This window comes from Leptidea sinapis, chromosome 12 (genome assembly GCF_905404315.1).
Source record: "Leptidea sinapis chromosome 12, ilLepSina1.1, whole genome shotgun sequence".
NCBI lineage: Eukaryota > Metazoa > Arthropoda > Insecta > Lepidoptera > Pieridae > Leptidea > Leptidea sinapis.
Genome location: NC_066276.1, coordinates 272,910 through 332,016, shown reverse-complemented (window position 1 = coordinate 332,016; position 59,107 = coordinate 272,910). Strand labels below are relative to the sequence as shown.

At 36.8% G+C, this 59,107-nt stretch overlaps 2 protein-coding genes and 1 long non-coding RNA gene across 4 annotated transcripts in view; 2 read left to right on the top strand and 1 right to left on the bottom strand.

The window, feature by feature from the left end:
- The first annotated feature begins 4,648 nt into the window (after positions 1 to 4,648).
- On the top strand, positions 4,649 to 20,328 carry LOC126967286 (geranylgeranyl transferase type-1 subunit beta). The gene is made up of 5 exons (XM_050811761.1): positions 4,649 to 5,075; positions 5,157 to 5,284; positions 13,848 to 14,021; positions 15,851 to 16,014; positions 16,623 to 20,328. The coding sequence occupies exons 1-5, from the start codon at positions 4,969 to 4,971 to the stop codon at positions 17,106 to 17,108; spliced, it is 1,059 nt and encodes a 352-aa protein (XP_050667718.1). The 5' UTR covers positions 4,649 to 4,968; the 3' UTR covers positions 17,109 to 20,328.
- Positions 20,329 to 22,688: 2,360 nt separating this feature from the next.
- LOC126967287 (uncharacterized) lies at positions 22,689 to 54,596 on the top strand. 2 transcript variants are annotated; one of them, XR_007729963.1, is made up of 6 exons: positions 22,691 to 26,289; positions 26,575 to 26,689; positions 50,412 to 50,466; positions 50,639 to 50,857; positions 52,025 to 52,180; positions 54,369 to 54,596. It is a non-coding gene; the product is annotated as an uncharacterized LOC126967287 (long non-coding RNA). The 2 variants fall into 2 exon arrangements; XR_007729962.1 differs by having other exon boundaries at positions 22,689 to 26,689.
- A 722-nt stretch (positions 54,597 to 55,318) lies between these two features.
- The window catches only part of LOC126967343 (odorant receptor Or2-like), a 4,583-nt gene continuing 794 nt past the window's right edge, over positions 55,319 to 59,107 (bottom strand). The window contains exons 1-5 of the mRNA XM_050811799.1: positions 58,968 to 59,107; positions 58,126 to 58,225; positions 57,466 to 57,570; positions 56,466 to 56,621; positions 55,319 to 55,408 (exon numbers count right to left, since the gene is read on the bottom strand). The exon at positions 58,968 to 59,107 is cut by the window's right edge and continues 794 nt beyond it. Of these exons, the coding sequence (XP_050667756.1) occupies positions 55,361 to 55,408; positions 56,466 to 56,621; positions 57,466 to 57,570; positions 58,126 to 58,225; positions 58,968 to 59,107 (549 nt within the window). The 3' untranslated portion in view covers positions 55,319 to 55,360. The remainder of the gene's footprint in view (positions 55,409 to 56,465; positions 56,622 to 57,465; positions 57,571 to 58,125; positions 58,226 to 58,967) is intronic.

Sequence of the window (59,107 nt, the reverse complement as noted above, 5' to 3'; positions counted from 1 at the left end):
TCAAAAAAAGGTTTGTTTTTCCTTTTTATTCTTTTTTTTTTTTGGGCTTAGTCAATAATGAATATGTCACCCCCGTACCTTAAAAAACATCCTTAATTACCTCACACAATATCTAAAAAACGAGTGCCACATATAACCAAAAAATTACAAACACATTATTAACACATCTTAACGAGCGACCGCGCGGCCCTTGATAGTGGAGTGGTTTGTAAGCTATTACACATACGTACGTGGAAATAAGTTTTGATAGTTTGATTATAATATAAATATATATTTATGTATATTTTTCAGTGGTAACTGCACTATCATCCTCAATTAGTATTAGTTTCTATTAATATTTGAAGTGAAAATCTGTGGTTTCATTTTACATACATAAGGTACTACTACTCCTCGTTTACACCAAGAAACAAGTCAAAAACTTGCTTTATACAAAACTTGTAAAATACTTGTCAAAACACAATTATTTGTTGATAACATGTATTGCAATTGTCTGAAACATTCTTGCGTTCACATTGTGTTGCCAACAAGTTTTTATACAAGTATAAAACACATTTGCGTTCACATATAGATCTGAGACATGTTTGATACAGTCTGATACATTGACAGTGTTCACACCAATATAAAACATAAATGTTTTTAACAAGTATTGTTAATTTTATTGAAGTTTATGTATAATACTTATAAAAACAAGTCTTATACTCTATTCATGCTTGGTGGATAAATTTTTAAACATTTACCGGACCGACCGCTTTTTTTTTAGTGGAAAAGAAGAAAATAAATGGAGTGGTCAAAGACATAAGCTTTATTAGCAATATTTATCTCGGCTTATATTAAGATAATCTTTCGATACTTTTATAATCGTCTCGCAAGCATGAGTAATGCATTAACTACATTTTACCTATGATATCCGATGCAAATACACAGAACAATATGAGTTACCAGTAGCTTGAAATCTCAAATAAACAGCTAAGTAACAAACAAAAGCGCGTACGCCTTCCTTCAAGGCCGGCAACGCTCCTGTTATTCCTCTGGTATTGCAAGAGAATGTGTGCGGCGGTGATCACGTATCGCCAGGTGACCCGTGCGTATGCTCGTTTGTCCTCCTTTTCGATAAAAAAATAATTGCTCTGCTGGAGTAATGGCATCTCGATACTGTGAATTCTGCTAAGAAAAGTGTGGTGCAACTTTTTGAAGTAAATTCTCCAAATTTACTGGTCTCATTCTAACAAAATTTTTGAATCCACTTCTGTCTTCTAATCTTAACCATTCAATTAGAACCGAGGCCCCCTTCTTGCTGTCGTCTCCTCAAAAGCGATCGCGACTAGTACTTGCGCGGTTTTCTTGAATTTCCTTCATTCTGTATGATGTACAATTATAGTGCATTCATGAAGCAAAGTTCCGCAGTACCTTCACTACCTATTGTCTGTACCAGTAGTCAATTGTGTTGTCAAATTCATTAACTTATGCACTGACATGTCTTAAGCAAGTTTAGCTACAAGCCTACAACAAGTATAAAACATGAGATCATGTACATGTAGACAACTAATGGGTGACAAACAATTTCATCAGACAAGTTTCATACAAATATTGTCTACCACAAGTTTTATGTTTTTGTATTTTGAAAACATTGCGTACAACTTGTATTTGTAATTCGCATGAAACTTGTCAAATACGTGTATAATACCTTGGTGTAAACGAGGGGTTAGAATAATGACACTTTAGAAGTAGTCTCCGCGTGCCCCTTTTGGATAGCAATAGTTTTGACAGGAGTAGTTTTAGGTGTTGTCATGTTATCATTATGATTAAAATTACCCCTAACGGAATTACATCTTACGACACGAAGTCACATACTCAACAGATGACTGGGAATGTAAATGAAGTAAACACAATAACGAAAAGCATGTACAGAAAATTATATTTATTTTTAAAGGACCATAGCGTAACAAAAAATAAGTAATAACATGAATTAATGAAATTTCTTTATTCATTTTAGTACAATTTGTACGCTCATGAAAGTCACTTTTGATGCCATATTGGTTCAAGAGACTACTAAGAGATTACAAAAGTCATACTAAGAGATTACAAAAGTCATTTCAATAATATTATGTGAAAACTACGGTCAGAACTCTAATAGTTATCAGGAAATATTTTGTCTTATTTTTTATATGTATACACATGTATTTATTTTCTTTCTTAAATCTAAGTTTTTTAATATGTATTAAAAACTATGTAGTATTTCATTCATTTAATACATAATATAATTTTTATAAATAAAAAAAATTCATCGACGTACTTAAAAAAAACTAGATCCACAATCGCTTAATAAAAGGTCGTCAAAAATGTCAAGCGGCGTTGTATGTACGTATACATTAACTTATACAGATAACATTAAAACATTCATTTAAATTATCACCTTACTTGGTGGCAGTAATGTTCAAAGTCTATTTATTGTATACACTTAAGAATTATATTGTATACATATAAGAAGCGCATTGTACCTGAAAACTTTGTCATTGAGTGGCGTTGTATTCCAAGGGCTTGCAAAACAACTGAACGAAAGCTCTGCCTAATGGACGCGTAGACTGAGTTTTGCTTCAGACAATTTATTAGCGTCATTGTTGTTTATTGTACGTCAATGATAAAATATTAAAAAAACTTAAGCTTGGAGTGCCGCTGGCAGCGGTAGCAGGTAAAGCTATCACTGTGTGTCTTTGTGCCAACCACCTAGCGAGAACCGCTGCATATATTGATCGAGGCTCTTTGCCTCGCCTTTGAGACCATTAGCCGTAAAGACTATCCGGACTATGATCGTTGAGCCAACGTTTCATATGTCGGTTATCTCGTTTGCCAAACCATTTTAGATGTCGTTTCGTGATACATATCATTGAAGGTTGACTTGTGCCTTCTGATGTTGATGAAAGTATCTAAAAATAAAATTTGAAGAAGTGCTGCAAAAGGAACTTATAAAATGTAAATAAATAATGCCACCTAAAACATTTATATTATGTTATTACATATACCACAAACTTTTTAAACAATTAACCAAGTCTCGAACCTCAGTTCTTCCACCGTTGAAAGTTGCGAAAAAAAGATCCATGTAATGTCAAGTCGGTCAATTTATTGAGTACTCCCTACAGTCCTTCTGTTCTAAGGGGCTGTCTGTCTTAAGTTATTACGAAATTAGCTAAACTAACAACATCTTATAGTGACAATATCTATATTAATAAAATTATGTTAAAAGTAATTCTTAAATCTTAAATCTTTTTGATTAAAAAGACAATGTTTCTCAAAAATAATACATATAATAATTACATTAGAGTGCTTAGTGCGAGTGCCAAGTCGATTTATTTATTTAAAACATAAAAGATTTTTAATATTGACATTAAACACGACGGCGCTTATGTTCTACTCGATTCTGGATTGTTTGCTTGTCGTTTCTAAGTAAACACAACGATAGGTTGATTGGCTCTGTGTATCTATTTTTGACTTTACAAACAAAAAATTTAATAGCAGCAAGAATTGATCACTGTCATGTCACAATAAAAAATATGTTATTGTTAGCAACAATGAAGCACTTATATGAATAAATTCTAACGGAACAGTATCTTCAACGAACCGTTTGTTTTTATCTTTTCTGACTATTTGTTTAAATAATATATAAATATGAAATAAAATAAAAGTGGGCTGAACAAATTCTTGCATATTTACTTGTTGAATTTATAATTTTATTTTTGGGTCTAATGAAAACATGAAATAGAATATTTTTATTTATTATTTTGTTACGCATAGTTATCATGCCCTTTATTTTATTATCAATAATAGGAACACGTCCAAATGTCGCTCTAATTTCCTTACTCCATACAAATACTTTCGTATATAAATACTAATAATATATACCTGCTGTATGCTATTTTAATAAAGTTGATAAAAAAAACATCATTCAAACAAAAACCCTATAACATGGGTAAAACTATGGCACTATGTTATGGCAACATTCTCGTTATCACTGTTTTATGTTATGTTTCTGTTTGATTACGATAAATTTATTGAAAATAGGTAATCAATACTTTTGCAAAGAATATTTCATATAAAATGTATTTAAGTCGAGCTTGTTGCATATTATATTGAAAACGTTAGGTGAAAAGTAAGACTTACGCGTAGAGGCGAATTCCTGGATTTTTTATATTAACTACGGGTTTGGCAGCAATACACAATACACCCAACCACGTTGTTAAGTTTTATAACTATATAAACCTTTAACACACCAAATATTATGTTTTAAAACAATAAAATCACAAAAATACTATTCGCAATCTGGATGACATGTCAGATCTTTGTTTATTTGTCCCAAAAGAATCTTGCCAAACAAATAAATGAGTTACGCGATAAAGATGCAACATCAATAGTTTTGTCTCGTTCTATATCAGCCTGAGTTGTATATCGCTTGTCCTTTCCATTTGTAATGAAGTTAACGACGAAGTTACTTCTGTAGTGTCATTATTCTAAGATTAGGTATGATTTTCTCATGTCATTTCATTTTTCATTCCTCAAAGTCAAAGCTGGCAATACCGACTTCCGCCAGTATGCTATATATATATTAGTTATTAAGATTTAGGACAATTAAGAGTAATATAATAGTGTTCTGTGTAACTGCCAAGTGCCAACACTCAACAGTATGTTTATGAATCATCGAAAGTAATTGCTGTGTTAAAATTTTGATAATATTTGCGAAAAGGACATACATACCAACCAGATACAATTCAAAACGTAATGAATTAATTAAAAATAAAATTATATTATGAATTTAAATTTTAGTTATTAAAGTTTTACATAATATTATTATTTTGATACCAAATATTATGTTATAATATACATTGCGATGCGATAACTTGTGCATAATCATTTTTTTAAATTTGTGTTTAAATTCTAAAGTAGAAACTACAAAAAAGTTACACTGAATTCTATAAAATGAGTGCGGATGAACGAAAAATTTTAGCTCACAGACAACATGTTAATTATTTTATGAGATTTCTCAATGTTTTGCCATCTTCATTATCTTCTCATGATACAACAAGGTAAGGTGATGATAATACAAATGTTAACACTAACTTACTCCACATATAACAATTTGAATTCAACTCCTCTGTTTATTTCAGAGTAACCATAGCTTATTTCTCAGTAGCTGGATTAGATGTATTAGGATCTATATCATCTCTACCTGAGGATCTACGAAATCGGATCATTAACTGGTTGTACAGGCTACAAGTGTTCCCTGACAATGAAAGTAAGGTTTTATGATATTTTAAATGCATTGGCCTTTTTAATGAAAAAAAAAAAAATTCTTAGTATCTAGTAGTAGCTTGATTAAAGGGAAGGCCTTTTTATTTGTTTATTAGTTTTTATCTTCATCATTACTGTAATGGCTGCAAATCATCGCCTTAATCATAGTCCATTCATCCATCCACTCATTCATCCACTGAGTTTAAAAAAGAAGTTAACTGATTGTTGACACTAGACAATATTGTATGGGAAAAAATTTTTTTTGTCTTTATTTTTTTATTTGTAAAGAGAACAAGAGTGCTACTATTATTTAATCAATTAACAATATTGTTATCTAGAAGTAATCTTGATTGAAATCCTGTGTATAATGCTTTTAAACATCTATATAAGATTTATTTACTATTACTGATTAGAAGCAAATGCTTCTAATCATAATAATATCATAATGAGGAGTAAAAGATCTAAAGCAAGACAGTGAAATTCACTGTCTTGCTTTAGATCTTTTACTTGCACTGCACATTCTAAGCAACTTAAAATTTAGATGTTTGTAATTTTTCTATAATATTATATTATCCTCTGTTGAGAGTTGGAATACATGTTTGCCTATCATTGCTGGAAACATTTCAAATTTTTTCCAGTTTGGGAGTAGGTGTCGCTATTTGAATACATCATTTTATTTAGGGACATTCTGTTCAATGTTTACTTGGAAGAGAAGGCCAAATTGGTGTCTTGAAAGACTTACACCATATTGAGTGAGTCTAGTGGTGTCCCAATAGACAGGCTATTTAAACTCCTTAATATTTCAGAAACTACATACCATCCAAATTATTTTAAACATTTTTTTTTGTTTTCAATAAAGCATACTGAAAGCTAAAAATCAAAAATTAATGAGATTTTTAATTTTTATTGCAATTCTCACATTAAATGTTCACATATAATATACAAGTACCATATATATTTCCCAGTGGGAGGCTCCTTTGCACAGGATGCCAGCTAAATTATGGGTGTGGTACCCATTGCGCCTATTTCTACCCTGAAGCCATAATCTGTAATCATTACTGTGTTTGGGTCTGAAGGGCACTGTAGCTAGTGAAATATACTGGGCAAATGAGACTTAACTTTTATTTCCTCTTAAGAACTTTGCTGTTCGGGTCTATTGATCCCAGCGCCGCAACCCAAGTTCAATACACCTGTTTTTGGAAGTCATATTCTGCTTTAACTAACACATTGAACCAGGGCTGTGATCTGCCACCGTTCCGTACTACAGAGCTTGGTATAAAAATATTCATGCTCTGTAGTATCACATTGGCTACTGCAACTGCGCAGGCACTAGGATCTTTCGAAGGGAAACAAACCAAAGGTAGGATGCAAAAAAGGAATGCATCCTATCCCAATCTGCTGACTTGTAGTGCCTAACGCGGAGGGTGGATGGTGGTCTGCGACGTGGACGTCGGATAGGCACTACACACCTGACCAGGCAATGGCCGGATGAATCGAGCTGATACTGGGTTGCGCCAAACCAGAGATGACAGCAATACTCCATGTATGGCCGGACCTGCGCTTTGTAGAGCGCTAGAATGTGGGCCGGCTTGAAGCATTGCCGTGCTCTATTAGTGACGCCCAGCTTCTTCAAAGCCAATTTGGCCTTGCTCTCCAGATGGCCGCGGAATTGGCAATCGCTCGAGATATCGAGACCCAGAATTCCGATACTAGACGAGGCTGTAAGGGAAGAGTTGTCGAAGAGCAGCGATACGACTATTATGGTTATTTTTTGTGGTAAACGCGCAAACTTGAGTCTTCTGGGGGGTTAAATTGGACAAGGTTCAATTTTCCCCATTCCGCGACCTTCTCAAGAGAGGACTCGATAGAAGACACAAGTTTCTCCCGACACTGGTCGACGATTTCCCTAGAGGGACCTGCATGGCCCGTGTATACGGTATCCGCCCGTGCTGTCGCCTGCATAGAAATGTATGTTAGAGGTGTCCAATGTATCATTGATATGCAGAGGAAACAGTGTGGGAGATAGCACACAGCCTTGGGGCACGCCAGCGTTCACGGGCTTCGGGTTCGAGCAATAACCGTCGACAACGACCTGTATGCTGCCCCAGTGAGGAAGCTGGAGGTCCACTTGCATAAGCTCTCGGGAAGCCCAAATGATGGAAGTTTTAAGAGGAGCGCCTTGTGCCATACACGAACAAAAGGCCTTCACTATATCCAGGCTAACTGCCAGGCCTTCCCCCTTGCTTTCAATAGTCGCCGCACATCTATGTGTTAAGTATACCAGAAGATAACCTTCCAATCGACCATGTCGAAAGCCGTACTGTCGGTCGTTGATCAACTAGTGACCCTCTAGGTATACCAAGAGCTGGCGGTCAAATATACACTCCATGATTTTGTAGAGCAGGGAGGACATAGCTATAGGCCTGTAGTTTGCCGGATCCGTACTGAAGACTCTCCCACTTCTAAAAAGCCCTTAGTCGCCTCTTACAACACCCTTGGGCCTGGGACTCCCCTATTCTTTTTACGCCCCGGGGAAAGTTCAGGGCAAATTGGTTTTAGATCTGCTGGGTGTATAACCCTAATGTTTTTTATGTTGTTTGAGATATTTCAGTGTATTCCGGGTGGACGAAATGTTCGATTAAAAAATTAAGATGGGGTAGGGACAACCATCCAATCATTGAGTTAGAAATGTGAAAATGTGTTTGGTGTTGATCATCTGTCCACCTTCAGTTTCACAATCACTCGGGAAATGTCGCTGATTTTGGGTTTTCTACGAAACTCCTCATTTCTGATTCGATCTCGCATGGAAACTACGAGCATAGACCCCGCCATTGCCCTCTGGAAGATTATATGATATGAACTTCCAATTGAACTTGGTTTGGACAAATCAAAATCACTTTATTCATGTAGATCACGGAAATGATACTTATGAATTACAAAAATATGTTGAGCTAATGAGAAGAACTAGCAAGAAACTCATTGCCACTCTATTAAATCAAGATTTACATTTTCATCGTTTTACAAATCATTTCAATTACAATATAATGTGTAAATTGATGCAGCAAGCATACTCAAATGTCAAATAGTCAATGCCTTCCACAAGTAAGTCAAAAAAGTAAATGTAAATTAATACAAAACAAAAGGAGACAGTAGCTGCATCATCCACACACACCGTAAATATATAAAGTTATTCTGCGAGGATTTTATAAGCGAAGACAAAAAAAAATATAATGACTTAAGAATCTGAAGCAGAGCTTTCGGTAACAGGATCATCCTGCCACAACAAGCAGCGCCCGTTCACGAGCATGGCGCATGACGCCTCCCTCGATCATATTTTAGTGAAGGGGACGACCCGTCCCATGTCCCTGCCACAAGCAGTGACATTAAAGTGAGTATGACGACGCCTGTTACGAGAACTCAACCAAACAACAAACATTCATTCATGTATTACCTGGAATGTGCAAACACGAGAAAGTTCTGAACTTCACTGCCGAGTTCAGATGTGTGGAGTGTCTAGCTCGCTGGATGGTAAATAGACCCAATTAATTTTAAAAGCGGAAACAGATGTCCCTATATTCTATACCATTCCATGCCTAACTTCATCTACAAGGTCGTTCTTTTTTCATTTACATGGGGTCTATAAATTTCTGCAGAAAATCTTTCATTTATTCTTTTTGCAAACAAAATCTTATCTTGAGGAATGGTATTCAATACCATAATTAGCGCTTAAGTTGTAGGTGGAAATTAAACAAGTTCTTATCAAACCTGTAGAAAAATACGAACGCTTAAGTTGTAAACAGCGGTAGCAATTACGACATGATAAAGCAAAGCCATTTAGCCTCACGTATGTTTACATGACACCATATTATAATGAGTTTTTATTATAATTACTCTTTGATTGTACTAATCCCGCCAAGCACTGTAGGGTTTTTTATTGCTTTTACTATATTTATACATGCTTAAAAAAATTTGTGCGTCTTTATTTGCTTGTATTTAAGTGGGTCTCCTAATGGTTTAGATTTGTAAAGGTCCTTTCAGCAATGCCTCACCGATCATATCAGCCATAAATCTCTTAAACCCTTGCGTATTGTAAATAAACATGGGCTAAACTCTTACCATCAACTGGAGGTTGTCCTCTTGCCGCCTCGAATAGAAAAAAAATACAATTGAACCCAGTTGGCGGAGATGATATCGAGTTCGACGATTTTCTCTTATAATTTTTACCATGGTTTTTCCTTTTGATTGTTCGCATATCAGAACACCTACCTAACTCAAAACTTTTACACTGCCATCAGCAGTTTTTCAGTGTTTATTATAATTGAACGAAGTGGTTAAATTATCTTTCGTTATTATTTGCAACCGTACAACAGGACAATATCTGTCGGTTCCGCTAGTTTTCCTTGTAGATACAGTAAAAAGGTTAACAAAGCTAAATAATAATTAGTTGTTATCAAGTCAATAATATAAAAAAAAACTAAATAGTATCATGTAAATACCACTTTGGAAAAGTTAAGCCTTAATGAGAATATAATGGAACTCTTGAGTTTGGCCGTGCCGATTGTTTTAGTGTATCAGTAATAAATAGCTGACGCTTGAACTCAACTTCACGAATAACTTACAATGAGTTAGATATCCTTTCCTAGATAAAGGGATACATATTTTCACTGGGACATCTAAATACTTATATTATAATTATCAGTACCCCTGAATGCATTCTTCTGGAACGAGAACGGGTGACACTCATTAAATAAAGAATACTATTTAAATTTTAATATGAATATTTATCAAATAATAATAGTTAATAAATTTATATTAATGTAAAAAATTTAATAAATTAAGTTATAATCGAGATACCTGCTAGAATTAATCCCCCTTAAAAAACAAAATTGAGTAAACTTTTCATTCATATATATATCAGTTGTACTATTGTTAATTAAAATATGTTTTTCCAATTTCTGTTATCTTAAATGACAATATAAAAGTTTTAATAATATTATATTATTGTCTATACATTATTGGCTTCCTGGAGCCTACTTATACATATACATAACAAGATCACGCGATAAGAATAAATTTTGAAATTTAAAGTTTTGTAAAAATTAATAAACTATATTAGTTTGTTAAATTTATATATACTGTCCTCATCGTAATGACGAGTGTGCTAATAATTTAATCACTACACCCCGTATTATAAGGCCACAGTAGCCAGGCATCTACTGTCCTCATCGTAATGACGAGTGTGCTAATAATTTAATCACTACACCCCGTATTATAAGGCCACAGAGCCAGGCATCTACTGTCCTCATCGTAATGACGAGTGTGCTAATAATTTAATCACTACACCCCGTATTATAAGGCCACAGAGCCAGGCATCTACTGTCCTCATCGTAATGACGAGTGTGCTAATAATTTAATCACTACACCCCGTATTATAAGGCCACAGTAGCCAGGCATCTACTGTCCTCATCGTAATGACGAGTGTGCTAATAATTTAATCACTACACCCCGTATTATAAGGCCACAGTAGCGAGGCATCTACTGTCCTCATCGTAATGACGAGTGTGCTAATAATTTAATCACTACACCCCGTATTATAAGGCCACAGAGCCAGGCATCTACTGTCCTCATCGTAATGACGAGTGTGCTAATAATTTAATCACTACACCCCGTATTATAAGGCCACAGTAGCGAGGCATCTACTGTCCTCATCGTAATGACGAGTGTGCTAATAATTTAATCACTACACCCCGTATTATAAGGCCACAGAGCCAGGCATCTACTGTCCTCATCGTAATGACGAGTGTGCTAATAATTTAATCACTACACCCCGTATTATAAGGCCACAGTAGCGAGGCATCTACTGTCCTCATCGTAATGACGAGTGTGCTAATAATTTAATCACTACACCCCGTATTATAAGGCCACAGTAGCCAGGCATCTACTGTCCTCATCGTAATGACGAGTGTGCTAATAATTTAATCACTACACCCCGTATTATAAGGCCACAGTAGCGAGGCATCTACTGTCCTCATCGTAATGACGAGTGTGCTAATAATTTAATCACTACACCCCGTATTATAAGGCCACAGAGCCAGGCATCTACTGTCCTCATCGTAATGACGAGTGTGCTAATAATTTAATCACTACACCCCGTATTATAAGGCCACAGAGCCAGGCATCTACTGTCCTCATCGTAATGACGAGTGTGCTAATAATTTAATCACTACACCCCGTATTATAAGGCCACAGTAGCCAGGCATCTACTGTCCTCATCGTAATGACGAGTGTGCTAATAATTTAATCACTACACCCCGTATTATAAGGCCACAGTAGCGAGGCATCTACTGTCCTCATCGTAATGACGAGTGTGCTAATAATTTAATCACTACACCCCGTATTATAAGGCCACAGAGCCAGGCATCTACTGTCCTCATCGTAATGACGAGTGTGCTAATAATTTAATCACTACACCCCGTATTATAAGGCCACAGAGCCAGGCATCTACTGTCCTCATCGTAATGACGAGTGTGCTAATAATTTAATCACTACACCCCGTATTATAAGGCCACAGTAGCGAGGCATCTACTGTCCTCATCGTAATGACGAGTGTGCTAATAATTTAATCACTACACCCCGTATTATAAGGCCACAGAGCCAGGCATCTACTGTCCTCATCGTAATGACGAGTGTGCTAATAATTTAATCACTACACCCCGTATTATAAGGCCACAGTAGCGAGGCATCTACTGTCCTCATCGTAATGACGAGTGTGCTAATAATTTAATCACTACACCCCGTATTATAAGGCCACAGTAGCGAGGCATCTACTGTCCTCATCGTAATGACGAGTGTGCTAATAATTTAATCACTACACCCCGTATTATAAGGCCACAGTAGCCAGGCATCTACTGTCCTCATCGTAATGACGAGTGTGCTAATAATTTAATCACTACACCCCGTATTATAAGGCCACAGTAGCGAGGCATCTACTGTCCTCATCGTAATGACGAGTGTGCTAATAATTTAATCACTACACCCCGTATTATAAGGCCACAGAGCCAGGCATCTACTGTCCTCATCGTAATGACGAGTGTGCTAATAATTTAATCACTACACCCCGTATTATAAGGCCACAGTAGCCAGGCATTTACTATCCTCATGGTACTGGCGAGCGTGCTAATAATTTCCCGTGAATAACTATAGCGTGCTAATAAAATGGTGTATTTTGTTTCGTTGATTAATTGAATACTGTCAGTCAATTTCACAACCCATACATTTATATTCTATAGAATCTGCTCTAAACATCTTCATAATAAGTAATAACTATGCCGTATAGCGTCACCTGCTGACAAACTTCAGTCCCCGTGAAAACTTTAATCTACACACATATTATTTACATTATTTATAATTAAAAAATTCAATATTACACGCTTTTTAATCCGTGTTTTAGTAGGCGTTTGTATACGTAATCTGAGATCGAGATTATTTTTTCTCTTATTACTTAATAAGAGAAAAAATAATCAATCAAACACTTGATCGCCGAGCTGGTTAAATGATATTGGATGCCTTCTAGATGACTCACGGTACGCAGACGTGGTCGCCAACAATGGGCCTTATGAGAAAGCTCATGGTCGTTCAGAGGGCAATGGAGGGCTATGCTCGGAGTTTCCCTGCGAGATCGAATCAGAAATGAGGAGATCCGTAGGAGAACCAAAGTTACCGACATAGTCCAAGTGATAGCGAAACTGAGGTGGCAGTGGGCAGGGTACATAGTTCGACGGACAGATGGCCGTTGGGGCAGTAAAGTCCTCGAATGGCGACCACGTACCGCAAGACGCAGTGTTGGTAGGCCCCCCACAAGATGGACCGATGATCTAGTCAAGATATATATAGAATATGTTGGATGAGGGCAGTGCAGGACCAATCATCGTGGAAATATTTGGAGGAGGCCTTTGTCCAGCAGTGGACGTCTTCCGGCTGATGATGATGCCTTCTAGAATATAGACCTTAATTCTTTAAAAATATTTGAACTAATATTATTTCTTTCGCTGTACTTCCAGTGGATACAAAATCTATATATTATAATACAATAGCAGAATCGGTTTTATCTGCAGGTACATTGAAATTTTTGTTTCATGTATGACTTTAAAATGGAAATGAAAAAGGAATGGGGTGCTAACGAAAAGAAATAGAACATAATATTAAATCAGTTATTTAAAGAAAACTTTTGTCTGTTTGTTTGGTAGAGCATTTTTCCGAAACGACTTTAGCAGATTTTGATCTAGTTTACACAAGCGGACAGAATATAATTGGAAGCGGAATATTGGCTGGTTGTTTTCTTCCAAAAAAAGTTACAGTAATTTTAAGACATTTGAAGAATTCCGTAGCCTATATTATTATATATTATTTAATAAAAATGTGAAATGTATATTTTAATATTTTTATTATATCACATTTCATATTTGAGCCTAATGCAGAATTCTGTATGGGATTTCGCAGGTCCGAGCTAGCTTTAAATAATTCCCAATAAATAACATATTGCTAACCTATCTAATGTTTTCTTCCAGCCGGTGATATGTCGGCTTGTGGTTTTCAAGGGTCCTCAACAGTGAATATAGATTTGAATTCTGACAATAAGCATTATCGATGTGGCCATTTAGCAATGACGTACACGGGACTTTGCATCCTGCTCACTCTTGGTGATGATTTGTCGAGATTAAACAGAAAAGCAATAATTGACGGTAAGCATTCGATTTGTGGAATCAAACTAATATTTCTAAGATTGAATAAATAACTGGAGGCTATTGTTAATGAATGCAATGACGCCAGGAGCTCGCTTGGATGGTAACCATTACGCTATGTAGTAGCACTAATGCAAACCGCACGGGTGCGGGGTACTGAATGCTCATTGGTCGGGCAATAATCACAACGTATAGGCAACAGTCACTATTATCTACTTCTACTGTATATTTATTTATTTATATACTAGCGGACCCGACAGACGTTGTTCTGTTAAAAAAAACTCTCGCTGATGGAATTTCGTAAAATCCGTTCTTAGCTGACCTCTACTCGACCAAAGGAATATTCCTACCAAATTTCAAGTCTCTGTGCCTTATGGTTATATACGTGGAAATCTTATATTACTATTACTAATCGTATTATTGATATGTCATGAAAATGTCAATCTATACAAAATGTATGAGAAAATAAATGTTTTTATAATAATAACAAATGTTTTTATAATAATACTAAGAGAAACCCAAAAAGTCAAACAACAGAAAAAATGGTCTAGCCGTTCTAGAGTTATAAATGGTGTAACTAACACGACTTTGTTTTATATATTTAGATTTATTTAGTATATTTATTTATTATAATCCACAGCTCTTAAAAATATTTAATTAATACATATAAATATGATCTGACAGCCAAAAGGGGATTAACACTTTAAAAGCCTGAATTTTAAGCAATCAACACAGTAAAACACCATGAATGTATTCGGATAGGTGCTAGTCAGTATATAATTATATATACATGTGCGTGTGTGTGTGTGTGTGTGTGTGTGTGTGTATGTATGTTTGTGTGTGTATTCGTTTTAATGTAATAAAACACAGGATTTAAACTATGAAAAGATACCTAACTAACATGAAATGAACTATCTTAATAAAATCATAATATTATGTTTCAATTAATATTCTTAACATCTCATTTTTGAATTTGAGTTTATTGACGTGGAACTAAACTTATTATTATAGGTTTTATGTAACCGAGTTATTATAGATTTTTTGCGTAATTTGAGGACACCAGAGGAATAGGAAATAAGCATTAAGCATGTGTGCCTAGAGCCTCTTTTTGGAGTACAAAAATTTAAATATTTATATAAGATCTATGTTTCCTAATATGGTGTCTGCGTCGCTCTTAAAGGTGTTAGAAGATCGATGCCATGTAGGAATGAATAATTAACTGAACAAACACATTACAGCGTTTTTTTCGATACAACCCAGATCACATCCTACTGGGTCCATCATCAGGATGTATATCTTTCTATATATAATTCTTCTGTACGTGTGTTGACAGAGAACTCCTCCTATACGGCTGGACCGATTTGAATTATTTTTTTGTGTGTGTTCAAGTGGATTCGAGGATGGTTTAGATTCACAATAATTGAACTACCTCCTAAACGGCTTATATGTGTTCCAGTGAATTTGAGAATGGTGTCCTGCTCATGTGTATGTATGTTAAGGTGAGCATCTCCTAACGGCTGGACCGATTTTTCAAATTTAAGACGTGTGTACAGGACAACGCCTGTCGGGTCCGCTAGTATATGTATGATTTTAATTGATGCGCTGAATTCTATCACTAAACCACACGTCACAAATTAAATATCACTCACCATCGGGGTGAGAGATGCCGTACGCTTTTGTCCACAGTGCGGTTTTCGAAATACTTTCTACCACCTACTTACGTTCCCACTTTCCACGACGATAACACAAGTAAGTAGTTTGTCCTCTTCTCCTATAAAAAATAAATAATTAAAATAAGTCCTGGATTTAATGGTTAATAATGAATGTAGGTGTGAGAGCGCTACAGACGGAGGAGGGAAACTTCTCGGCGACGCTTTCAGGCTGCGAGTCGGATATGAGGTTTGTGTACTGCGCGGCCTGTATCAGCTACATGCTTAACGACTGGTCCGGGTTCAATATCAAGAGAGCCACAGACTATATCATCAAATCTATCGTGAGTATTATTGGAATATCTAATATGTCGTTTTAGGATATGAATGACTGAAATTGCATCAAAATTCTTTATTCTGCTGAAATATTGACCCATGACTCACACTCACAAAGATGAACTCCAAAATGGCCGCCATGTTAATTAAAAATACGGATATAACGAAGATAGACGGAACGCTACGTGTGGGATTCCGGCTGTGACTGGTTTTATGCGTGCTTCTAGATTATGCGAGAAAAGTCTGTGCGTAGTGAGTCCTAGTATACTATCCGAACTAATTGTTTGTCCTAGACCTATGAAGGAGCTCTTAAACTCTAGCTAACCTATTCCATTGCACCTACAGTTAGGAAATGATTACCTTCAGAAAAGCTCATTCTACCACTTAAAAGGCCAGTAACGCTCCTGTGATTCCTCTGGTGTTGCAAGAGTGTGTGTGACAGTGATCACTTATCATCAGGTGATTTGTATGCTTGTTTGTCTTACTTCTCCATAAAAAAAATTGATTCTGGTTGACTAAAAACACAATAATACTAAGAAAGGGGTTGCAAAAATACCCCTGGGGATGATAATTGTCTCGTTAGCCAAAGAGATAAAGTGTCATTAATTTTTTTCAGGGTTACGATTTCGGTATAGCGCAATGCCCAGAACTAGAATCTCACGGCGGCACGACGTTTTGCGCTCTGGCAACACTAAGCCTAACCAACCAACTAGACCAATTAACAGAGAAACAAATAGAGGGCCTCAAACGTTGGTTAATACTGCGGCAGATTGACGGCTTCCAGGGTCGACCCAACAAACCTGTTGACACCTGCTATAGCTTCTGGGTTGGTGCTTCGCTGAAGATTTTAGACGCCCTGCAACTGTCGAACTACGACCTCAATAAGAGTTACGTGTTTGAAACGCAAGACTGTGTTGCTGGGGGGTTCTCAAAATGGCCGGACACTTGCACAGATCCCATGCATACATATCTGGGCTTGGCCGGCCTGAGCCTTATAGGGCAGACTGGTTTGTTGGAAATAGTGCCTACGTTGAATATAACTAAACGCGCGCATCAGCATTTAAAAACGTTACACGAACAATGGTTGCACGAGGTGATATAGTAAATGTTTTATTGTACAATCCCCGCGAGTTGACATAGTAACAGGCCGCCATGTTATGACGTCATAGTGATGTAATGTCCAGGCAGACACATCACAAACCATCAGTCGACTGTACCGTTTGTATGAATGTTTGGAATCGGTTTTAAATTAAACCGTTATTATTGCTTAAATCGATATTATTTCGTTCGGAGTGTAAACGTTAAAGGGGAGTTTTACGGACCCTTATTTACCGGTTCATACCGCGAGAGTAAGATGAGTAAATAATATGTACTGTACGTTAACCGGTCCGATTTTTTCTTCGGTTTTCTGGTTTGCGTGATAATGACTGTCTGCTTACGCCACTAAGACGTAACAACTAAGTCTTCCCTGTTCTAATTTGCGGGGGCTATAGCCGTTTTGGTCATAAAGTAACTTCGATATATTATTCCTATTATAAGAAAGCAAAGAGTATTTTTTATATTAAAAATGGAAATCACAATTTATAGTCTAAATAGCTTTCGAAAGTAGAATATAAAAAAGCATTTAATTTTTTTTTAATATTCAATGTTTTATAGATTGATAGAGTTATATTCATTTAAATTAACAGATTTTAAGATACGTTATAGATCAATTTGTACAAATGCAAGAAAGATGAATTAAATATGGCGGTTTTAGAATATTGTCTCAAGACATGAAATGCATTTCATTTCAATGCGATGTCAATATCTTCGTAGATAATTTTGTAATATCATCAAATGTGCCTTTAGCTCTCGGAATTTTAGAAACCTTTTTCAAAACCAACACCGATTATTTTCAATAGTTTGCTATTAAAATTACAAGGATTTTTGTGTTAACTAGGCCGTCATTTACTTACCGAGAAACGGTGTCTGAAAATCCATTTCTAACAAGTCTCGTTTTATTTACCTTGCGGGGGTAGTTTGTATGGAACAGCACTATGTATAAAAGTCAAAGTGAAATAAATTTTAATCAATTATGCTTAAACTATGCGCTTTTGAATTGTCATTGAAATATTTCTTTTAAATTACTGAATATTTATTTACTTATTTAGATGGTTACACCAACAACACATCATTATATAATTAAAATTTTAGCAAGTACACAAGGGATAGTACAATATGACATGTCTTTACAGGTGTAAACAACATTTACAATAGTGTGAAAAGAATAACAAAGTTTAAAGAAATGAAGGGTCAAACAAAAATGATGATATTAAATGACTTAAAAACATTTCTACTTTAAAAAAAAAAGAGATTTATAACTATACAACAATACAATAGTTTATTTCTTATATATAACTTACATAACTAAGATCTTAATATTTTAATGCAGTCGGTTTAAAATATACCAGAGTGTAACAAGTTTTGTAATATACAAGGTAGTATGGATGGTGCTACATACAATATGTTAATCATGTTCAAGTTACTAAGCCTTTTAAATATAAAATATTTCATCAAAAGTTATAATACATAAACTACAAAAATTATGGTATTGGATCATCAACCTTTACGGCCTTACAAATAAACTTGGTATAAAGTTATAACTGATGATAAATTAAGAAAATGCAAAATGTTTACAATATCGTTGACAACACTGTCAATACAATGATAATTCTGAAGTTTTCCGAATGACAAGCTGCCTTGCAAATAAACGCGGGAAACGTTATACGTCCTAACAAACCATTCGTAAGCAAAATGTCTATTTGTAAACATTTTACATATTCTTGGTTTACGCTTAGTTATAACTTTATGCCAATTTTATTTGTAAGACTGCTAGAGTTGAGTTCCTTCACATGCTTGAATTCATTGTTGCTATGAGAATCCTTCGTGAACATGATGGTCGTGATTACTGTCATAATTAGTAAATGCATCCAACAAATACAATGATTTATGAACGATTTATTAATGATTTTTTATCACTCAGGAGAAAATAAAAAAGCCCTTGGCTTTTCCTTGTGGCTACAAAACATACCTTCGTTAGGAGTCTCTTATATTCTGCCGTTAGTGAACTTACATATTATGTTATATGTTTTGTATACAAATATGAACATATACTGATTTTTACACTGTCTTTGCTGTGTTACTTTATGATTGAGTTACTTTATATTTTTTTTAAATTTATTTAGTGGCACGGGATGCAAGTCCATAGGCCAGTTACTTTATAATCGATACGGTGTTGCCATATGTCAATGTAGGAAATATTCCTTATAAATATCGCCAATTTGGTGTACATTGTTGAATCGATAGTTGGTGTTATATTTTGCGATCAATTGTTGGTACTTATAAATTTTAAATATGTAAGTAGGTGCTAATTTATAATGAAAATGAACTATTTCGAATAGTTTATTAGGTTAAAATAATTGTGTGATTATTTTCATTGTTTAGTATTATTTGTGATGTTTTTTCCGATCTGTGGTTTTGCTTTTGTGTAAAAAACTTTATAAATTTTTATTGAAACAAATTATACCCATAGTATAAATAATCGTGTGTTACTGCGCAACTGTTAGAAATGTTTAAATATATTTACAACGATACACGATAGTCAAACTCTAGATGTGATTGCAACATTTACGTGTATTTTGATGAGTTAAACAATAATTACCTAAATACTGTTTGCACAAATTATCTATTTTCAGAGCTGGTTGAAACGAATTTAGGTACAAACTCAATACCTACGAGTTTGTACCTAAATTCGTTTCAACCTCTTCGGCGTACGAAATTACTGGCATAAAATATAAAATTAATTCTTTGACTTTAAATATATAATTGAAAATATTTAAATTGAATGCTGTTATATATAAAAACCAATGGAAAAAGAAGGCGCTAGTGTCGCGTTGAAGGGGTCGTAAAAGCATTATTTAATATAGTCACTCTTTATGTTGTAAACCCAGTTTAAGGCTGTGTTGACTGAGAATTAATAAAAACAGATTAAATATATTTTTAAAGCAAGGCAATTATGAATAATGATTTTATTTATAAAGATGTTCACTTATATAAAATCTCAACTACATCTCTCCACCTTCAGGCTTCTTAGTTCTTGTATACACCGCCGGAGACGCATCCTTATATGAACAAATGTCGCATATATGGACCGTTGGACCGTCACCGCACCTTTACCGCACATGTACCGCACTTGTACCGCAATAGCGGCGGAACGATCAGTTGCGCTAGTGGACATCATGCATTTCATTCGAAAAAATAATTAAAATTGAATATTATTCTGATTCTAAGTTATTATTATTTACCTAAGCTCTACGCTAACACTGCTTTTTATTCATATTGATACAAATGTTTGTCAGTATTTAAATTATAAGCAGACCTTTAAAATTGGTGGTAATGCTTTACTGAACTATGATCGTTTGACGACCCATATAACCCAGTGGTTAGTGAACCTGCCTACTGAGCTAGAGGTTCCGGATTCGAATCCCGGTAGGTTCAAACATTTATATGATGAATATGGATGTTTGTTTCCGAAACATGGATTTCATGGTATTTAAGTAAAAATATCGTATTAAATCAAATCAAATCAAGCAAATCCAAACAATTAAATGAAATCAAATCGTTGTCATAGCACACAGGCTATAAGCGCAGTGTAAGTGTGTCACTATTTTTTTTTAACCATTTTTTAACTCATTATACGTATGCCCGGTGGAGCTCTGGCATCATATTCAAGACTCCTCTGGTGTCATGTACAAGAAGCCTGTTAATATTCTCGTGAGAAATGTATCAAAATGTGTTCAGACTATACCTTGCTGATTAATGAATAGATAATAACGAAGTCTGTTGAAAATACGATCACAAATACTAAAAAATTTAATTTCATAACATTATCACTTTTCAACGAACAGACAGCACTACAATTTGATAGCTTATGTTTTATTTTTTATACAGCTCAGCAAATTAGATTTATCTTTACAAGATGTATTTTATTAAGTCGAATACAGTTGTCATATTATAATATTAAAAAAAAAAAGATTTATGTATTGCATTTGCATTGTGCCATATTTTTGTGTGGCAATACTTATGATGTAAGTAGTTAGAACTTTTAATATAATGCACAAATTGTTAAGTGAATTGTAACGCCTAGAACAGACGATCGATAAAATTTGTTGTTTAAAAGTCTTGAAAAATGTAAAAGTCGTCGCAATAGGTTGAACCGTTGACTCTCATTATTGTGTTTTTGGTTACGTTTAGTACACGCTTTAAAAGGCATAAAGGCATAAAAGGCATTTATTTTCTCAAAATTGATTCCTTTAGAATTATTTTTGATGTCGTTTCTAATAACTACTAGATACTACTACCGCTTCGGAAACAAATGGCGCTCTGAGAGAGAAGATGCGGCACAAGAAACTCTCCCAGCATTCTTTTTTGCCCTCTTTTCTATAAAAATATACAATATTGTACAGTTATTTTTATCGCTATAAAATAATCACAATGTATAAATGTAATGTATGTATGTATGAATTTATTGTGAAAGGATAGGATAATTTAATACAAAGTATGGCCTCCTTTGCTGGTCAGAACTTGTCGGCAACGATGCATTGAATTAATGAGACTGTTTGTCATCTTGCGGTATTCGCTCCCAATGGAATTGTAGCAAATCCTTCAGCTGTTGGGTTGTTGTCGCTCCGTCCAAGTCCTTCAAAACACGTGTCTGGAGCATGTCCCAAGCGTGCTCGATGGAGTTGAGGTCTGGCAATTGTGCAGAACAAGGTAATACCCGGACGCTCTCCGTTGCCAAGTATTGACTGGTTTGCCGTATGTGAACGCGCATTGTCATGCATTAACGTAAAATCGAAGCCAAAGGTTTGTGCAAATGGATGTACATAAGAATATCCTCAACGTAATTTTCAGCGTTTATGTTTCCATTTACAAAAACGAGCTCAGTTCGCCTGTTCTTCATAATACCCGCCCATACCATCACTGTTGAGCTGCTGTATGGATGAACTTCCTGAATGCACCTGAGCCTTTCAGTATTTTCGGGCCGACGGTACACTCGCACCCTTCTTGTATTCTCGCGACTCATCGGAAAACATAATTTTATCCCATTGTTCCTGGGTCCATGTTCTGCGTTCTCTACACCATTCATTTCGACGAGCGCCATTCCCGTGACGAATCGGTGGGCACCTAATTGGGCGTCGAGCTCGTAGGCCGTACTCATGCAGTCGATTTCACACAGTTTGGGGACTTACATTAACACCACTTGAATTTTGTAGCCTCAAACTTATCTCTGGAGCGGTTAACATCGGCTGGCATCTTGCAGTCAGTTGTATGTACCGGTCTTGCCAAGTGGTTGTACTCCTTTTACGGCCTGAATGCTGTTCAGCGGGTTCCCTTGTATTATTGTAGCGCTACCAAAGACGACAAATAACACTTCTATTAATGCCAAAATGCCGAGATACCTGAGATTAATTACTTCCCGCATGCAACATCCCTACAGCTCTTTGCATATCATTTGCCGTCAAATGATGTCGCTCCATGACGTAAAGAATATGTAACAATTCAATTTTGTCGCTAACATTAGTTAAATGGTTGGTAAAAGTATAAAGTCAAGACTAAACGTAGCAATAAAAACGCACTAAAATTCAAACAAATTCCCTTTCATTTATTTTTATAAAAAAAAAACTAAACATAATCGAATTTTTTTTTACAACCAGCCAGTATGCCATCAATAACAAAAAAGTTTACATACCAATGCACTTTGAGTGAATAAAAACTTAATATAAATGGTAAATTTGTAATATCATGCATGTTGATTAGACTTTTTTGATGTGTGAATTTTGTGAATAAAAAACCCATGCGTATCGATTATTATTTACATGATTTCAATATAATCGCTTCAAATGTCAAAACTGATTTTTGAGAGTCGGGTTGTTCTTTATGCGTGGCACATCACTTTACTCATGTATCCATGAAGTATAACATTATCGGTATGACATTTTAACTAAAAAAATATGAAACTTCATAGGTGTGAAATGTCAAAAGTAGGCGTGTGTATGCCAATTATCTATTTGTTGACCATGTATAGGGCTGCGTTAGTGGTTACGTATGTGTGCGCATGCTTGTGTTTATTTGACTAGGGCGTGTCTAGGGCGTAAAGGTCTAAAAGGCATAAAAGGCATTTATTTTCTCAAAATTGATTCCTTTAGAATTCTTTTTAATGTCATTTCTTATACTACTAGATACTACTACCGCTTCGGAAACAAATGGCGCTCTGAGAGAGAAGAAGCGGCGCAAGAAACTCTCCCAGCATTCTTTTTTTGCGCTCTTTTCAATAAAAATATACAATACTGTACAGTCATTTCTATCGCTATAAAATAATCACAATCTAGTCCCAGGCTGTCCGATCATTTAGATATTCAGCAGTGGAGTAATAGGATTTACGACAGAGCCATTTTTTTTATAAAACATTTAAATGTATTTATAGATAATGCCTGAACAGTGGCTGGGACTTTATTGTAGAAGTGTATACATTTACCCTTAAAGCTATTATGTATCTTATGAAGCCTACTAGAATTAGTTACAAGCAATCCCTTATTTCATGTGTTATAATAATGAAAATCACTATTAAGAGCAAAAAGGTGACGATTCTTAACAGTCATAATATTTATTTCTTTAAATTTTTCTTTGAGAGACTGTCTATAACTAAGCTGTTATATAACACGAACAGCTCTCTTTTGCAGAGCAGACACTATATCAATGTCAGCAGCATGACCCCATAGTAAAATACCGTACGTCATGATGCTGTGAAAAGGTCGGTAACGTTCTTGTGCCTGTCGCGGTGGTAACCAACCGGTGACCTGTATGTATGCTCGTTCGTAAGTATAGTAATCTTCCCTAAAAAAACAAAAAGCGAATTGAAACGCGCCAAAATTAACATCCAAATTTTTTGTGTTAACTTGAGTGTAAATTTCGCTAATATTTGAATTCAATCATTGAGATACGTGTTTTGCCTCGTGTAGAGGCATCCTCAGGAGGAGTTGACTAGCGGCGAGTTGATGACAAATACTAGCGGAATTTACACTCAAGATAACTAAAAGAAATTGGATAATTATGGATTTCCTCAATATGACGCCAAATTCAATAAGTTTTCCAAAATAAACACTTAATCGTACCTCTATACTAGGCGTTATATTCCAATAGGTATATTAAACTGTGGTCGTTATGTCGTAAGAGAAATTCTTAGACTATTCACAAATATGTCTTTGTCTACGTACCGGTTTGTGATTGTCTATGAAAATACAACGAAAATTATTTTATTATTTGATTAGATATTAGAATTCTTGAAAATTTAACTTTAGTCAAAGTTACAGCTTAATTATTTATGTCTTTTTTTATTTAATTTCATTTTTCGTAAGCAATATTTCTTAGTAATTGAATTAAGGTAATTTGAAGTTTATATAACCACCAAAATTAATATGCGAACTTATCTAAGGAAGTATTTTGTATTAAAATTGGTGATATACCATTGCATAAATGTTAAATTATTAATTTTCTGTAGCCAATGCTTTGCTTTTGTTAACATAGATGTAAAATGGTGTAAAGTGACAGTTGCATCTGTATAAACACTAAGCTATTGTAAACATATTGGTATTGTATTGAACTGAATTGTAAAGTGCAAATTACAAACTTGTCTTTTAGTATTGCACTCCATACATATGTGTAATATGATTCGTATCACTTCTCACTTGCTTCTTAATAATTTACACTTAACCGTTTGAATATTATAACTAGGCGCTTAAAATGGAGACGATCATTTGACAAATTTATATCTTTGATATTATGTTTGAAACCACAATCCATGTACGTTCATATTCGTTTAAACAAACTGGAAATATAATAATCATTGATTACTTAGTGTTAATTATACCTTTATCTACACCCATGCTTTAAATCCTCTATTAAAGATGCTAAAACAGCTAGCTTATTGCTAACGATAAAACACCTAATGTCCTAATAACCGTTACATCATCCAAACGAGTGTTGTAATGAAATTCAGTACAACATTACAACATTCGTTTGGATGATGTAATAGTTAGTTAGGCTTTTTTAATGTTAGCAATAAGCTTACTGTTTCAGAATCTTTTATAGAGGATTCATATTATGGCTGTAGATATGTATTGTATGCAACTGTTGATAATTAGGTATTAAAACACTAATGTGATACTATTATCATTATGATAAACCGGCATTTGTGTTTTTATTATTGGTATTAACCCCTTATTACACAACAGTGGCATAAATATCTATTTGAATTGGCAAGGCTATCTAAAAGAGACGCGCAACGTCTTTGAGGCATACTGAGAGAACACGAGTCATTGATTTCGCGCTATTTCACTACGAATTAAAAAAATATACGATAATTTGTCGATATTCCCAATTTTTCTGTCTCAGAGTTTTTACCTTATTTAGTAAAATGCTATTTATTTAGCTAGCATCCGCATGTTATTTACACAGTTATTTGTGGCTATATTTCTGTTGCAGTGTTTACGATTGTTGTCTAATCTAGTTGATACTTGATCGGAGATGACGTAGTTTTACAATGATCACCATATTTTGCCTCTAACTGTACAAATGCCTACGCTAACATGTGCTATGAAGACAATTACATTTTTGATTTCTTTTTCTTAATTTCTTATTTGTGTGTGTGAATAATGTAACCCAAGAAGCAAAAGCGATTAAAGGAGATTTTTTCTTAATAATATGCTTAGAGCCAGTTCTTTACCAGACTAGTCTGATAAACAGAATGTATGTACAAATAGTTCTTGGGGACTATTATTTCCATTGATGCCAAAATAAATTATACGAAACTGATTTAATTGAATATGTTTCAGATAATACATGGTTTTCATTAAGATTATTTGTAATAACTTTAATCGAATTAAATTAATTAACTTGCACTTCAGTTTTCTAAAGTCATATCGCAGAAAACTGTTTGGGCAGCTGTGAAAACGTCGAAAAAAAAATAATCTAGACCAATGACATTCTATACATATGGACATATCATTCGCAGTCTGATAACGGAACGGCAAAAAATTTGCTTAAAGACAGTCAGCACTTTTTCCACAAGCTTTTCTCCTTAGTCGTGTATAAACTGTGTGTCACTGAACAAGCCTAATTGTGCTATAAAAAGTGCTTAAATAATACATTAACGACTCAAAAAAAGATGGCGTGACGTATCATCGGTAAGGTTATTTTATTTATATAAGATTGATACGCAAAAAGCGGAAGTAATTTATTAGAACGAATATTTTTTCATTAAATATGGTACAATTTTTTGGAGTCTGTTGCTATTTTTAAAGGCCTAGTGAACAATGATTAGCAATATTGTATTTTGTGTAATGTGAACGGCCTACAATACGTGTACAATTTATACTAGTGCTATTTACACGTTATCACGGAAATATCGTTACCTAGTGATATTTGATACTTATTTACATCGCAAATATGTAAAAGCTAATATTTTTCAGCTTTCCCGTACACGAGATAATTAAAGAGAATTGGCGCCAGTTGGTAGCAAGAGAGGGATGTCAAAAAATTACAAACCAAATAAGCATATTTATGGACTAGACTTAAGTCCGAAAGGTAAGCTATTAAAAGCAAAGGTCAGCACAGGTTCGTTCTCATTGAATCGAAACAGAATCCGCAGGTATTTACGTTAGTCAGTTGGTACACCAATGCGTAAATACATTTACTTAATATCTGCATTTATTGCGCTACGAAATAATGTAAAATTTATTAGTAGAAAAAATAAATTTGTTTGTAAATTTGGACCAATATGAAGTACATCATTTAAAGATAAACCTGTATGAGTCCTAGCACTCGCATCCAATACAATGCGCGGTAACGGTTTATCTGGCCGAATAACAGCATGGTGAGGAATGTCATACCCGTCGCCTAATGTGGTGGATTCGTCGACTTGACTCACGTAACTATTGTCAATGTACTCCTGGATCACTGCATTATAATTTTCTCGTAACATCGGTGATTGGCGGAGCTTTCTCCCAAGCGCTATTAGCCGATGGTACGCGTTGATGCGGGAGTTACCTAACTCTGCGGGATCCCGACTAAAAGGTAACGAGACAGTATAACGTCCCACATCGTCACGTGAAACCGTAAAGAAAAATTTATGTAATAAGTCATTACGAGCCAATGCCGTAAACGAAGAGTTAGATAAATCTAAATCATCAATTCATTTCTTAATAATTCTCTAACTGAAACAATGCAGCAAGGTGTCCAAGCTGATGTAATTTACACCGATTTAAGTAAGGCATTCGACCGAATACGGCATGGCATCCTTCTTAATAAGCTCTATAATATTGGTATCAGCGGTGATTTGTTAAGATGGTTTTCCTCCTATATTCATAATCGCACTCAAGCTGTTGTTGTCAGTAATTATATCTTAGGGTGGGTACCCATATCGAGAGGCGTTCCTCAAGGTTCCTTGCTTGGCCCTCTATTGTTCGCAATATTTTTATATGATGTCGATACTTGCGTACGTACCGCCAAAATATTGTGCTTTGCTGACGATATCAAAATTTACAACAAGGTATCGTCACTAGATGATGCAATAGCTCTACACCGATTGCAAAATTATTGTGATTATCATAGCCTATACTACTAAACCCATCGAAATGTAGCGTAATAACATTCACGCGAAAGCGGCATCCTATAATTTTCAAATACCAGTTGAAATGTGAAAATGTGCAGAGGATAGTACAATACGAGACTTTGGTGTTTTACTTGATTCCAAGCTATTATTTGACCAACATATAAATTTAACTTTATCAAATGCTGAAAGCCCTTGGATTTATTATAAGAAGTTCGCGTGATTTCCATCAAGTCAAGACACTGAAGATATTGTACTGCACCTTCGTTCGTGGTCACTTAGAATATGCCTCTCAAATCTGAAATATTCTATATATATTTTTCGAATAGAAAATATTCAAAAAAAGTTCTTACGCTTTCTATGCTACCGTACTAACAACAGATACAATTCAAGGTCCTACGAGCAGCATTGTAAAAAGCAACATTTACTACCGCTTGAGAAACGACGTATGATCTCTGACATTGCTTTCTTCTTGAAACTAGCTCAAACTAAGGTTGATTGTCCAGATCTTCTTTCGACAATTTCATTGAGAACTTCGTCAACTGCACTACGCTATAGCCGTTTATTGTATGTACCTCAATCATCTACTAACTCCCGGAGCAATAGTTATATCTTGCGAGCTAGCTCCACCTGTAATAAACTAAGCAGTGAAATAATTAATTTGGATATTGGAAAGCAATGAAACAATGTACTATCATGAAAACATTTTTTAAATCCTAACCTGTAAATATCAAGTGTGCTTAATATTAGATTATAATTTTACATGTTCACTCTTTATAATTTTGCTTCTTACTACTTCTATTGTCTATTAGTGAATATCTGTAATAAGCTCTAAGTTTTTATTTTATTTTTATTTTGTGTAAATAGCTGTTGATATTCCTTGAAAAAAATCAAAAATAAAATAATAATATTCCAGCTTAAATCAGCGAGCGGAAGCGAGTGGAAGTCTATCCCACTTAACATGGTGCGATGGTAGTTAACTCTCAACTACTAATGCGTGAATAGTATACTTTTGATTTGGGTAAACGCGAGACTCGATATCTAAATGTACGTATCCTATTATCGGTCGCGATACAGACCCAGCTCCTTTAATAAACGAATTAGTCAAAGGAATTATAAGTAAATTAAGTTTTCTGCAACAAGCTGTAGTTATTAAGTTATTCTGCGAACCATTGTCAATTAAGCACCTCAATTCGTCAAATCTCATCTCGAATTCAGCAAAAATTTGAGATGAGATTACATTTTTATGGCAGGCAAGGCCTAGATTAATTTGCTTTTCTTGCTAAGGAAAAGGTGAATTTCTTGGGTGGTTGGTGGGTAAACAATTATAGAATTTAGTGCACGTTATTTAATTGTAGGTATTTGTTAGCAAGCCTTCATTGCAATACATCGGTTAGCCGAACATAAATTTTTAGTTAATTTTAAAAATATAGGTACAAAATGAAGAAGATTGCTCCTTAGGAGCAGTTTTAAGTCTTCTATATTATACTTAGTCAACGTCAAAAATACTTTGTTGACATAAAATCAACAGATTCATCACTAAAAATACAATTTAAATGCATGCTTATTTCACTAAACACAAGGTTAAACCATAAAATTTATAAAAAGTAAAAACTATAATATATAAATATAATACTATTTAATAGCATATTGTAAAATTGTATCGAGGTCCGCTTACAATACGTTTACGAACGAATTCCCATATTATTTTGTTGTAGATATAATTTACGATATATTATAAATCACAGAATAGGTAAAAGACATTAGAATGGCCATCACGCGTAATTTGTATAGGAACCAGTGTCGCCACTAATTGTGATACTGTATTAAAGTAGTCAGTTCGTTTTGTAGAAGTAGGGCAATACATGGAGGTTCCCTAATTATTATTAATAATAGATTAAAATGTAAAAATAGAAGAGATATTGTTAATCTCTCTATAGAACAACTAATTGAGATAGCTTGTATAGAACTAGAGCAATTTATTATTGTAAGTGTATACCGCCCCCCCACTGCATCATATGAACAATTCCAACATAGAATGGAGGAGGTACTATCAAAATTTAGTCAATTATAGTGTGTGGAGATTTTAATATAAACTTGCTTGAACCTTCGGCCAATTGTACTAGCCTTAAAAATTTATTTCAAAGTTTTAATTTGTTCAATGTATTTTGAGAACCTACTAGAATCACTTCTACAACAGCAACCTGTTTATATAATATTTTTACAGATGTTACTATTACTAGTAAACTCATAATTAATAATCTTCAGTCCGACCATAGTGGGCAACTTATAAAAGTAAATACAAGATTGGACAATGTCAGACCAAAAAAGGTGACGATTATACCAGTTACGGGTAGCCTATTGAGAGGTTTAGAAATAATTTGGTAAATACGATACCATTCTTACACTGTGGTGAAACTGCTAATTTTCACTATAACTTAGTCTTAAATTCCTTCTGTGAGGAATTTGACAGGATTTTTACTCCAGTAACGATGACAGTAAACAACAAACATTGTTTTAATGATTGGGCAACAATGGGTATCCACAAAAGTCGTAAACGCTTATATGACCTTTATTATGAGAAACATTACAATAATAGTGAAGAATTTAAAATATATGTAAAAAAATACTCCAAGCTCTTTAAAGTAGTTTGTCATGAAGCGAAAACACATTTCATTGCAGATAAAATTAAAAACAGTAATAATAAAGTAAAAGCGACTTGGAGTGTAATTAACAATGAAACTGGTAGATCGAATTGCCGTAACACCTCTATCTGTTTAAATATTAATAATCGCGTTTTAAATTCGGAAATAGAAATTGCAAATGAATTTGATAAATACTTCTCCGAAATCCCGATTGTCACGACCAAAGACCTTAACTCTTCGCCAAAAGCAGCATATGATATGCTTAAATTACACGTACCAGTATCTTCCACTGATTTGAAATTTAAGTATGTTACAGGTAGCGATATAATAAAAATCTTCAAATTAATTAACCTAAAAAATACAAAAGACCTATGGGGCCATTCAACTAATATTGTAAAATACATACTTGACATTATAGCACCTGAATTAGCAATAATATTTAATGAATGCATAGATGAGGGTGTGTTCCCTGACCTCATGAAATACAGCAAAGTTATACCTTTGTTTAAATCGGGCAGTTCTTTTGACCCTGCTAATTTCAGACCTATTTCAGTGCTGCCTGTTTTTAGTAAAATTTTTGAAAAACTTTTGCTTCAACAGCTACAAATGCATTTTTGTAAATTAATGAACAAAAATCAGTTTGGTTTCACTAGTGGCTTATCAACAATTAATGCGGGTACTAAACTCATTGAGCACATCTTTGACGCCTGGGAAGAGTCGCAGGATGCATTGGGCATTTGTTGTGATTTGTCAAAAGCATTTGACTGCGTCCACCATGAAACTTTACTCCTAAAACAAAAACATTATGGAGTGAAAAATAGAGCCCTAAATCTGTTAAAATCATATTTAAGCGAAAGAGTTCAGATAGTCGATGTAAATGGCAAACGGTCTTCGGGTAAACCTGTGGGAATAGGTGTTCCACAGGGTTCTATTCTCGGTCCTTTCTTGTTTCTTATATATATTAACGATCTACCGTTTGTGGTAGATGATAGCCATGAGATTGTATTGTTTGCTGATGATACTTCACTTATTTTTAAAGTGAAGCGACGTGCGGATATTGATGACGAGGTAAGCAATGCACTCTCAAAGATAGTGCGTTGGTTTGAGACGAATAATCTGCACTTAAACAGTAAAAAAACAAAGTGTTTACGGTTCATTACACCAAACACAGCGGAGGTACAAACCAACGTACTTATAAATGACCAGAGATTGGAACTTGTGGACACTACGGTCTTCTTGGGTATCACGTTAGATAAAAAGCTTCAATGCGGTCCACATATTACCCATCTAGCAGATAGACTCAGCTCTGCGGCATATGCAGTTAGAAAGATTAGAGAGTACACGAATGTTGCGACCGCTAGATTAGTGTACTTTGGTTATTTTCACAGCATCATGACGTACGGTATATTACTATGGGGTCATGCTGCTGACATTGATATAGTGTTTGCACTGCAAAAGAGAGCTGTTCGTGCTATATATCAGCTTGGTTATAGACAGTCTCTCAAAGAAAAATTTAAAGAAATAAATATTATGACTGTTCATTGTCAGTACATTTATTAAAAATTTAATATATGTTCACAAAAATCGTCACCTTTTTGCTCTTAATAGTGATTTTCATTATTATAACACTAGAAATAAGGGATTGCTTGTAACTAATTCTAGTAGGCTTCATAAGATACATAATAGCTTTAAGGGTAAATGTATACACTTCTACAATAAAGTCCCAGCCACTGTTCAGGCATTATCTATAAATACATTTAAATGTTTTATAAAAAAAATGGCTCTGTCGTAAATCCTATTACTCCACTGCTGAATATCTAAATGATCGGACAGCCTGGGACTAGATTGTGATTATTTTATAGCGATAGAAATGACTGTACAGTATTGTATATTTTTATTGAAAAGAGCGCAAAAAAAGAATGCTGGGAGAGTTTCTTGCGCCGCTTCTTCTCTCTCAGAGCGCCATTTGTTTCCGAAGCGGTAGTAGTATCTAGTAGTATAAGAAATGACATTAAAAAGAATTCTAAAGGAATCAATTTTGAGAAAATAAATGCCTTTTATGCCTTTTAGACCTTTACGCCCTAGACACGCCCTAGTCAAATAAACACAAGCATGCGCACACATACGTAACCACTAACGCAGCCCTATACATGGTCAACAAATAGATAATTGGCATACACACGCCTACTTTTGACATTTCACACCTATGAAGTTTCATATTTTTTTAGTTAAAATGTCATACCGATAATGTTATACTTCATGGATACATGAGTAAAGTGATGTGCCACGCATAAAGAACAACCCGACTCTCAAAAATCAGTTTTGACATTTGAAGCGATTATATTGAAATCATGTAAATAATAATCGATACGCATGGGTTTTTTATTCACAAAATTCACACATCAAAAAAGTCTAATCAACATGCATGATATTACAAATTTACCATTTATATTAAGTTTTTATTCACTCAAAGTGCATTGGTATGTAAACTTTTTTGTTATTGATGGCATACTGGCTGGTTGTAAAAAAAAATTCGATTATGTTTAGTTTTTTTTTTATAAAAATAAATGAAAGGGAATTTGTTTGAATTTTAGTGCGTTTTTATTGCTACGTTTAGTCTTGACTTTATACTTTTACCAACCATTTAACTAATGTTAGCGACAAAATTGAATTGTTACATATTCTTTACGTCATGGAGCGACATCATTTGACGGCAAATGATATGCAAAGAGCTGTAGGGATGTTGCATGCGGGAAGTAATTAATCTCAGGTATCTCGGCATTTTGGCATTAATAGAAGTGTTATTTGTCGTCTTTGGTAGCGCTACAATAATACAAGGGAACCCGCTGAACAGCATTCAGGCCGTAAAAGGAGTACAACCACTTGGCAAGACCGGTACATACAACTGACTGCAAGATGCCAGCCGATGTTAACCGCTCCAGAGATAAGTTTGAGGCTACAAAATTCAAGTGGTGTTAATGTAAGTCCCCAAACTGTGTGAAATCGACTGCATGAGTACGGCCTACGAGCTCGACGCCCAATTAGGTGCCCACCGATTCGTCACGGGAATGGCGCTCGTCGAAATGAATGGTGTAGAGAACGCAGAACATGGACCCAGGAACAATGGGATAAAATTATGTTTTCCGATGAGTCGCGAGAATACAAGAAGGGTGCGAGTGTACCGTCGGCCCGAAAATACTGAAAGGCTCAGGTGCATTCAGGAAGTTCATCCATACAGCAGCTCAACAGTGATGGTATGGGCGGGTATTATGAAGAACAGGCGAACTGAGCTCGTTTTTGTAAATGGAAACATAAACGCTGAAAATTACGTTGAGGATATTCTTATGTACATCCATTTGCACAAACCTTTGGCTTCGATTTTACGTTAATGCATGACAATGCGTGTTCACATACGGCAAACCAGTCAATACTTGGCAACGGAGAGCGTCCGGGTATTACCTTGTTCTGCACAATTGCCAGACCTCAACTCCATCGAGCACGCTTGGGACATGCTCCAGACACGTGTTTTGAAGGACTTGGACGGAGCGACAACAACCCAACAGCTGAAGGATTTGCTACAATTCCATTGGGAGCGAATACCGCAAGATGACAAACAGTCTCATTAATTCAATGCATCGTTGCCGACAAGTTCTGACCAGCAAAGGAGGCCATACTTTGTATTAAATTATCCTATCCTTTCACAATAAATTCATTTTATTTAGAAATTTCATTTTGTTAAAAAAATGTTTTGTTGCTTATGTACCTTAGTTTCTGCAGTATATTCTAATATTGTTAATTTCTGTTATTAAAAGAACTTATAAAGACAACAGCTGTTATTTTTACATCATAGGATCCTAAAAATATTATTTTAAAAATAAAATAAAACGTTATAATTTGATAAACCATCCTAAAATTTAAATTAGTTGCTTAGACTTTTTTGATGTGTGTATAAGCCATGTCGCAACGTTCAAAGAGCACTTGATTCCTGACATCTCGAGCAGCTCCGCGTGCAGCGTTCAATTGGTTTGAGCTGGGGTGCACCAGACCAGAATTGACGGCAGTACACCTTAGTTGGCCGGACCTGCGCTTTGTACATTGCCGTGTTCTATTTATTATCCTGATACTAGGCGAAGCTTTAAGGTCAAAGAGCGGTGTTTTTCATCACAAAAAGCCTGTCTTTTCAAGACCTTGCGTCGAGTGGACATCGGCCAGATCAGCGAGACTCACCTCAGACCCGTGGACAAGTTGAAGGTTTCCGGATACAACGTCTACCGGGAAGACCACACCTCACCGATCGGGACTGCTTACAGGAGATTAGCAGCCTTGGTGCGTCGGAACGTCATCCACCAATTGCTGCCAGTACCTCAACTGCAGACATCGTACGCCCTAGGCGTGGAGATCTGCATCGAGCGTCAGCCCACCCGTGTGTTCGCCCTCTACAAGCCGCCGCAGAACCGACTTGCAGTGGCTGATGTCCACACCTTGCTGGACTCGCCGCTGCCCACGATCCTCGCGAGCGACTTCAATGCGAAACACACGGCGTGGAACTCCAACATTGTGAGCCCGGATGGCAGACGCCTCCTGGACGACGCAGATCGCCACGGCTACGAGGTGCTAGGACCAGAGGTCCCGACGCACTACCCGTACTGTGCAGCCCACATGCCGGACGTCATCGACATAGTCGTCACTAGCGTCACACCGTCGTTAGACGTCCTGTATGACCACCTCATCTCCGACCACCAAGCAGTCCTCTTGACGCTGAAGACGACCCCGATGACAATATCGTTGCCTTCTCCGAAGCATCGCCAGGACTGGCGAATCTTCGCCGAACACATGGCCGAAAATTCACTGTCCTTTAGAGTAGAGAGCCCTGCAAACGTCGACCGACTCGCCACGAACCTCAGCGCAACAGTATCCAATGCGCTTCGAGAGTCCAGCCTCGACGCTGCATCTACTCGTAGACAACCTCAGCTCCCTGCCTACATACAAGCGATGATCGAGGAGAAGAGGAAGCTGCAAAGGCAATGGCAAAACCTGCAGTGCCCGACCATGAAGACGCGGCTGAACGCTCCGGCCGCCAAGATTTCAGACGCACTGGAGACAATCGCAGACGAATCCTGGCACTCCGCCATCGAGCGAGCCGGCGACGACTGGTCCGAAATGCACCGCCTCTGCTGCTAACTCTCCCTCCCCGATTAGACCCCTCATGGCCAGTGACGGAACCCCACGTTACTGAGCTGAGGATCGAGATATTTGCGGACCACCTGAAGACGCAGTTTACACCCAACCCGACCGCGGATACGCAGCACGTAGAGACCATCGAGCGACATGTGAAGACCTTATGTACATCCATTTGCACAAACCTTTGGCTTCGATTTTACGTTAATGCATGACAATGCGCGTTCACATACGGCAAACCAGTCAATACTTGGCAACTGAGAGCGTCTGGGTATTACCTTGTAGAGACCATCGAGCGACATGTGAAGAACTACTACGAGTCGCCGATAGTGCCGACAGAAGACCCCGTCGTGTTCTCCCCCGGACAAGTCCAAAGGATGATTCGACGAACTAGACTGCGCAAAGCCCCCGGCCCTGATCGAGTCACCAACGAAGCCCTGCTTCACCTACCTCCGCGAGCAATCGCGAAGATGACGCGGCTCTTCAACGGAATCCTCCGTACCGGGCACTTTCCATCATCCTGGATGCTTGGCCGAGTCATCCTCATTCCTAAGCAAAGCAAGAACATCATGCTGCCTGGGAGTTACCGTCCCATCACTCTTCTGTCCACCACCTCGAAAGTCTTCGAGAAGCTACTGTTGCTGCACATCACGCCCCATCTTCAGCCACGCGACGAAAATTTCGGTTTCCGCGCTGAACACTCCTCTACTTTACAAGTGACGAAGGTACTGCACCACCTCGCTACCGCCTACAACAAGCGAGAGCAGTCTGTCGCAGTATTCCTCGATATGGAGAAGGCGTTCGATCGCGTCTGGCATGCCGGCCTCGTGTACAAGCTGTCCACTTCTACTACTCCCCGCCGAGTAGTTAAGACTGTGGCCACCTTTTTGGAAGACAGACGTTTTCAAGTAGCGGTTGAAAACGCTCTGTCCATGGAGCGCCCCGTCCGAGCCGGTGTGCCCAAGGAAGCTGCCTGTCGCCCGTGTGCTACAACAGATACACGGACGACATTCCAGTCGCCGTTGGCGCCATTCTAGCGCTGTATGCCGACGACGCGGCGTTCATTACCACCTCGCTGAATGCCCCGCATGCAGCGCTGAAGATGCTGCAAGCACTGGACGCGCTTCCCACCTGGATGAAGGACTGGAGACTCAAGGTCAACGTGGCGAAGACTCAGGCGATATCCATCGGACGGGCATGCTTATTTCCGCTCCCGGTGTCACTCATAGGCGAAACCGTCGTATGGTCCCCGAAGGCCAAATACCGAGGCGTGACCATCGACAGGACCCTGTCGATGCGGCCCCAAGTGAAGAACGTGGTCGCCCAGACGCGCGCCGCACGGAACGTTCTCCGCCCCATGCTGGCGTCCCAACTGCCTCTTCGTACGAAGTTGTGCGTATACAAGGCTTACGTTCGCACGCGACTAACCTACGCGGCCCCCGCCTGCTTTGCGCTGACAAGCGAGACGGGTCGCAAGTCGCTGCGAGCGCAGCAGTCGCTGGCGCTCCGCACCATCTCCGGAGCACCACGCTTCTTACGGAATCAGGTCATCTCCAGAGACCTGCGCATGGAGAGCCTGGACGACTTTGTTCATCGCCTGAGCACCTCTGTGTACGCGCGCGCCGACGGAGCGTGTTCCCAACATTTGCGTGGCATCGCGCCATACCATCGACGACCGGCGAACATAAGAGACTACCACGTGACCTAGTCTCCTAGGACACGACTGCTTCCTCGCCGCTGGCTGATGGGCGCTCACCGGTACACTACCGGCGGGCTCGACCTCGCTGAGCGGCGGGCACAAGCCAACCACGGCCCTACCACCCTGCCGCAGTCCGCTGATCGCTCACGGTTTTACGCAGGCTCGATCGCACTGCAACAGGATACCACCGGCCATAACACCACGGGCTAACCGGCCCCACCCAGTGCCCCGCCTGTAGTTGCAGGCGGCATTTATACTACTGAAAGGGGCCATCGCCCGAACAGTTACCCTGAGGCCCGTAAGGACCTACGCGGAAGACCCAGGTGTTAGACCCAGGTTAAGACCCAGGTATGACTTGGAAAGTTTTTAACTGGGAATCTGGAAGAGCGAAAGACTGCAAGTTTGAATATAATCTAATAATAAACAATACAAAAATTCGCTCTGAGCAGGAAGTAGCTTCCGCTTTTGAGATTTTTTTTTCTGACATCCCAGTTTCTATCTCAAGCACCCTTGTCCAGTGTTGCCGAGTCACTTCTTTTAGAAAATGTTAAGGAATGTATACAAAATTTCAAATTCAGTGTTGTTAGCCCAGCAGAAATAATTAAAACTTTCAGATCCTTAGAAATGAAAAAAACTGCTGATATATGGGGCATATCTGTAAAAATAATAAGTTCTGTTATTGACGTCATAGCACCATATCTAGCACTAGTTTTTAATAGCTGTATTGAACATGGCGTTTTTCCTGACCTTCTGAAGTATAGTAAAATTACACCAATATTTAAATCGGGACTCACTTCTCACCCAAATAACAATCGCCCTGTTTCGGTGTTGCCGACCCTTAGTAAAATTTTTGAAAAAATTATTTTAAGCCAAATGCTTACTCACTTTAACACTTATAAGTTACTTCATATAAAACAATTTGGCTTTACTAGGGGACGCTCGACTACGGATGCAGGTGTTGAACTCATCAGGAATATTTTTGAGGCCTGGGAGGAATCACAGAATGCACTTGGTATCTTCTGTGATTTATCTAAGGCTTTTGATTGTGTTCAACATTCAACGCTGGTCAGGAAGCTATGCCACTATGATATAAGAGGATCTGCACTCGATCTTCTGATCTCATATTAAAATAATAGGATTCAGAGGGTCGAGGTGAATGGCAGGAGATCTCCTGGGACTCCTCTCGGTATGGGGGTACCACAAGGGTCTATTCTTGGACCCTTCCTCTTCCTAATTTATATAAATGATCTACCTAACCTTGTAGAAAAAAAACACAAGGTGGTATTGTTTGCGGTGACACTTTACTAATATTCAAAGTGAAACGAAGCCAAGTTTTATATGACGAAGTAAACAATGCTTTTTTTTATGGAATAGGAGGACAAACGAGCGTACGGGTCACCTGTTGTTAAGTGATCACCGCCGCCCACACTCTCTTGCAACACCAGAGGAATCACAGGAGCGTTGCCGGCCTTTAAGGAAGGTGTTCGCGCTTTTTTTGAAGGTACCCATGTCGTATCGTCCCGGAAACACCGCACAAGGAAGTTCATTCCACAGCTTTGTAGTACGTGGAAGAAAGCTCCTTGTAAACCGCACTGTGGAGGACCGCCACACATCCAGATGGTGAGGATGATAACCTAACTTGTGGCGTGTCGTGCGAAGGTGGAATTCGGCGGCAGGAATCAGGTAAAACAGCTCTTCGGAACACTCCCCGTGATAAATGCGGTACACAATGAAGCGACGTCTCTACGAACGCCAAGTGATCCAGCCGTTCACAGAGTACTGGGTCCCCGATAATTCGAGCAGCTCTGCGTTGCCAGACCAGAGATGACAGCAATACTTCATGTGTGGCCGGACCTGTGCTTTGTACAGCGCTAGAATGTGGGCCGGCTTGAAGTATTGCCGTGCTCTATTAATGACGCCCAGTTTTTTTGAAGCCAATTTGGCTTTGCCCTCCAGGTGGCCACGAAATTGGCAATCGCTCGAGATTTCAAGTCCCAGTATTCCGATACTAGGCGAGGCTTTTAGGGAAGTGTTGTCGAAGAGCGGTGATGCGACAAATGCGGTTTTTTTAGTGGTAAACGCGCAAACTTGAGTCTTCTGGGGGTTAAATTGGACAAGGTTCAATTTACCCCATTCCGCGACCTTCTCAAGAGAGGACTCGATAGAAGACACAAGTTTCTCCCGGCACTGGTCGACAATTTCCCGAGAGAGACGTGCATGGCCCGTGTATACGGCATCACCAGTGCTGTCATCTGCATAGCAATGAATGTTGGAGGTGTCCAACATATCATTGATATGCAGAAGAAACAGCGTAGGAGATAGCACACAGCCTTGGGGCACTCCAGCGTTCACGGGCTTCGGGTTCGAGCAATGTACGTCAACAACGACCTGTATGCTGCGCCCAGTGAGGAAGCTGGAGGTCCACTTGCACAAGCTCTCGGGATGCCCAAATGATGGAAGTTTAGAGAGGAGCGCCTTGTGCCATACACGATCAAAGGCCTTCGCTATATCCAGGCTAACTGCCAGGCCTTCCCCCTTGCTTTCAATAGCCACAGCCCATCTATGTGTTAGGTATACCAGAAGATCACCTGCCGTCCGACCATGGCGAAAGCCGTATTGTCGGTCGTTGATCAACTGGTGACCCTCTAGATATACCAAGAGCTGACGGCTAATTATGCTCTCCATGATTTTGGAGAGCAGGGAGGTAATAGCAATAGGCCTGTAGTTTGCCGGATCCGAACTGTCTCCTTTATTTTGGATCGGATGGACAAGGGCTGACTTCCATGAGTCAGGGACTACGCCTTTGGAATAAGAGTGCCGGAATAAACGCGTTAGCACCGGCGTCAACTCAGGGGCACACGTTCTAAGCACGATTGGAGAAATGCCATCCGGCCTGCTCGACTTCCTGACGTCCAACGAAAACAGAGCTCGCCTAACAGTTTTCTGTCTGAACTGTACTTCAGGCATAGAGCTCTGACACCGCGGGATGGTCGGCGGTATTTTTCCGTTGTCGTCAAGAGTCGAGTTGGAGGCAAAAAGAGCGCACAGGAGATTGGCTTTCTCTTTTGCCGTATGGGCCAGGGTGTCATTCCTCATGTGCAACGGCGGCATGGACGGCTGGCTGAAGTTACCAAGAGCAGCTTTCGACAACGACCAGAACTTGCGTGTTCCGGTCGGGTAACTGGAAAGCTGCTCGCCGATTTTGACGACGTGTTTTGACTTTGCACGGGCGATTTGCTGCTTAAAAAATCTGGAAGCACGGTTGTATTTCCTCTTAAGAACTATGCAGTTCGGATCCTTTGTGCCCAGCGCCGCAACCCAAGTTCGATACGCCTGTTTTTTGCAGTCAGATGCTGCTTTAACTGACGCATCGAACCAGGGTTGTGATCTGCCACCGATCGGTACTACAGAGCTTGGTATAAAAATATCCATGCCCTGTAGTATCACATCGGCTACTGCAACGGCGCAGGCACTAGCATCATCCGAAGGGAAACAAACCCTGCTCCAAGGGTAGGATGCAAAAAAGGAACGCATCCTATCCCAATCTGCTGACTTGTAGTGCCAAACGCGGCGGATCGCTGGTGGTCTGCGACGTGGGGCGTCGGATAGGCACTACAATCCTGACCAGGCAATGGTCGGACGTTCCGAGAGGGGCGTCGACAATGACCTGGTAACCATCGGGATGTGTAGTCAGCAGAAGATCTAATAAGGACGGCATGTGGCTATCCACATCCGGGAGCCGCGTTGGCGACTCAACCAATTGGGACAGACCGTACGCCAATGCAAAATTATGCACAGATCGCCCTGCGTAGTCTGTTGTACGTGATCCAAGCCATTCGGCATTGTGCCCGTTGAAATCACCCAAGACTACGATTTCAGCAGAGGGGATCTGTGCAAGCACGTCGTCAATTGCCGCTTGAACGCAGCCCATGAGATGATCGGTTTCTGCGTTACAACTATGGGACCTGTAGACACACGCATAGATGCGGACGCGGTCCTCTAAATCTACGCGGAGCCAGAGAGTGGACAGGTCCCCTCAAAATGCAGTGCCCGGCATGAGGCAAAAAATTGTGCTCAATTTTGTACCTGGGGTACGTTAAATATCAAGTATCGCTAGGTCGAGATATCTGCGTCTGTAAGGAAACACAAGGCCGGTTTCGCCGTCTCAAGGTGGTGGTGGACGGCGTTAAAGTTGGAGTGAATTACCCTGATATTGCAAGAGTCCACGTTGAGTGTGGAGCGGGGTGCCGTGGTGTTACTGCCTCGTTTGTCCTTGGTCATGCGTGGTACTGTGCCCTCCCCAGAATACGAAGGGCAGTCCGAGCTAGAATGCTCGGGGAGGGATTCTCCGACTCTGGTAGAGCCGGTACCCTCCTGGGGTATTATCTCTTTAGGGACCACTTTCATAATCTTTGATGGGGAAGGGGGGGGGGGGCCAAGGCCTCCGGTCCTCGACACTAACCTATACGAAACATAGCGGCATTAGGCCGCTACTTCACGCCGGTCTAAAAAGCCCTTAGTCGCCTCTTACGACACCCATGGGACTGGGACTCCCCTATTCTTTTTATGCCCCGGGGAAAGTACAGGGCTCTATCTGACATCGTGTACTGGCTTAGCGCCAATAACTTATTGTTAAATAATCATAAAACCAAATATATTAAATTTAACGCGCCAAATGTCAAAAATTTTGATGCGAATATTTTATTAAATGGAGAGGTGGTAAAACCAGTGGAATCTGCTGTATTTCTTGGAATTACTCTTCTTTCCAAATTGCAATTCCAATATTGAAGGATTGGCGAACAGGCCTACTTCTGCAGCATATGCGGTTAAGAAAATTAGACGGTTAACTGTCATAGCTACGGCGCGACTAATATAATTTAGTGATTTTCATAGTATTGTGTCCTATGGTATACCACAATATATTGTTATGGGGCAGGGCGGCCGATATTAATTCTATTTTTGTGCTGCAGAAGAGGGCTATTCGCGCGATTTATGACCTAGGTCCTAAAGAATCATTAAGAAAAATTTAAAGAAATAAACATTTTGACTGTTGCTTCTCAATACATTTTTGATAATGTTCTGTATGTTCATAAGCACATTGAAGAATTTTCTAGAAATTGTGACATTCATAATGTTAACACGACGAACAAGCATAAACTTGTTATGCCTACTATTCGGTTGGGTCGAGTGAGTAAGTCTTTTGTTGGGCGATGTATATGCTTCTACAATATGATCCCAGAAAATGTACAAAATGTGTTACGAAATTTAAAAGAATTGTTAAAAAACGTTTGTGTAGGAAAGGTTATTATAGCATAAACGATTTTCTTAATGACACCATGGACTGAGAATAAAGCGAACACCCTCAGGCTCTTTAATTATAAATGTTTATTGTACGATATCACATTGTAATGCATATTTTTATATTTAAAAAAAACCCCGCTGAGTTTCTTGCGCTCATTCTTCTCAGGTCTGAGGCAGTCTCTTTTGAATGGGTGGTAGTTTTTGACGTTCAATAAGTGATTTTGAATGAAAATATTTGAATTTTAATTTGAATTTGAACGGACTCCCGATCCTGATCCTGACCGACAGTGGCGAATGGCACACATCGCGTGACTCGACCTGACCCGGTGATCGTGTAGCACTGTACTTAAGTGATAGAAACACAAAGACTAATATTCGAATAGAAATCGGGCAGACGTCTTCACCCTGTCCACCTGTCACTGTCAACACAATTTAAATAATTACTCAGAGATGATTGAGATGTTCACAGTCGGCGACGAATGAAATAATGGTCACCACAAATTCAAATTCAAATATTTTTAATCAAAATAGGATGTGACATCACTTATTGAAAGTCAAAAAACTACCACCCATTCCAAAATGAATTCCACAGGACTGAGAAGAATGGGCGCAACAAACTCAGCGGGCTTTTTTTTTCATCAAAAATTTGTTTTACAATTAAAGTAACATTTACAAAGTTACAAAGTAACATTGTACAATTAAACTTATTATTTAATAGCGTGAGGGCGGTCGCTCCATTCCCAATCTGTGGTATCATTTATGTTATAGTAACCTTTACAGAAACTCTCCCAGTATTCTTTGTCATTGCTATTGCTATAAAATAATACAATCTAGTCCCAGGCTGTCCGATCACTTAGATGAATATCTAAGTGAATAGCTGTGGAGTAGTAGGATAAACGTCAGTAATTTTTTTAAAAACATTTTAATTAATTTATAGATAATACCTGAACAGTGGCTGTGACTTTTTTATAAAAGTGTATACGTTTATCCTTAAAGGTATTATGTATCTTATGAAGCCTACTAGAATTAGTTACACGCAATCCCTTATTGGTAGTATTATAATGAGCAAAAGGTGACGATTTTTGTGAACGAATATAAAATTCTCAAAAATGTGCTGTCAATGTAATGAAATGACAATGAACAGTCATAATATTTATTTCTTAAAATTTTTCTTTGAGATACAGTCTATAACTAACTTATAAATGTTTGAGGATCAAACAAAAGCAATTCTTTAATGAAATGATATATGGCTCTGGATCTGTTCAATTATTTAATATGTATATCGTCATTATTTGTAATTAAGGAAAGGAAATAAGTTAAGAAAATGTGATCATGTAAAGGAAATTATTTTCAACATATTATAGATAAATAAGCTACGGATGTCAAGTAGACACGTTTTTTAATTTACATGGGCATATCCTTATGGTTTCACAGTTCAAATTAGCATTTCGAACGTAACCAGATGTAGGGGGCGACGTTAAACGTCCACAAAAGAATAGGGACGCCTGACCTGATGATCGTATCGTTGAAAGAATACCCTCGACGCGATGACCGCACGAGTCTAGCACACAAAGTTTATAAACCTTAATATTATTAAAATACTGTCTAGAAAAAAAATAGGCATCTAGGTTAATAGACTGGAATAGATAGAAGTCGTCATTACATTTGGATGTAATTAATGAAATCTGATCACTCTGGGATCAGTTTTAAACAACTAGTTGCGTTTCTGTTCATTAAATAAAAAGCAAGCTGAAATCTTAAGTTTTTTTTTAAATAAAAATTAAAAGTAAATGTTTAATATCAAGTGTGGCCCCCTCTTGCTAAAATGCCAGTTTGTATTCATCCGGGCATGCTATCGATGCTATTCTTAATTGTTTATCGTAAAATACGCTTCCACTGCGCAGCAATTACATTCCTCAGCTCCCTGATGTTTTGCGGAGCGGGCTGCACCGGTCTTATTCTTCATTATCGAATATTCCAATGTGCAAGTCCCGACCTCAATCTCATAAGATTGAGGTCGGGACTTCAAGCTAGCCAATCCAAAAGACGAATCCCTACCTCTTCAATATATGCTTCCACATCGCCAGAACGGTGAGCGCGTTATAGTCCATAAAAATCAAATTTTCACCAAGAATCGTTAATGTGGGTTGTATGTAAAGAATTGGGACTTCTAATATATACCCGTGTGCATTCAAAATGCTTTTATGAAGACTAACTCGCTGCCCTAAGCATAACTAAGCCTCCACCATAAGAAGTTATTTCTTCAAAGCAAACTTTCGCAAATTCTCTCTTTCTCTCTCGCCAACGACGGTCCTCTCCGTACAGTGATATTCTGGCTTCATCCGAGAGTAATACTCAACCCCAGTTCTCTCGAGTCCACATCGCAGGCTACGGGTTTGGCGGCCATTACATGAATTGCCAATGAGAAGCCTCCTCCTGACAGTCCATAAGCAGGTTTGCACACCTCTTGCTTTCACTAGAGTCTTCTTGAGGTGAACATAGGAAGATTTGCGATATCTCAATGCCTGGTTCATAAGGAAGCGGTCATCTCGAGCTCCTGTGCATGGTTTTCTTCCAGACCCAGGCATTCTAGTGACGGAACCAGTCTCTTAATATCGTTGCCAATACCGCTGGACAGTCGAACGATTCACATTAAGCATTCTGAGACACATAACATTGACCACACCCTTTCTCAAGTAGCGCTATAATTTTGATCGCTGTTATCGTTCTATCAACCAAAAACTAAAACAAGACAAAATAATGGTATCAAGATTTGAATATGATTATCTAAAAATGCTTTACGGCCGTTGTGAATAACGTCAATCTTTAATTACGCATAATATATTGCTATCACCGTTTTATGACAACATATTATTTATCCATACTTATGTCCAATATAGTTACAGTCCAATGCTATCTGTCAACAGGTTATTAAAATGTAGGTAAGCGTAAAAGGATATATTTGTCTACATCTAGTAAGTTAGACTACGGATAGGTAGGTTAATCAAAACGGCCATTAGAGTTTATACGAACAATCAACGATTTCCGTTATAATACGCAGTTAACTGCAATTGCTGCAGAGATGAAGCACAAATAAGGGCTAGAATAAACAAGTCGAAGGTGTCTGAAAATTATTATAAAGATCTCAAGGCTGAAGTTACGGCCGTAATTGACAGGGAACATTTTCCGGTAAATTTTGAAACTTATATAAATTCGAATTTACATAGATCAGGAGTTCTTTGGAAACATGTGAGAAGGAATGTTATTGTCAATCAAAAATATTACAATGATCTTCCTGAGCATTTTAGGGATCCTGATTTATTAAATTCACATTTTGTGAATGTACCTGGAAGCCAATATGTACCGCTTTCGACTCTTTATTATTAATGAAAATAATAGGTATAACCGTAGTGTATTTTATTTAAAGCCCACGAACGAAATATCTGTTTTAATAATAATACGCTTGTTACATTCTAACGCTGTTGGTCTTGATGGAATTTCGCTTGATATGCTTCAATTATTGTTACCCCACGCTTTACCCGTCATCACTAGCATATTCAAATTCAAATATTTTTATTCAAAATAGGATTTATAATCACTTATTGAACGTCAAAATCTACCACCCATTCAAAAGAGACTGCCTCAGACCTGAGAAGAATGGGCGCAAGAAACTCAGCGGGCTTTTTTTTATATAAAATATGGATTACAATGTAATATCGTACAATAAACATTAATAATTAAAGAGCCTGAGGGTGTTCGCTTTAATCCCAGTCTGTGGTGTCATTAAGAAAATCGTTTATGCTATAATAACCTTTCCCACACAAACGTTTTTTAACAATTCTTTTAAATTTCGTAACACATTTGTTTTGTACATTTTCTGGGATCATATTGTAGAAGCATATACATCGCCCAACAAAAGACTTACTTACTCGACCAAACCGAGTAGTAGGCATAACAAGTTTATGTTTGTTCCTCGTGTTAACATTATGAATGTCACAGTTTCTAGAAAATTCCTCAATGTGCTTATGAACATACAAAACATTATCAAAAATGTATTGAGAAGCAACAGTCAAAATGTTTATTTCTTTAAATTTTTCTCTTAATGATTCTTTAGGACCTAGGTTATAAATCGCGCGAATAGCCCTCTTCTGCAGCACAAAGATAGTATTAATATCGGCCGCACTGCCCCATAACAATATACCATAGGACATAATACTATGAAAATAACTAAAGTATACTAATCTCGCCGTATCTATGTCAGTTAACCGTCTGATTTTCTTAACCGCATATGCTGCAGAACTAAGCCTATTCGCCAATCCTTCAATATGGGGGCCCCACTGCAATTTGGAATCAAGAGTAATGCCAAGAAATATAGCAGATTCCACTGGTTTTACCACCTCTCCATTTAATAAAATATTCGCATCTACATTTTTGACATAATTAATAACATAATTAATACACCCATATTATCTTGTGCATTATTGTATATTTTAATAAAATTTTAAGAAGATGTTTATATAGTCATTTTTAATGAAGAAAATACTTCCTATCTTGTACTGATTTTTTTAAATATCTGAATCAAAATTATATATAAGAAAACAAAACTAAGTCACGGCCTATTTTAAGAGTATTTTTTTCCGATTTAGTACAAGTGGTTGAATACTAGCAAACAGGTGGTAGCTAACTGAATATTTCTGACTTCAAAGGACAAAACTTCAATTTTGATAACTTTTATTATATACCAAAAAAAACCACTAAGCTTACAACTGCAAAGAATACGTTTTACAAAAAAGAGTGAACTCCACTAAAATAAATAGTTTTTAATAATAATAATTAATTTTTAGTGTTTTGGTGGACAAATATTTTTAATTGTTTACTTACGTTTTCAATAACCTATCTGTCCTTAGTTTAACTTACTAGAGGTAGACAAATCTATCCTTTTACGCTTACTTACATTTCAATAACCTATCCACATAAAGCATTGGACTTTAACTATATTGGACATAACTATGGATAGATAAGATCTTGTCATTAAACGGTGATAGCAATATATCCGTAACTAGAGATACGTTATTGAAAACGGCCGTAAAGTAGAGTAATAAAGTAAAGTAACGGACGATAGCTAAGCCTACCCAACGTCGTTCGAAAGTTAAGCTCACTGTTGTATTCATGGTTTGTGTTGACTCACAGACAAACCCATACACACAATACAGTATTGTTTTTGTTTTTTCCCAGTTGAAAAAAGAATTTACTGTGTTTTATAAGTAATTTAGTGGCTCTTACAACAATGAAGAAAATTGGCATCAGATGTCACTTATCCAAAATTACGAAAGAGATTTATGGAGAAGGAACATTTCTTGTTGTGTTTGATTAATATAAAAACCCTTCTAATATTTTAAACGCAAAACTTTGTAAGAATGTATCGATGGAAGGATGTATGTTTATTTTAATCTTTCAGGCTTTTTCTACTGAGTGGATTTTGATGTAATGATTTCGTATATGCTGTATATATATAAATATTGAATTATCCAAAATAAGTGTCAAGTATATAAGTATATATTTGGTATGCGTTGCAAAAATAAAAGATTAAATAGTCCTAGAAAAAAGCACTCTGTTGAGTGCTTTTTGTTGTTTAAAACTTATGTGTTGTACCCAGCACCAGGGAACCCTAATTTTCACGGAGACACTTCACTAATACTCTGTTAAAATATAACCGAACTGATATTCACTGTATATTTGTTTTGAACTGACTACTACCTAATACATTTAGATGATTGAGGATACAAATGATTGACAAATAATACGATTATCTAAATAAACATTAATAGCGCAAGGTAAAATAATTGCTTCTATATTTATAGCGCCACCTATTGGAATACAATCAAAACCACATATCAAATCAACTTGAACATCCTCCACCGCCAAGGACAGTCTTGTTCTTGTTTTAATCTGACAAGGTAATCTGGCGCTAAGGAAGTTGCGAGTCATTCCACTAAATTATATATTACTAGCTGACCCGACAGACGTTGTTCTGTTCATAATAAAAAAAAACTCTTGCGGATGGAATTTTGGAAAATCCGTTCTTAGCTGACCTCTACTCGGTGAAAAGAATATTCCTACCACAAGTGGTTCCAGAGATATCGTGATGAGTGACTATATACGTGGAAATCTCTTATATATATATATATATATATATATATATATTGATTGAACTTCGGAAATGGATTGTCTTGATTCATACCACAAACTTTTGAATGGCGAATGCGAGACGGATCGGAAATTAAAGATTTGCGGGCTAACTCGTCATGCAAAATGTTCATTAAGTAGTTGCTGCAGATCTGAAGAAATGCTATTATCATTGCTGCATTGATCTCTTGACATCGATCAAGTTATTTGTCCGTGTCGCCCTTGAAGTATAATTGTAAAAATTAAAGCTGTGCATCTTCGAGAGGTTGCAGTGATCTAATACGATGGTGAATCTGTCCTTATACCTACAATATCAAAAGCAAAACCCGTATTACTGATTTATAAACACTTTTTTTAGAATTAGCATACACAATACATAGGAATAAGTATAGTACGTATGTTATTCTGTTACTGTATTGTGTGTAAGTATGTAAATAAATAAATACCTTGAATGTCGGATTAAATCCTCGTTCTTACATGTCTGCCCCAAATGAGGCCATTTGGAAACAAACATTGTATTTTTGAGTGTTTTCTAGAACATGGCAGCACAATTCTTGCGTTTCTCCGCAGAATACTCGCAAACAACGTCCATCAGCCCAATGCGAAAGCTAGTATGCAAGCAGTACTACAGTACAGTATAAGTACTGCAATCGTATCGAAACGCTGCTCGATTCAAATCAATACTTCATAAACTTCTTCTAGTGTGTCGAAAATTATCTATAAGTTGTTGATCTCTGAGGTTTTACTGGACGATTTCGTATTGCCAGCCGATCCGTTTTACGGGCTGCTACGCTTTGCTCTTGTGATTTATGAATCACGCTATGGCACGAAGACGATCCATACTAACGCGGTTCTTTTCACCTGCAATTTCTTGTTCTTCTTCAGTCCTTTCATTCGCAATATTTCGAATCCTAGTTGCATTACGTCTTTGTCGGGAATAATTTGATCGTCGTGGTCGTGACATTGTTAATGATAATATCGGCACAATAAGCTAATAGAAACTCGAAACAAACACACCAACCGGTCAACTTGAATAACATGACGTGCACTATCAGTTGTATTTTATAACTCATGTAGCGTGAAACTAACAAAAAACTTTATTGAATTCTTTCTATTCTCGAGATGTCATCAAAATATCAATCCATACAAAATCAGAAAATATTTTTTTTGATAATAATATTTTTTCGTAATTTGTTTGATATTTTATGACTTATTATATCCTATGTCCGTCTCCTGGCTCTAAGCTACCTCCTCACCAATTTTCAGCCATATCGGTAAAGCCGTTCTTGAGTTATAAATAGTGTAACTAATACGACTTTCTTTTACATATATAGATGTAGCCTTTGAAATGAACGAAATTTTTATTTTACTTTATTCTGATTTTTCTTGTAAATGACGTTTTAGTTTTAAATATTTATAAAAAACCTGAATAAATCATTTTATTATAAGGGGTGAAAAACATTAACGAAAACTTACCTTTTTTTTAGCCACAGTAGTACGTAGTTCTAAATGATTTTTCCAAACTATCAATCCTTAATTTTTTTGAGTTATAGGCACTATGACAACTTGCCACTCTATTAACTCTCCTTGGTACCTATGTCATATTGATATCGCAAAATCATGAAATGAAGTTATCTTAAATATAAATACAAATTTAAATTTTATTGTTTATTATTCTTATGTTTTTAGTGCCAAAAAAATTTATATAAGAGTAGGAACGGCCAATTTGCAAGCATCAACAAAAGTAAGTAAAAATATTATAAATATTTTAAACAAAACTTAGCACCTCCTTTACATTGATAAACCTTCAATTAAGATTATAATTTATGAAGGACATATTGTTTTTTATATATATAATTTAATCTCATGTGACAGCATTCAATTGATTGATATTATATTTTAATGTATTATTATAGAAATATCCATACAGAACTGGAACGGCTACCGTGCATGAAAAGTATAATAATAAACACCCTGATACGAATCCTAATTTTGATTATGACATGGCAGTGGTAAAAGTATCAAAAAAATTTAATCTTGATGGCGTTAATATGGCCGCGGTTACCTTCGTGGAACCCGGAGAGCAGCCTGCTGAAGGTACAAACTGCACAGCGACTGGATGGGGCCTTACAAAAGTAAGAAATATTCATTATTCAATACATATTTTTATCAATTGCTCATTAGATCAGTTCTCCAAACATATATTTATTTATATGGGTCTCCTATAGTATACATATTTTAGATTTACAATATGCTTAAAACTATCAAATATTTTTTTGCATTACTAATTACAGGACAACACATCATTCGCTATGTACTATTAAAGTGCACTACTAAAAAATTAAACAAAGAAGAAAATAATTTATAAAGAGAAAACAAGATCAATTAAATTATACTTTACAATTAAAATTGCACTAAAGAAAAAAAATACATCTTATATCCAACACTTCAAATTTTACCAGTGGGAGGCTCCTTTGCACAGGATGCCGGCTAGAAACTACAACGGCACCTATTTCATTATTTCATTTCATTCTATTTGCCTTGAAGCAGTAATGTGTAAACATTACTGTGTTTCGGTGAAGGGCTCCGTAGCTGGTGAAATTACTGGGCAAATAAGACTTAACATCTTATGTCTCTGGCAGGGCGTATGAATTACCATCAGCTGAAGGTGCTGCTCGGCTCGTCCCTTATTTTCATAAAAAAAACTTCGATTTTTTTATAAATTGTAAGCAACTCTCACAACCAATATCCAAAGATGCCATGCGCTTGTGCAATTATTGTATGAACGTGTTATACTCAATAATGGAGCATTACTACTTAGCTTTGTGCAATATCTGTAAGTTGTGAATAATGGACATGGGTAGAAGGTGGTCTTCTGGGAACTTTAATGTTGAATCTCTCTAACAGTCAATTTTATCTTTAAAGATATTATATAAGAGCTTAGTTCCAGAAGAGGCTTAAGTTCCAGAAGCTATCTACGTTTTACAAATGCCTTCATTTGTTCTCATATTATGATTCAGAAGAACCTGTAGTCTACAAACGGAATATCAACTGCTTAATCAATTACCTATGAACTCGTCCAATATGAGGTTTTAAAAGTACGAGACCAAACCTGACAACAATACTACAATTTGCTCTTACCATGCTGTTATATAATTGTGTAACACTTGAAGCTTTTTTAGAGTCTCTGGTCTGATCTAGAATAAAACCGAGCAGTTAACAGGCAATAGAGCTCCGGAACTAACAGAAATATATCAAAAATTGTTAGGTACCCAATTCAAATAATTTATATTATTTTTCAGCAAGGCGGAGAAGGCTCCTCGGATTTATTGGCAGCCTTTCTTAGGTTTGTAAGTTATGAAAAATGTTTAAGAGTCTACAGAAGATATCTTACACCTAGAATGGTTTGCGCTGCTTCTTTTACAACTCTTTCGAAGGGAGTGATGAATGTGTGTCAGGTAAATATATTATCTATAATAATTAGGACCGGATTTAAACTTAATGCCGCCCCTGGGCACCGGAAAAAATCTGCCCCAACACTGTAATTTTACCTAAACTTATAGTTTATATATTTTATTTGTCAAAACTAAAATAACTAATTTATTGCAGAAACTTTATCAAAAAAAGTCTAATTAAAATTTCTTTAATTCCAGAAAATAAAAAATCTATTATTATTTTAAAACTCCAAGGAAATAAATTGATTAAATCGTTTTTATTTATTTAATGGATAAATTGAATTTCTTGAATTAACAATTATACCAAAAATGATTAATTAACAGAATTAATTAATTATATTTAGCAATCTAAATAAGACAAAAAAAATTTTTTTCACTTCCAAAATTTTATCGCCTTGACTTGCCCCAACTGCCCCTAGTGTAAATCCACCGCTGATAATAAGAATGTGTTTTTAATATGACGTATGTTAATTGCCAAATATTGTGTTGGTAGATTGATTGGAGCGTCGGGTAATTTATAATTTTTGTTGGAATATAAAATTTCATATGATTATAACCTCTTGAAAGCTGAGATAGAAAAATTATTAAATTACTTGGATTTCGCTTATGAGGTTACCGACATGTAGAATGTAGACTCAAATATTGAAGTTATACTTCTTTAGGCGTGTTATAAATAACTGATGAGAGTGTTATAAATAAATTATAAGATGCGCGCCCATCACTGTAACACAAAAGTAACAGGTTGAAATTCGTTCTTAAAATTTTCTGGCGTTCCGTCATTCGTTATTTTTTTTTGTTTATTCGTCCATTATTATTATTTGAAGCCCATACAGCCGTTTTCATTAATTTTAATTAATTGTCAAAGCCATCTTTACAAGATTTTTACAAAATTGTTCTTTCTAAAAAGTAGAATAGCACGAGAAATAAATCATTTTAATGATTTTTCATTCGGTAGGCCATAGAAGTATAACTTCCTGCGTGTATACATAAGTATACACACACTTTTTTTTTATTATTGTACCGATAGTCGTTTACGTAAATGGTCAAATAGCGAATAGTGTTTCAACCCACTTCTTAAGAGGCTCACGTTGAATAACTGGGTAAAGAGTTAGATTCAGAAGATTATTATTTTGTTAATGGCACATATTGTACTTTCCCAGTCTGTCGCCCTTATCACCGGCGCTATTTATATGAACCGATGATGGCAGAACTTATTTATATTTATGTAGTTAATAATTTTAAAATCTTAATGATATTAAGACTAATATAATAAGATCTTTATCCGTGATATTAATAGTTAAATGGTACTGTCTATTAATAACTTAATATTTAAATACCCTCTTATTCTATATAATAATATAATTGTCTACAATTGACTCCTTCAACTTTCTCCAGTCTCAGTCCAGTCCAGCTTGTGAGTCTATAGTTAGCTTGTTATAACTATATGACAAAATATGTGTATGTTTTAACATACTACGTTTAGCGTTACACTGGAAATAAAATCTTGGGAAGCGTTAGTAAACACATCGTTCTCTTACGGCTACTTTTACCAGTGGGAGGCTCCTTTGCACAGGATGCTAGCTAGATTATAGGTACCCCAACAGCGTCTATTTCTGATGTGAAGCAGTAATTTGTACAGCATTACTGTGTTTCGGTCTGAAAGGCGCCGTAGCTAGTGAAATTAAAATCAATTACCATCAGCTGAACGTCCGGCTCGTCTCATCCCTAATTTAAATAAAAAATAAATAAAAAAAAAGTGGAATGAGCGCCGAGGTCCGAGACCTCATGATTTAATAGAGTTCATTAAAAAATTAAGAATGTACCGGGCACATTATCCGGATAAGCAATGTTGATTTACGACTGATATTGCTTAAATAATATGTACCTACATCCCGTCGTATTAGATCAATGTCCTAGGTCTGGATGGACTATGTTTATTACAGTTGGTATATTTTGTATTATATTTGTTCTGAATGAGTATATGTTTATTCAAATAAAACAAATCTTATAACTTTATTTACAATACATAAAATTAAGACGATAATTACGGGGAAGCGTAATAAGAATACTGGCAGCATTTCCGCGTTAGATAGCTAGGCTGATCCGTTGGCAGAAATAGCAGTTAGCGCTTGGGCTTCCATTAGCCTTATTAAGGCGCGAATATTAAAAAAATATATTTTTATTTTTACAGGGTGATTCCGGCGGTCCCCTCTTTGAAACTGATTCCATGAAAGTCATTGGATTGGTGTCTTTTTTATTCAATTGCAATTCAGATACACCTTCAGTTTTTACCAGCTTAGTCGATCCTGGTATGAGGAAATGGATAACAGAACATACGAAAATCGAAAATTAAATCAAGAGCAATTTAGGAATAATAAGTTTGTAAATTTTGCATGCCTAGTTAAATAAATATTTCCTTCAATTATATTTTCTTTTTAATACTATTTTTTACTGGTTTATCTGTATGTTAATGGTTGTTCTAATATTACAATCCTCCGGTGACGACAGCTTTTAATAGTTTCCATATTTTGGTTATAGTAGTTTCTACTCCAACATTGATCAGCAATATCTAGTATCTTAACGAAATTCGGTCAGCCAACATACGTCTTAGTATTCTTTGATTAATGCGAGTGTTGCACATAAAACACTTTTAAAGGATTAAAACGCGTGTAATTTAACTGTGTTCTTACATTAGATTTTTGCGTAAAAGTGACATTTTTTTCATTATTTTAGTTAACCCGACGTTTCAAGACCTTTCCAGATCTCGTTAGCAGTGGGACCGTAGATGAAATGAGTCAAGATAGTATTTTGTCATAGTTGTCATTATGAAGTATGGTATGGCTTGATACAGAATCTCTATAACCGGCCTTTTGGTCCGCGGGAGGTATTTTATTTCCATCCTACCCTATGGAAGTTTGTCCCATATCCGCCGCCACCTGGAGACGCGTTTTCTATGGAATCAGGCTATCCCGAGAAGCTGATGTTGTTCGGTTAGAATATGTTATCTATATTCTCGACAATAGTGTGTCACATGTGCAATATTAATAATTGCAATTATCATATTAAAATGCAGGTAGCATTCGCACATTTGTAAGACATGGAATAAAAAACAAGAGCTTGATATAAATACATTTTATTGAATGCTGTTCAGTAAGAAAAATGGTATTTGTAGAAACAACTCTATCATCTTTGACTCAGTAATGTGTAGTAACTGTATGATCCTTTTAATATCTGGAAAATATATTATTTTGCAAGGAATTCACAGTGTATTATGTAAAAGGTATTCAAAGTTAAAGTTATTACTTCCATAATGTGGATGGATGTTCAAAATCGGTACTACTAATGAGCTAAGCCATATTAAATCATATCAAATCAAAATCATTTTTTCATTTAGGTCAAGAAAATGACTCTTATGAATGTCAAGTTTCCTTTTCTTTTTACATTTACTGCCACTTTGCAAAAGCTCGAGCTTTAATGAGAAGATGGAGCAAGAAACTCATTGCCACTCTTTTAAGTTAACTTTACAGCTTCATCGTTTATCAAATCATTTCAACTACAATATTTGCAAAGTTACGCAAAAAACACTCAAATGTCAAATACTTAAAGTACCTAATGCCTCCCCTAAAGATCTCCACTGCGATCGGTCCGATGCTAACGTCATCCAACGAATTCCGGCTATCTTGACCAGACCGTCGCTCTACCAACACTGCGCACCGGTACACGCATATCAAGAATAAAGTGGTTTGAAAATTATTTGCCGACAATAGATTGTAATTTGCCACTTATATCTGTTTTTCGGTGTGAAAATAATAAATTTTTATTCAGCAGAAACACTGACCAACAGCTTATTTCTTATTATTATAACTTTTTACGCCCTGATTGATATGATTTAAAACATCCTCACAGATTCCTACGAATACCATTGGTTTTCTGTCTTCTGTAATAGTATTTACAACATACCTACAATAGAGAACTAAACTTTTAAAATAAATAATAAGGGCTTTAAGGAAGGTGTGCGCGCTTTTTTGAAGGTATCCATGTCGTATCGTCCCGGAAACACCGCACAAGGAAGCTCATTCCACAGCTTTGTAGTACGTGGAAGAAAGCTCCTTGAAAACCGCACTGTGGAGGATGGAAGACGGAAGGACACATCTAGATGGCAGGGATAATATCCAAATTTGTGGCGTGTGCGAAGGTGGAAATCGGCGACAGGAATCACAAATTGAATTGAAATATGAAGAATATTATTTGGAAACAAAATACATTCAATGTGTGAATATTTTCTTACTGTCATAAACGTAGCGACACTGAGTGTAGCGAATGGTCCTGCATTAAACACTACAGTTTTGTTGAGCTGAGCTGCAAGCAACAGCATATTGCGTCGTTCACGAGCATCCAGAGACCACCAAGCACTGCCATATACACCATTACTTACCGTTAGACTCTAAAATGAAATATCACCGTTACCATAAAAATATTAACAAAACAGCTATTCCCTGAGTATTAGGTAGCCTTCCGATCCGATCCGAGAATAGTAGATCACTGCTTTCATCCCCGAATAAAGTGTTTCCGCCAAGTTGTGGCATTTTTAAGATTTCAATAAAGCTCCTAAACTGCATTATGTATGCAACAGATTGAATACATACACAGGTATCGGAATCTTAAATACACCTTATAAATCATTTATTTTTAAATTTAATAGGTCACCTCTTCCTTCTTAGAACTTGGGCAAGTCGATGGGCTTAGTGTTAGGAGTTATATTGTGCAAATAAAGTCATAACTTCAGCAGAAAGACGTAGACAGCTGACAACCACTGCTGTCCACAAAGGCCTCCCCAAAAGATCTCGAGGTTGATGGGTCCTGTGCTGCTCCTATCCAACCTATTCCGGCGGTCTTGACCAGATAATCGGTCTATCCAGTGGCCTACCAACACTACGTCTTCCAGTTCTCGGTCGACATTCGAGAACTTTACTGCCCCAACGGCCATCTGTCAATCGAGCTATATGCCCTGTTCACTGCCACTTCAGTTTCGCAATCACAATATGAGCAACGTCACCTACATCTGGTTCTCCTAAGGATCTACTTATTTCGATTTCACAGGGCAGGGAAAACTCCGACTATTGCCCTCTGAGCGACCATGAGCTTTCTCATAAGGCCCATAGCTATCGTAACACATAAAATTACATATATATCCATTGAATTCATTATAAAAGACTGAAACTTGTTCTGTGCTATCTCATACAATTATAAAAATAATAATAATATACAATAATTATTTTTATATTTACCATATAATAAACTTCATTGCTGTGCCAGCAGTAGAATAACAACTGTGCTACGAGAGCTATGAAAAATTCTGAAATCCAGAGCTGCTGCTGTATCGTGACGTCTTCCTATGAAAGTATTACCAGTTATAATATCTAACAAATTATGATACCCCTTATCATTATTAATAAAATAAATACCAACTTAAAGTCTAAAAAAAGTTTAATTATTCTCGTACTTGAAGTTGAACTTGAATAAAGACACCTGATTAATTATGTATAGCGTGGAAACGTTGTGCATTTTTGAATATTTTGGAATAGTTAGGGAATAATTTCGCACGAATTGCTTTATTTATCAGTATAAGAGTACTAGCATATATGTGGTTAAATACAATATTCATTCATTGCGCTATCGTACAAAAAATTATGTTATGTTACATAAAAAATTTAACACTTCAGAACTATTACAATTATTTAAGATTAAAAAGTTTATTTCTTAGAGAAATAAACTTTCATGCGTAATTTAAACGACTGTCTTACGTATTTTCGATAAGGTCACGTGTCCTGACGCGAGTTTAACATTTTATGTCTACCCATCCCAAGAAAAGTGCTCAACGCCGCTTAAGAAATATACTTCAAGAAAGTACAGAAAAAAAAAAAAAATGTATTGAAATTTAAACATACCTTCGTTACTTGAATTGCACATAAGCAAAGCATGATGGAACAAATTACCACATACATAGACATAACTGGAGAGAGGACAAAATTGAGTAACTTTGTAAATCTATAAAAAAAAAATTGAAAAATATTACTATCATTAAACTAAAACGTCTATTCTTAATAAAAAATTGTCGACTAAAATCAAGCAATACATAAAAAACATCTCCATTAAATAATATAAACAAAAATATCTGCATTCTAATAATTATAATCCAAAATAACAGAGATCAACTTTGCAAAAGAATCGAAATACAAAATTCTAAGTCCTGTGTGGCGGACTCCCAAATACGGAAAGCTAGTTCTTTTATATATACTCTGATATAAATAAATGGATTACACTCCAACTCAAACGCTGTATACCACAACCTTGAGACGGCGCAGCTGGCGTTTTTATTCTACGAAGGCGCCGACATTTCGATTGGAGGACATAGTTGGGGAGGATATCTGCTAGAGTTGTCGGTGATTCAATACTCTGTGTACAGCGCGATCACTTGGCGGTTCATAGAGACGTCACCTCATAATAAACAATTGAACTTCATGAGGCGTTGCGTCCAGGGTGATTCGACATGGATACATAGCTAAAAGGCCTGAAACCTTCCTTTGATTTTTGGTTGCTCCTCTGGTGTTGCAAGAGCGTGTGGGTGGAGATGCTGACCTCACAACTTACCCATGAGCACGTTTTTCTTCCTCTTCTCTAAATATTGCCCTAGTGATGTAATTGAGATCACTAAACTGACAACAAAATGTATTAAAATTCTGTAGTATTACATTAACCGTATTACATTTATTAAAAATATACAATTTACCTCATCAAATCAACATGATGTCGGTGATATTGCCGAAACTTGACGGCCAAGTCCTCCTTCCTATTACAGTCATCATATAACCTTCTACAATTTTCTTTCAATATCTCAAATTGACCAGCAAAAAAAGTCATAATTACAAC

Coding starts and splice junctions, on each gene's coding strand:
- LOC126967286 (XM_050811761.1), top strand. CDS start 4,969: ATGAGTGCGGATGAACGAAAAATTTTAGCTCACAGACAACATGTTAAT. Junction 5,076..5,156: donor TCTTCTCATGATACAACAAG/GTAAGGTGATGA, acceptor TGTTTATTTCAG/AGTAACCATAGCTTATTTCT. Junction 5,285..13,847: donor AGTGTTCCCTGACAATGAAA/GTAAGGTTTTAT, acceptor GTTTTCTTCCAG/CCGGTGATATGTCGGCTTGT.